The 59,780-nt window shown below is 48.2% G+C and overlaps 2 protein-coding genes across 3 annotated transcripts; both read right to left on the bottom strand.

The window, feature by feature from the left end:
- Window positions 1–685: 685 nt before the first annotated feature.
- NSFL1C (NSFL1 cofactor) lies at window positions 686–23,515 on the bottom strand. Its single transcript, XM_086701858.1, has 9 exons — window positions 23,358–23,515; window positions 20,772–20,869; window positions 14,411–14,485; window positions 11,790–11,955; window positions 11,084–11,176; window positions 9,640–9,749; window positions 8,659–8,796; window positions 2,117–2,281; window positions 686–1,087 (listed from the first exon to the last, which is right to left on the bottom strand). Exons 1-9 carry the CDS (start codon window positions 23,460–23,462, stop codon window positions 925–927), a joined length of 1,113 nt encoding a protein of 370 aa, XP_086557984.1. The 5' UTR covers window positions 23,463–23,515; the 3' UTR covers window positions 686–924.
- Window positions 23,516–30,005: 6,490 nt separating this feature from the next.
- SIRPB2 (signal regulatory protein beta 2) lies at window positions 30,006–42,331 on the bottom strand. 2 transcript variants are annotated; one of them, XM_025932332.2, is made up of 5 exons: window positions 42,045–42,152; window positions 34,068–34,433; window positions 32,510–32,851; window positions 31,913–31,981; window positions 30,006–30,647 (listed from the first exon to the last, which is right to left on the bottom strand). In XM_025932332.2, exons 1-5 carry the CDS (start codon window positions 42,115–42,117, stop codon window positions 30,517–30,519), a joined length of 981 nt encoding a protein of 326 aa, XP_025788117.2. In that variant the 5' UTR covers window positions 42,118–42,152; the 3' UTR covers window positions 30,006–30,516. The 2 variants fall into 2 exon arrangements, with proteins under 2 accessions (XP_025788117.2, XP_086558003.1); XM_086701877.1 differs by lacking the exon at window positions 30,006–30,647 and having other exon boundaries at window positions 31,569–31,981; window positions 42,045–42,331.
- Window positions 42,332–59,780: the final 17,449 nt, after the last annotated feature.

Genomic DNA, 59,780 nt, shown 5'->3' with positions numbered 1-59,780 from the left:
CGCCCTTTCTTCACCATCTGATTTGCCCCTTCACCACTAGTGGATAGATAGCTCGGTGACATTTTGATTCTGTTCCTCTTCCAGGCCAAGGCGCCCTAACCCTGCACTCGTGTGGGCCGGTGTGAGCCGTTTCCCAGTGAGAGAACACCTGATCTCCCAGGTACAGATCTCTGCACGTGGAGCGACCAAGGCAACGGCAGCGCAGCCGAGAACATCAGGGCGACAGTCCAGACGAGGAAGAAGGGCTGGGACAGAGAGGCATCGCTATAATCTCAACTGGCCAAGGCCCGGGGAGCTGGAATCTCCCAGCGTCTGAGTGAAAGGAGTGCAGGGAAGTATTTTCACCTGAAGGGCTCTGTGCATCCAGACCTGACCTCACACTCAGGCACCCCTGCTGCTGCCCAGTTGTATCCGGGCAAGAGGCATGTTCTTGTGGGAGCAAGAGGCTGCAGAGCCTCTCTCTACAAGCGCCTGACCCCCTTCCCAGTAACGGGGGAAGCCCACCAGTCCTCTCGGGGCTGGCGGGTGGATGCCAGCGGATGGGGGTCATGTGCCACAAGCAATGTTTAAGCAGAGACGGTGGAAGGCAGGCTCCTCCCCGCATGCCCTGGAGAGTAGTGTGATTTTAAAGCAATGAAAGCCGGCTTCTGTGGGAGACGTTCCATACAACGTGCTGGTGATATCCTTCCATTTTTTTGGTCATTTTTATTTTTTTCTTTAAAGTCCATTGATCGTCACAAAAACCCAGGAAATGCAACTAAGGAGAAAACAAATGTCCAACCGAGATCTAAGAACCCAGAGCTACGGAGGAGATGTGGCACTGGCCTGCTGGGTGTGCGGGAGGGGGCGGGAGGGGCGGTCCCCGTGGGGCGGCCGGCCAAGGGGGACACAGGAGGGAGAGGAGGCTGCCGGCCAGGCGGGCGGTTATGTTAACCGCTGCACGATGACGGCGTTGAGCAGGTTGGCTTCCTTCAGGGTCTGGCTCTCGTCAGCCAGCTCTTTGTTCGGGAAGGTAGTCATGAGGACAAAGCTGGTGGCAGCCATGGCCGGTCGGGCATCCACGATGAAGAGTCGGATGTCGCTGATCCTGGTAGAGCGGGGGGGTGAGTGGGGAAGGGGGTGAGCAGGGCCTGCCTCTGCCGTCCATAGCCCCCGGCCTTCCTTCTCCACAGGGCAGCCAAAGCACTCACTGGGAAGCACGTCAGATCACGGCACTCCCTTGCCTAAAACCCTTCACGACTGCTCCCAGTTTCCGTGGGATAAACACCACCTCCTTACTGTGATCCCAAGCCCTACCTAATTTGACCCCCATGCTCCTTCCCCTTGCTATGTCCCGCCTTCTAGATTTTCCTCATGCTGTGCTTCCTGCCAACATTGGGGTCCCTCGAGGCTCCTCTGCCTGATTCCTGTCCTGTAATCCTAATCAAACCTTTTCAGGACTTAGCCCACATGTGACCCCGTCAGCACTCAAGGATTGTCAAGCCGTTCCTTGGGCCCCACACGTGCTTCTGGTTTAGTTGGCCTATGCCTAATGAAATATGGATACTCTTATCCTAGAAAAAGGCGTTTGCCAAATACCTAGAATACTGGTTTAACAGTCCTCCCCTAATCTCTGCAATCTCTCCATGCCTCAGTTTCCCCATCTTTCACATGGGGTTGGCAGTTTGCTTTGATCCAGCCCAGATGATCTGAAATAGTAGAGCAGGTATTCTAGAATTTTCGAAGGGCAGATCTAGAAGAGACTTACATAGCCCAGTGATTTTCAGAGATCCCCTGGGGGGAGGGACACCCAGTTGGAAGGGAGGCTGGTGCTGTGTCCCCTTCTCCTCTCCATTAACCACAGCAGATCAGATTTTATTGTTCTGCACTCGGGCTCTGCCATGAAATTTCCTGTGAACACACACTGTGGGGGCTAAAAAGACCCTGAGAAGTCCAGTCCCCTAACTTTATAGGCACGAAGTGAGCAGTCGCTGGCCGCACTTAACAGAAGAGTGGGGACTAGAACCACAGGCTTCAGACCTTCCCATCCTGCTGCCCCCTTCGGGGACCGCATGGAGCGCCCGCTGGTGTTTAGGGAGCCCTCCCCAAGCAAGCGAGGCCAGACGGCGCAAGGCACCTGTGGCTGTGGTTAAACTTCTGCACCAGCCTCCCGCCGTCGGCGAGCCGTATCTGGATGTTTGTGGTGGGCTGGGACTCGTCGATTGAGACGGAAGAGCTGGCTTTGGCTTCGTTCTCTGCCTGTTGGGCTGGAGAGCTGGTATTCAGCACCTGGGGGGCCGTGCTGAGGAGAGAGAAGCCTGTCAGGCCACACATGGCAACAAGGCCCCTGCAGGAGGGCAATCCCGCCTTGGAGTCAGCCTGAGCACGCGCTGTGTCCGGGACTCTGCTCGCTGCTGTGGCTACAAGGAGTGACTCAGACAAGCCCTGCCTTCGCGGAACCTACAGGCCTGGCAGAAGGCACTCAGGCCCCAAGCTGTGGCTAGCTTCCAAACTCCTGAGTAACCTGAGGCAAGTGACTCACCCCTTCTGCTTCGGTGCCCTCACCTGGACAAAGGCCCGAAGGGAGGAAAGCAGTATGCATGACAGCCTGTGGCGGGACCAGATCAGGATGGGTTTTAGCCTCAACGAGAGAGGCCAAGGGTACTCCAGATCCGTAGCGGAGGCAGGCCTGACAGCCGGGCAGGTGACTGCCGGGATGCAGGGACCAGTCCAGACTCCTTCCCGGTCATGGAATTGTCAGGCCTGTACCCCCCAGTGTAGCCTTATTCGTGTGCACATTCATCCTCCTGCGTCAACTACCAGAAGGGGACAGAGATTTCCCACAGGTCAACTCAAGCACCCCGCACCACAGGGATTATTTGCACAATATCAACAGGACACGGCGTCTGCTACCGATTTTCGATCAAGTGGACCGGCGTCTGAATGCTCCCACTAGTCGGGCGGCGCTGGGCAAGTTACTCGAGCTCCCTTAGTTTCAACAAGGGTAGTAACGAAGCTCTTTAACAAAGGTTAAGGCTACCTGACCTGCCTTGCTCAGCTTTTGTGAGGGATGAAGGAGAGAAATACACACAGCGCTGACACACAAAATGTACACAGAACTCCCGATTCTTGACAACTTCTGGAGGCTTCGCCCCTCTCCTGTAAACACCTGTGTGTCCCCCTCCTAGCCTTTCACTGAGCAGCCGCCCTCACCCAGACCCCTGCAGAGAAGAGAGGCCAGGAGGTGGCAGCCTGCCTGTTTCCCCCAAGCTTCGGATTACATCAGTTCCTACACCTCTCCCTCTCCCCTGGATCTTTACAAGCTAAAAATGGCACTCCTAATAAAGCCATCCCAAGTGTGTTTCCTGAGACCCTAATCCCCTGAGAGATCCCCAGGAAGGCTGTGGAAATGCCACACATCAAACCGGCAGCACCAGAGGCCACTTGCATATTATAGGTCTTGAGAGGCTGTGCGGTTAAGGCAAACTTATTTGACCACCTTGTCCTTTTTTCAGGCTACACTTGTTAAACCTCCTGCATATAGAGTATGTCCTGGAACTCAGTTTGTGAAACACTGCCCTAGAGCATATAACTAGCAAAGAAGAACGGAAAAGTGAACTGTTTTCTGTGACTGTTAAAAAATGAGGGCTCAGAGAATCACAAAGCAGAGCTCAGGGGAGAACCCAGCTATGAGAGGAGCTGCTCCTTTCTATGCATCAGCCTCTCAGCGGGTGGGACCCAAATGTGGGCCAACACATGCAGACATCACACCATCACAGACTTCAAGAGATGCTCAGAGACAGTGGAGGGTTCAATATTACACCCGTAACTGCCTAAGACTGACTCTGTTCATTAGTTTTATGGGCATGAGGTCAACTCTCTAATTAGACTATAGACAGCCTGTCTCTCAACTGTTCAAGTAACAATTCCAAAGACAGGACAGGTACTCCGTGAAGCTACTGCCTGCCAGAAAGGGAACTCTCACATCTTCAGTCAGGCTTGCAATGAGAAAGGAGATGGCCCAGAGAACCAGTTTCACCTAGGGTGGGGGCAGGAGGGAACCAGGAATGACGTTGACTTTGCTCATGTGCTGTCTAGGGGCGGGGGGGGGGGGGGGATTGATGTCCATAGCCTCCCGGACTCGTCACAACTGTCCTTTGAGATGGGTGCTGTTTCCACCCTACAGACAGGAAAACAGAAGCACATGCTGTAGAGCAGTTTTTCAATTGTTAAAAATTCATGTAATGAACGAGCTTTTTCCCTGTACGTTCTGTGTGTTCCTCCAGCCAGGACTTTGTCAAGTGTCAAACTCTAGGGTTTATTTTAGGAAACTAATATATTAAAACTGCCTTCTCAAACTCCTCCCCGGCTCCCAGAGAGTCTGATACCCCCCTCTCCTACAAGCTGCCTGATGCTTAGCAAGTTAGTGAACATCTGGGCTTCTCAATTTCCTTTTCTGTAACAGGGCAATACTATCCCTACACCTCCGCACCTTTTAGGGCAGGCAGTCCACTAAATGGCAGCCAGTACTACTAAGGAGAGTCACTGTGCTCCTGGAGCCATCGGGTCCCAGCTCTAGCACTGAACTAAACAACAGAGGCGGCTGTGGCCAAGTTACTCAACTTCCCAGGGCTTCACTGTGTGCACGTGCTACACAAGGAACTGTTCTGCCGTGGGGGTTAGCTGACATACCGTGTGCAGGCTGGACACAGACCAGACACTCAGCAAGTCCTCCACACAAGGAGGCAACTGAGGTTTTGGCTCTCTTCCCAGCACAGCCTCTCGCACGGAGCTGGTGCTCATCACCTGAGGGTCAAGGAAAGCCTGATGTGCACACTTGGCCGTGTTGCTTCTGTTTCTCTTGCACACCCTGTGAATCCGGTGAGCTGGGGAAGTGTGAGGGACACACTGCATGTTTATGATGCACTCATCACCGAGCTGGGCCCCGTGCTGAGTATTTCACATGTAGTAGTTCATTTAATTCTCACAACGGCGGGTGAGGAAGGGATTCATCATCCCCGCTTTATAGATGAGGGAACTGAGGCATAATGGAATTAAGCCACGTGCCCAAGATCCCGGTGTTGATTTGACGCGAAGCCAGGATACAATCCAAGCTGCCTGGCTCTTGTCATACTTTCCCTCCAGGCCTTGGAGTCAGGTAGACCCAGACCTGGATTTCAGGAACACTGTCCCAAGACACAGTTTGCACATCAATAAAAAGGGAGTTAAATGAAATTTCCCTTGGTTGGGATAATAGCTAAAAATAATGCACCGTACCCAGCAGGTACTAGAAGCACAAATGCCTACGTGGCTATGTAAGAACATCCAGGATGCAAGCAGCGTGGTAGGGAAGAGCAGAGACTGGAGGGAACCATCTCTGCATTGACCAGTAGTGTGACCTGGATGTGATCTGACCTCTTCAAGGCTCAGAGTCCTTATTTCATCCCCTTATTTGGGGGTGAAAACAGGATTAAAGGTGATAACACATGTGAAATGCTTACTACAGTGCTTAGCTAACAGCAGAAAAAACACTCTGTAACTACTGTTTCCTATCATTCTTCAAGGTCCTGCCCTACTTCTATTTGTCTAAATTCTGGACCCAATGCTAGTGCCTGTCCAAGGGCTGTAACTGGAAATCCCCTACAGGCCACTCCCAACCTACGCTGCCCTCAAGGACTGGAGCAGGAGTAACTGCAACACCAGATCTTACGGCCCTCACACTCAGATAGTAGTAGGTCCAAATGCTCTTGTCACGTAGGACAGCCACATGCAGTTGCCCAAAGGAGCTCAGCCCTGGGTCTGGTGCTTCCTGAGCACTGCTCACACTCGAACCACTCCTTTCCAGGGGCGGCCACGCCATCGGCAGCAGTGAAGGCACCTCCCCCGGGGACGAACGGTCCGATCAGACATCTACAGGAAGTTTCTTTACTGTCTCCCTGCAGACACCATACACCTCACAGGGAAACAGCCTCCCCCAGATGGAGAGCCTGGATCACCGACTGCTCATTTCCTTTGTGGCTGGGAATTAACTGGGCACGAAGGTACTTTGTTGTCACCATTAAGCGCTGACACTTTGTCACCTCTTTACAAAAACGACCACTGCAGAAAGCACGGTGAGTAGCCGAGACTCAACATGGGTAGCAGCAACCGCACACCCCCGGGGCACTCTGGGCGTCTGCTACTCATAACTGAATAAACGCAGCCTTTCTGGACCTTCAGATTAGGTCCCATCCAGACAAACAACTGTAAAACCTAAAACAACAAAGTTTAATACAACTGTAAGAATTTTCTCAAATTTTTGAACTGGGAACAATTTATACATTCAGCTAATTGGAGGAAAAAAACCCAGGACTGACTAATTCTTGAGGCAAACCTGAGAACATTTTCTTAAACTTCTGGCTCTTGATCGTTTTAGTTGACAAGATGACAGTGGAAAACGTTGCAAAATTTATGGGAAAAACTAAAAAAGCTATCCATCTGGTTTAGATTGAAAAGCTAAAACCTCATCTCACTTAGCTATATGAAACTTGTCTTTTGCTCACTTTTCATAGAAAGCCAGCACTGAAATAAAATGAAAATGGAACTGGCAAAGAATATTTATTTAGCTGACAAAACCAAACTGTGTCAACCCTGATTATCAAGATCTGTTTCAACTTGTTGGGTGCATCCTCCACACTAATAAAGTTATTTATTTCCCATCCTGCTAAAATAGACCTCCTTAAATATATTTTAATTTTTTGAGATGTGGAGTCTTGCACAAATCCTATAGACTTCCCAGGAGTAGCATTTCCCATTAGTATCAAGAAACCAACCAAGCCCAAGCTACACGGTATTCTGAGTTCTGAGCCAGGAGAGCAATTTGACACCATCTTAAAAATATGAAGACCTTTCAAGACAGCAATATTACTATTACTTCTAGCCCAAAATTAAGGGGTATACAAAGATTTAATTAGAGACACTCACTGCAATGTTGTTCTTGAAACTGGCAGCTGTCTAAATGGTTAAAGCAGGGACTAATCAAACTATAGCACATACGTAAGATAGAAAATCATGTGAGCATGACAAATAATATTGCAGAAATACAATTACTGACATAGAATGACAGCCATGCTACTTTCATTAGGCAAAACAGCAAATGATAAAACAGCATGTTTATAAGACTAGAAGGATACTAACCGCATATGTCTGGGTGTTAGGTTTAGGTTTTTTCTTAATCTGTACTTTCTATTATTTAAAAAAACAAACAAACACATTTTGTTTTAATAACAAAAAAAAAAAAAGAAAGAAAGAAAGAAAAAAGAAAAAAGAAATTACCTCTTGCTCTACAAAGTTGAGCACAGACGGCAGGGAAGCCAGACAGGGCCAATCTGAGAACAGCTGTCCTGCACTAACCGACTGGCCCAATGTGGGGGATGAAATGAGAAAAGGGTGAACTTACTCTCCTGGTTACGGTAAATCAATCTACTAGAGACCACGCTAATGTCCTGAGCTATTATCTTTGCTCTTGATAAGGCACGAATGGCCGACGGGGAGTCTCCTAGAGGCCCCACCCAAAGCTCAAAGGCAGAGCTACTGGCAGACCACACTCCGATCTCTGCCGACAGGGATGAGGGGAGACGGGCAGTGCCTAGCTCAAGAGCTGCCAGATCGGGCTCAGAGAGGGTGCTTGCTGTGCAGGTGTGGGAAGGAATGCCAATCACAAGGCCTCGGTTCCAGTCCTGGCTCCACCACACACCAGCTATATACCCAAGGATAACCCTTAGGGTCCAAGAACCTCAGCTTTCCTTCTGTAAAGTAACGAATGTACTTGCAGGGAGGGTCACTATTCCCTGCATGCGTCTTCTGCACACAGTTCCCTCTGGAGAATACTGACCAAGTGACCCATCACACAGAGACAAGTTGGCTTCTGAGAGAAGGAAGCCTGCTTCTGGGTGGGCCGAGGTCTGGTGGGAGAACTCTGCCTATTAGAGGCAACAGTGACTTCAACCGATCAGATCCCATCAGGAGTCTAAATGGAAGATGGAGAGAGTGGCAGAGGACACAGGGCAGAAAAAGGCACAGGAGGTGACAGTGAGTGTCATGCAGGGCCAAAGTAGTAGAGACAAGAGCTGCAGTAATGGTGGAGAGCAGCCGGCACAGGGCAACGATGTCCCCGAGCTTCCCTGGATCCTGAACAATGCTGCCGCAAGGCTGCAAGTCTGGCTGGGCAGAAGACTCAGAGATTTCTTATCCCTCCGCATCCCCATTTCAGGTGACTCCTGAGAACACATGTGTCTGTCCTGGCCTTAAGCTACGAAGGAGACCACTGCTGCCACGAACGTGCTAGATTACGGAGTCAAAACAGCAACGTGTTACCCTTTGTGCTCACACTGACTGTGCACTGTGGGGCAGTGCTCTGCGCTCCTCACAATGATTAAGGAGTAAGGACTCTCAGTTCCATTTTACGCTTGAGCAAACTGAGGCTATGTAGTCCAAGGTCATACGGCTAGAAAATGAAGAGATTTTAAACTCAGGTCGTTTAACGCCAAAATCCACGTTCTCCACACTTTTCCGCCCCTACAGATAAAATCCGCAGTGCTCGGAAACGGCAAAGAGCTACGTGCACAGTGATGGTACCCAGGGTCTGGGGGACCTGGCGCAGTGACCGGCACGTCCCACTTCCACCTGTGCTGCTCTTACCTGCCCAGTTTCTGACCCTCGCCAGTGAAGGCTTTGAAGGCTCCCTTGGGCTTCACAAAGTCCTCATCCCGATGGTCCTCCATGTCCAAATTCACCTGCCCGCCGTGAGCTAACCTCCGCAGCTCTGCTGGCACCTCCCTGCAAGAGAAAAGGCAATGCTGGGTCCACACGGAGCGGCACGGGAACAGCAGTGATGGGTGCGAGGGGAGGAGAAACGTTGTAGTTCCAAATGTGAAAATCACTGGGTCTCCCCAGGGCGCGGCTACTTTAGTGGCGATGGTCTGCCTCCTGCTGGCTTCTCACCTGCTCAAAGTCATGGCTGAGACCTCTATCTTATCTGGTCACTTGGTTCTGCCCCAGGCCCAAAAGGGAATAACAGACACACAAGGTTTGAGATCTGTGAATCTGTTAAATTCACTTACAATTTTTTACTTTTAAAAAATTTTTTAAATTTCTTAAATGTCTATGTATTTTTGAGAGACAGAGCGAGCGAGCGAGTGCCATGAGCAGAGGAGGGGCAGAGAGAGAGTAGGAAAGAGGATCCAAAGTAGGCTCTGTGCTGACAGAAGCGAGCCTGATGTGGGACTCGAACTTACGAACCATAAGATCATGACCTGAGCCAAAGATGGATGCTTAACTGACTGATCCAACCAGTCACTCCCAAATTTACTTCTTTATAAAAAAAATTTTTTTTTTAGGTTTTTATTTTTGATAGAGAGAGACAGAGCACAAGTGGCAGAGGGGCGGAGAGAGGGGAGATGCAGAATCCAAAGCAGGCTCCAGGCTCTGAGCCGTCAACGCAGAGCCAGACGCAGGGCTCGAACTCACGGACCGTGATACCGTGACCTGAACCGAAGTCAGATGCCCAACCACCTGAACCACACAGGTGTCCCCCAAATTTACTTCTTAAATCAGCCTCTTCATTCTTATCTGCCATTCTACTCACTAACATGGAACCCAGAGGAGGGCTCTTCTGCTCACCCTCTGCGGATAGACTCCAGAAACTGGGCATTGGATGGGTCTTGGTAGCTTCTGAGTTCACCATTGTCCAGGCTGAACCCACTCTTCCAGAGCTTCAACACTACGTGAACCTGTGACAATAGGAGGTAAGCAGTCCATACATTATCAGGAAGCTGGCAAGCACATCAACGTGTGCAGTAGTAACACCGATCTGGGTTAGCAGGTTTTTACCATTTTACTGTGTCATTATCCAAACACAGAAAGACAACATCACACACACTCACGCACATACACACACACGCGTGTGCACATGCACAAGGAAATCAATCAACAACCAAGTATTAAAATAAGAAGGTGATATGGCAACAGGTTAAGAGCATGGGTTTTGATTTAAGCAGACCTGGGTGTGTATCTTGATTTTGCACTCACTACCTAAGTGGCTCTGAGTAAGTGACTAAATCAAATCTGTGGCTTATCTGTAGGGTTGCCAGTGTGCCTGGCATGTAGCTCGTGCTCAACTAAACTGCCATGGCAAATTTACTCATGGGATTACTTTGCAGTCATTAAAAACGATTATCTACAATTTGTGTTAACTCCCTAGACATTTTCACAGAAAACGGTCCAGGTTACAAACCAACATATTAGCAGCTGCCTCAGGTGGATACAATTTTAATTTTCTTCTTGACTTCGTTTTGGAATAAACCCAAAATGATTAAAAACAAATATATCATAAAAACTAATGGTCCCAAGGCCAAACATCTGTTTATGGCATAATATTAAATTTAAAAACCTCACAATTATCTATATAGTCTGAGACACTGATTGGAGAGGGACCCTATGCACAGGAAAAAAAGGGTTGGACAATAGTAAATTTTTTCAAAGTTGTGCTTTGGGTGGACTGAAGCTCTTTTTTTGTTGTTTATTAAGAAAATTTTTTTAAATGTTCATTTATTTTTGGAAGAGAGAGAGAGACAGAGCATGAGCAGGGGAGAGGCAGAGAGAAAGGGAGACACGGAATCCGAAGCAGGCTCCAGGCTCTGAGCTGTCAGCACAGCGCCCGACGCGGGGCTCGAACTCACAAACCACGAGATCATGACCTGAGCAAAGTCAGACGCTCAACCAACAGAGCCACCCAGGCGCCCCTGAAGACTAAGTTCTTTAGCCATGTCCGCACCACCAGAAAACCTCAGAATCATGATCCCTCCGCCCAACATTCATGGAATCCTCAGAAAACTCCTTTGTTTGCCCATCCCCTCCGCTCACTCCTTCTCTCGAGTGCCCCTGCCCAGCCAGATGAGAGCTGACTTTTGTTGTCAAGTGAGCCTCTCCACTCCTGGCCCACAGTGATGGCACTGCCTCTTCCTTTCCAGAGGCTGCTGGTTCACACATAACACGTGACCAATCCCTTCTGAAAACTGGCAGAACACGCTTTGAGCTCCCCTAAGGAAGGTAGATGCGCACTCACATCCTGGCCGGAATGCCGCCTCCTTTCTCCCGCCACATAGGCAGACTCTTCCTCTGGTGCTGCCCCAAGGCGATAGCCACCCCCTGCAAAAGGCTGTAAAAGACACGTTGATAAACACTTGAGGTGTGGGGCCCTCAGATACAATGATCTTACCTACTAGGTGCACCTTCTCTGGTACTGAACTCACAGCTACAGGGCCAACCAGTATGGTAGATGAATTAAGTGGCCAGGAATGGTGAGAACTGGAAGGGAGCGGGGAGGGCTGCTTGGCTAAAGGGAACAGCTGCTACTAAGCTCTACTTAATCATGGCCATGTAGGAATCTGGGTGCAAGATAATAGCGAAGACTTTCTGACATTCCCAAAGAAGACAGAAATCTAGAATTTATGTAACACATCAATTCAATTCACTACAATTCAATTAAAACAAAATAAAGCAAAATACTAAATAAGTCAAGTTGGTTTAGGCCAAATAAAACATGTCTGCAGGACCTGTTCCAGCCCACAGGCTTGAAAGTTGCCCCAAATCTTGATCTCATGTTACAAGGTGAGAGAAAGTGCACCGCTCTTCTGGATACAAGAGCAAGTGAGCAATAAAAGAAAAGACGAAACAAAAACAAATTCAGTCACTACTGGGGTGAGGAAGGGCTCCTCCCAGTCTCCAGAACCAGAGTCCTGTGGACACAGACAATGATCCCCTGTGCTCACTCTCGGTTTACTGGTTTCTCCGGGACTCTTGGTCACTCGTTCCACAGCCACAGCTCCATGCTCCTTGGCACCTTTAAAGAGATCATCCACCAGCTCGTTGGGACTTTTCTTCCTGGGAGGGCCAACAATCTGCTGTCCACTTCTTTCTGAGCCCCCAGCATAAAACCTGTGCAGAAAATACATGTCTAACACTAAACGCACTTGGAAAACATGAAGAGAGCACATGCCAGGCTCCGGGCTGGGTGCTAGGCACACTGAGGCAATAATGGGTGCAACGCCCATCTTCAAGGAATTTACCGTCTAGTTGGGGAAACATGTAAGCAGGCAGGCAGGCATAATGCAGTGTGAACAGCAATGGAGGTCAGTAAGGGATGCTCTGGAGCACTGAGCTATGGAGGACAATCAAGGCTTCCTAGAAGAATGTCTTCTGGGCTGAATCTTGAGGATGAGGACGAGGACAAGTTTATCAGGTGAAGAAACCAGGGAAGGGCATTCCAGGCATGCACGACAGCATGCCAGCTCCAGAAAGAGTCCCAGCTGGGAATTATTCATCCAGGGGCCGGCACCTTTCTAGGAGATAGCAACTGTGGTCACAGTCAGAAGCAGCTACCACTAACAGCTCTGGGTTAATAGTGGCAGTGGCGTCGTTAGTACAAGCAGCCAGGCTCCAGTGTCGGCCCTGCTGCTGAGTGACCCCGGGCAAGCCAGTGCATTGCCCTGCATGTCATTTTCCGTATCTCTGAAATAGGAGGGAAGGACCACATGCCCTACCTACCTGCTCCTTAAGTCAGGGCCATGAGGTTCAAATCAGCGGATGTATGCAAAAGAATAAGCAGAGTAATGCACACATGTAAGGTGGTGTGATACAGCACCGAGAGCTCACCCGAGCCTCGCCTCACCTCGCTATTCTTGTGATGTACAACGGGGGCAATGAGAAGAGGGCACTGAAGAAGGTCAGGGAAAGCTAAATGCCAGCCCCAAGATACCCACACCAGGCTCTGCAACGGGCCAAGCACAGCTTGAGATGGAGTTAGCAGTTTTTACGCCGGTTCTGAAAACCAGTACTCACGTAGCCTGGCTCATCACTCCTATTCACTGCCAGGTCAACAGCATGTCGCTAAGTGGGGACATTGAGAACCTACAAAATTAGTCTCAGCCTTCTATTTCCTGACATTCCCCACTGAATGCAAGGCAAGCCACAGGCCTTGACAAGGATGACAGCACCAATGTCATCAGGTCTGAAATGCTGAGGGGCCGAGGAGGTAATCAGGATGTGAAATAAAGGAAGGTCATCACCTGGAGGATGTGACAGGACAGGAAAAGGAGGCAGCGGCCATTTAGGAGTTGGGCATTCACATACTTGATGGCATTGCCTTTCACTCAAGGAGTGTAAAACTCTGAACCTTGAATGTATCTAAAAAGAAGGCTGTGAGGCAGTGTAAAGGTCACTATATGGATGAAACAGAGAATAGAACACATGTAATTTCTCAGCCCACTTCCCAAAGAGTGACCATGATGAGATAATTACATTTCTATAATGGTTACTGTAATGTTCCTTAGGAATGTCTGACAGACCGAGGCAGGGCCCATGGGGAACTAAAACCCGTGAAATGAGGCTGCAGATGAAGTTCTGCTCGGTGGTCTTTATCATAGAATCTCAAAGCCTTCGCTTGTGAACTGAGAGCGTGTAATCAAGTGCTTAAAAATATTCACTCCCTTGTCCCTTTCATGTCTAGAAACTCCGCTAAGAAAAATAATCTGAAACGCAGTCAAAGATTAATACACAGAGATGTTCAAAGCACTGATACTTAGTGGTAAAAAAACTGTAAACAACTTAAATGTTGTACAGCCCATTTGATGAGTTATTATAGTTGTTGAAAACACTAACGAAGAATCTTAATGGCACGGAGAAGTACTGAATATATAGCCTTAATCCAATAAAACCAAGACACAAAATTACCTGACCAACACCATGTAAAATACAATACAAAACAAAGCACAGTTATATATAGAACACTGAACAGACCTATGCCAAAATGTTAACTCCAGTTACCAAAAGGTGGATGAGTGTCATATTTTTTTCAGTACACTATTCTGTTTCTTCTACAATGAGCACTATTTTTATTATAACATTCATAATGGTTAAAAACAGACAATGTGTGTGTGTGTGTGTGTGTGTGTTGGAGAAAAAACACATTGATAAGCTTTTACTCTGTTCATTATGCAATATACTGCCTTTTTAATTAAGAAAAAGCTAGAAAAATATACACCTAAAATGCTGATACCTGGTTAGCACTAGGTTGCAGTATAAAGAACAACTTTTTTCCTTTTTATCAGTTTGTTTCCCTTCCCTTAATACTCCTCAACAAATATGTATTAATAGTTAAAAATAGAAAAACAAACCCAAAACACCCCAAAAGAAAAAAAATAGTAACAGGGGAAAGGGATCACTTCTAAGCTACAGGGAGTGGGAGACTGTTTCTAGGATATAACCCACCTAGACTAGCCCACAGTAGTAATGGCTAATGAGAACTGAGCACATTATCCTTTTGGGTCCTTCTAGATGATTTACACATTATCATGAACTTTCCTGTGGACTGTGCCCCCTAACAAAGACTCACCTCTGGCCCTCCTCTTCCTCCTCCTCTTCGTCTTGGTCATGAATGAGGTCTCTGAAGGATGTCACCCTATTATCGCTGGAGACACAGAAAGGAGCAAAATGACCTCAGGGAGAACTAAAAGTAACTCCCGTTATCAGCTGCTAAGGAGTTGAAAACATTGGGATTAGATATTTTTGGTGGGGCAAAAGAGGATCTATGTGAAAGAGGGTTAGTCTTTCTAAGTCTAAATGCAAAATAACGTGGCATTTACTTCTTCAAAGTCCACAGGACTACTAATAAATTAGAAAGGGCTATCACGAAATAAAATGGAGTCCCAATTTAAGCTCTCCTAGGGGGAGGAGAGGGCAACAGTTTGGGGTGTGTACTAATTTAAAAACTTACTATTTTCATCATTTAATTTTTATTTATTTATTTTACAGATTTTTATTTTTTTCAAAAAATTTTTTTAAACGTTTATTTATTTTTGAGACAGAAAGAGACAGAGCGTGAACAGGGGAGGGGCAGAGAGAGAGGGAGACACAGAATCTGAAACAGGCTCCAGGCTCTGAGCTGTCAGCACAGAGCCCGTTGCGGGGCTTGAACCCATGGAGCATGAGATCATGACCTGAGCCGAAGTCGGACGCTTAACCGACCAAGCCACCCAGGCGCCCCAGATTTTTATTTTTTTAAAAGTAATCTCATATCCAATGAGGGTCTTGAACCTACAATCCTAAGATCAAGAGTCACAGGCTCCACCAACTGAGCCAGCCAGGCAGCCCTCATCATTTAATTTTTAAATACTGAGAGATGCTTATGTGTTAGGCATTCAACTGGATACTAGATCTATAAAGATGATCAGACCTAGTTCTTTTTTTTTTTTTTTAACTTTATTTCTTTATTTTGAGAGAGAGTGTATATATACCCCGGGGAGGGACAGAGAGGGGGAGGGAGAATCCCAAGCAGGCTCTGTGCTGTCAGTGCACAGCCTGATGTGGGTCTCAAACTCCTGAACTATGAGGTCATGACCTGAGCCGAAATGAACAAACGCTCAACCACTGAGCCATCCAGGCGCCCCAAAAGTTCTTATTCTTGAGTTGCTTATAGGCTCATTGTGGCCCCTGGGCCAGGAAACCCTCTGCTAAATGGGGGCTGGGGCACATGGGATGTGTGGGTACAGAGTGTCCTATCCCTCATGGGGTGGGGATGGGGGAACATCAAGACAAGTTTCCCAGCAAAATGGACATTTGGACTGAGTGCTGAAGAATGAGGACTGTCAGGTGGATAAAGGGCAGGGGCTGGTGGGAGAAGGGGTGCGGCAGCGCACACGCAGAGTAACACATTCGAGGAAGGGTGAGCTATCAACAAGTGAAAAGGAAATGATTATGTGGGTGGAGGCCTCCGCTTCTGCTGTAGGCTAGTCAAGAAAGAGTCTTTCTTGGTGTTTAGGAAAAAAGCAGGGCTGTGTGTGGGGTTGGAGAGGGTACACTAAAAACGGGCGTGAGAAGGGTCACCTTCCTCTTCTGACATTGTTTTACACTGCCACTTTTTTCCTAGCTTAGACTGTCCTCAAGGAACTTAGTTTTTCAAGGAGGAGGCATTTGATAAAAACACTTTTGGTATTTCTTAGAGTAAGAAGGTAACGTCTCTGTAAGAAGAAGGGGAATACAGGTCTAGTGAGGCTAGACCAAGAAGCCTTGAGGAGTTATTTTCTAGAGAAAAGCTGCAGATCAGTCTTGAAGATTTATACCAAAGAGATAATCAGAGGACAGAACAAGGCTTTGAAGTTGCATCGACTAGAAATGAGAGAACAAAGACCAATTAATGTAGCAAATACACTCCCTGCTTGAGTTAGCTGAGGCAATCTCCTGGGCATTCCTGGATGCTCTCTACGACATGGTTCAAAAGGATCCAAGTGACAGATGTGCACCAGTGCCCCAAAAGGCTAATTCCACTCATTAACCTTCCCAGGGGGAGTTTTCCACAGATGCTTGGCCTAGCATCCGTGGGAAAAAAGCCCCCCCCCACCCCCTCCCCATTGTTAACACCTTCAAATACACACACGTACACATGCTTGAGCAAACCACTCGCTCTGCCTACAGGTTTTTCTCCAAAAGTTCTTACATCTGGACTCTGACACAGACTCTGGTGTCCACATACCCGGTTCTGATCCCAACTGAGCCTCCCACCCTGGGATCCTGGGCATGCTAGCGAAGCGCTCTAAGTTTTCCCATTCCCAAATGAAAATGGGGACAATCACAGCACCGATCCCACGGTGCAGCACATTTCAAGTGCTGTGCTCGAGCAGTGGTTCTCCCAGTGCCGGTCCTTAGACCGAGCGCATGAGCATTACTGGAGAGACTGTTAGAAATGCCAATCCCCAGGCCTGCCTTAGAGCTCCTGAGTCAGAAACTCAGGGAAGAGTGCCTGGCACCCTGCGTCTGAAGCGCTCTCCAATTCTGCCGCACACGCTTAGATCTGAGAGCCACTCTGGAGTAGCGCTCGGAGAGTTGCCTTATAGCATGAACGTCAAGGGGACACCACCAATTTTAGAACACTTTGTCCTGTGTCCTCCACAAAGTGGCAAAATGTCTCAGAAATTTCAGCACCCAGACTCTATCTCCCAGGTACCCTGGCACCCTGAAGTGCCACAAAAGTCCTTTGTCAGATCCGTTTTCCACAGTGATGGAAATGCTGTACCTGTGCTGTCTAGTACGGAAGTCACAGTCATATGTGACCTATGGAATATTTGAAATGTGATTAGCATAAATAACTCAATGTTCGTTTTATTTAATTTTAAATAATCTAAACAGCCACATGAGGCTATTGGCTCCCACACTGGATAGTACAGTTTTAGAGAATCAGAAAATGGCAGCCCCAGACATCCTCAGAAAGCACAGTTTAGTTGGGAGAAGAAGAAGAAAAGGAAGAAACTCACCGCTACCTCTTGCTGCGCTAGGTACAGGGGTGGGAGGAGCTGGACAGGGAGTAGCGTGTGGCAGCAGCAGCTCCGGATTTACACAGACTTGGCCTTGGATCTGCCATACCAGCAGCTGGGAGTTACTCAATCTTTGTAAGACCCAGCACCCTGACCTGTGAACTGACAAGCACCCTACCTACTTCTAAAGTTGTTGAGGCATGACAACGTGGGTAAGAGTATCTGGCAGGAAAAAAAAAAAAAAAAAAATGGGGCGCCTGGGTGGCGCAGTCGGTTAAGCGTCCGACTTCAGCCAGGTCACGATCTCGCGGTCCGTGGGTTCGAGCCCCGCGTCGGGCTCTGGGCTGATGGCTCAGAGCCTGGAGCCTGTTTCCGATTCTGTGTCTCCCTCTCTCTCTGCCCCTCCCCCGTTCATGCTCTGTCTCTCTCTGTCCCAAAAATAAATAAACGTTGAAAAAAAAAATTAAAAAAAAAAAAAAAAGAGTATCTGGCAGAGCCAGACGGATGGTGGGTGCTCCTGAAATCCCAGTTCTCCCACTTCCAGGAACTTATAATCTACTGAGGGACAAAAAGTTAAATATCAGGAGAAGAGTTCAAGACAGCCCACGAGTGATGTCACCGAGTAGTATGTGGATATGGGTCAAAGTGAACAAATCATAGGTGGCCTGGATTCCTGAGGAACGGGACGGGACTATGGCACGTTGCCAATGGGCTGGGGATGATGCTCTCGACAGAGAAGGCGGGCACAGAGCTAAGCCTAGAAGGACCCACGGGGTTTGGACAGGTAGAATGCAAGACAGCAGGCACATCCAGTCAGGTGAGAGGCTCAAACAGAAGCAGGAGAACCAAAAAGGAGGTCAAATTAAGACACCAAAGAGATCGGTTTGGTTGGAATAAGGATGTGAGAAACGAGGGTAAGACTAGGAAGGTAAGCTCAGGGCTCACTCGGGAGGACGCTGCATGTCCACGAAGGGGACGCTGGAAACAGAAACAGACCTGCATTTAAATCCTTGTTTTACTCGCTGTGCATCTTGGGAAGATGTCCAGCTTTAGTATTTTCATCTGTAAAATGGCTACAGGGACAATACCCACACACAGGGTTGTAGTGAGGACTAAAGAGATGTACATATAAAGGCTTAACCCAGTGCACGGCACCTGGCAAGTGCTCAATAAATGACAGCTGTTACTATCGAGGAGTTTAGGCTATCTTGTAGCAGTGTTAACCTCTTATGTCCCATAGACCTTGGAAAATCTGTTAAAAGCTATGGATATCCTTGCCAGAAAAGACACACAATCTGGCCGGTGGTTTCAGGTAATTTATAAACCTTCTCACATCCGTTGCAGACTTATCCTGGGGGTTCAGGGCCTCCACATTAGGAACCCCCTTCTAGAATCAGAGCAGGACCTCGCTAATTGTGTGTGGCTCCAAGGAATGGTGAGGACACGAAAGAGTACTTGAGGAGGACGGTGGCGGGTGGGGTGGGGCAAGCCGGGGGCAGGCTAAGTGTCCTGCAACAGGTCCGTTGGGGTGGGGGCGGAGGCAGGTCCACACAGAACTCCTCTGAGGTGCTATTGTAAAGCATGGCTTCTCCTGAGAGTGCACTCAGTGCTTTCCTTCCAGACAAGGACAATGACATCAAACCATGCCCTTCCTCTCTTTTTCTTGGCTTCCCCGAAGCAACAAAGCAAGGCATCCAGGCCTGCACGTGCCTCGGTCTTAACATTAAACTCTATTTCCTCGATTGTTTTACTAGTAGGTCTACTTTTCAATCTACGAATTTGTTGTGGAAAGAGCCAGGGAACACATAAAAAAGAATGAGGAAGACAAAAATGGATGCTGATAATAAAAACATGACAACAGCAGCAGCTAATATGTATTATGTTCGAAGTGCTTCGTAAGTTATGAATTCATTTAATCTCCCACGTGGTAGACACTGCTATTGTTCCCATTTGATAGGTGAGGAAAAGCGAGGGACTGAGATGCTCAGTAAACCGTTCAAGGTCTCAAAGCTCCCAGGTAGCAGAGCTGGGATTGGAATGCAGGCAGTCAGGCTCATAGGCCTATGCTCTGATGAACCACGGTCTTGACAGGACTTTGGGGCTACTAGAGGAGAGAGATGTGAACATCTCACCAGAGGCCCCCCTCTGTGTGTCTGACACGCTGATGTCCCACCAGTAACCTGGGGGGCCTGTAAAAGACTCATACCCAGGAAATCAGCCATCTTCCTAACAACCACGTTCCAGGCAGTAACGTCCAGCTAGTCATCACCCACACCTTACAGGTCAGCCCCTGTGAATAATTAAAAGATCAATTGCCTACTACTACCTCTTTTCTCTGGACGTGGGAGAGAGGGAAACGAGTTAAGGAAGCAACAAAATCTGGTCTGGGATTAGAGTTCCTTCTTCAGAGGGAAGAAATGTAGTTTAAAGCTTGGATGCCTTCAGAGAGAAACAAAATTTACCATTTCACTGTCAAAGAAACACTCCATCTGTATTCTGGGGCTGATTTAAAAAAAAACCACACAAATTTTCCTGGTGAAAACGTATACCAGAGAGTGGAGACAAATCAGGCTGGAGCAGAGAGGGGAGCTGTGGTTCAGACACCTTTGTAGTAAGAGGCCCTGCCTGTCTCCTGGAGGATCAGCACTGTCTTACTCTGCAGATCATAGCAGTGGTCCGCCATGGGAACCCTGCAGCCAGGTGTCTGGGATAGGGGATGCAAACGGGATCATGAAGGTCAACTCTGGTTCACCGAATAAGGTCTCCCTCATCAATCTGGGGAAGAGTGGGCAACACAGGTATATTTTCTCTAAGACTTCTTAATAGGGTAATGAAAATTACCTACCAAAAATATCAAAAGAGCCCTCCTAAAGTTATCTAATCTTTTCCATCTACAGCACCCCAGAGAGGAAGTCCTTTGCTTTCTACTTAAAAACTTCCAGAGGGGGTGTCTGGGTGGCTCAGTCGGTTAAGTGTCTGACTTCGGCTCAGGTCACGATCTCACCACTCATGGGTTCGAGCCTCATGTTGGGCTCTGTGCTGACAGCTCAGGCAGCCTGCCTTAGATTGTGTGTCTCCCTCTCTTTGTCCCCTCCCCCACTCACTCTCCCTCGCTCTCTCAAAAAGAAATAAGCATTTAAAAAAACTTCCAGAGATGGAGAGTCACTCCTCACATTGATAAATACAAGACTCTCAAACATCTTCAGAGTAGGTTCCATGGATTCCCCCAGGCCTGGACCATAAACCACACTCCACCTGAGTGTGTCGTCCACCTCTCTACAGGAAAGGAGCAAATCTTATGAGGTACTAATTCCCACCAGTTAGTCTAACTTTCTCACTGCAATCTATTGGCTCATATCTCCAGGCCTGAACCCTCCATCAAGTCAGGAAATTGCACCTCACTGTTGGAAGCACACCCGTGTAGCAGTAATTGAAGTTGGCCCTTACCTGGGGGCTGTGCCTCTGGACACTGAACTGGGGGTTGCCTGCGAAATGGTCACAATGTCTTCGTCCCCTCCATCCTCATAAAAGCTTGCTAGGGCGATCTGAAACAGAGAGGTAGTAACCTGGGTTCTTAAACAGGCCTTCGTCTGACATATTTCCTTTGAATGCAAAAAAGCAAAGTCACGAAGGTATGGCCCACACTTACAAGATGGTCTGTATCTGGGGACCATGGAAAATGAGATCAAAAGGTAGCAGCCCGGGGCACCTGGGCAGCTCACTTCAGCTCAGGCCGTGATCTCGCTGTCGTGAACTCAAACTCCACATAGGGCTCACTGCTGTCAGTGCAGAGCCAGCTTCAGATCCTCTCTCCCCTCTCCCTCTCTGCCCCTCCCCAGCTTGTGCCCTCTCAAAAATAAATGAACATTAAAAAAAAAAAAAAGTAGCCCAACTATTTCTCCTCATATCACCTGAAACGAATTCCATATCCTAAGGGGAATAGAAGGCAAGAAGGAAGGCTGGGATGGAGACACTCCTCATTCTCACATTACCAGGAAAGGTGGTCCAGTGAAAGCAGCGTACATTTATTGAGCATTTATTTATGTGCCACAACGTTCTGAGCATTAACTCTACATGTGTTAACTTATTTAATTCTCAAAGAACTCTATATAATTATTATCATTGTCTCATTTTATAGTGGATACGGAGACACTGAGAAAAACATTGCCCAAAGTTAAACAGTGCGTAAGGAGTGGAGCCAGGTTCCAAGCCAGGCAGTCTGCTCAGGCCCCTACTCTCAGCTTTTACGGGACGACCAGGAGTCAGGAACGGTGAGGTCAGTCCAGATGGCTACTGTTGCCTTCCCACTGAGGCCCAGTTTCCTCATCTATCCACAGGGACACCTGGCCCACCAACCCTGCACGATGAATGAGAGGACCCATTAGCATTTATGCACAGGCACGTCTTAGCTCTATACATACAGAAGGTCTACGGGAGTCTTTTGGCCATTTGCGAGTGTTTCTCTCGCTGACTCAATGGTGAAGTATTTAATCACTCTGTATAAAGATACGAGCACCTAGGTCTATGCAGATGAAAGAGGCGTAGTTCCTGTCCTCAAGATCACCAGCGTTATAGGAGGCAGTATGCTGGCATAGGACACGCACTGAACTGGTATGGGGGTGGGGGAAGGGGGGCCTACATTCAAGTCCTGGCCCTGCCAGGCAAGTCATGTCGCATGTGGGAGCCTCATATTCCCTACCTGTAGTGTGAGGAGACGGCACTGAATGACCCGACAAGTGTGTGACATTAGTCTAGGCTTTCCGGGCTGCCTTGCACAGGAACTTCACACTCTGTGTGTGTGTGTGCGTCCACATGCACGCATACAGGCGCGATGCTGTACCTAACTCTTCTACTTTGGGGAAGCAATTTAAATGGGTGAAGTCAGACCCAATTCAGATCCCAACCTCACTACTTACTGGCTGTGGACCTCGGGCATGTCACTTGCCCTCTGAGCCTCCCATTCCTCATCTATACAACGGAGCTGGTTAGTCTTCTTTACCTCAATGTTGTAGGATTAAACACATCATCACATGTAAAGTGCCTGGCCCTTGGTGGTTCAGAGCTTGAGCTCTGGAATCGGACTGAACTGAGTTCTAATGCTATTGTTCCCACTTGGTAACCAGTGAGGCCTCACGCAAGTCACTTAACCTCCCTAATCCTCAGCTGCAAAATGCAAAGATTAAATAACTTCCGGCACGGAAAGCAATTAGAAGAGCACCTGGCTCCACCGTAAGGATTCAAGAAATCACTAATCATCATCACCTACCTAAGACGCAGGCTGGCCAATGCCATTTACGCCATTCTTTCTATAATTAATTGCCGAGCGTCTACGAAGAGCCAGGACCTGTGCTCGGCACTGGGGATTCAACAGTTTACAAAAAACCCTCCCTCGTGTAGCTCATCTTCATGACTTAGCTAACAAACATTTAATGAATACTTAATACGTGCCAGCGAACTAGACGATAAACTCCTCGAGACTCCCACTGTACAGATGAGCTAAGACAGACATTGACACAGGCCCCAAGCTGGCGCCACCACCTCGAAGGCAGTTTCTCCCAGCAATTAGGTAGGAGGGGGCGTGGGCCAACTGCGGGGCTGGGCTTCTCCCTCCACCGGCTGCCGGGGCGGCGGAAATGGAAATGAACGACCCCCTCGGCCTCACCGCAGCTCCCCCCAGGACCCGGTCCTTCCCACCGGCCAGGCCCTCAGCCGAGCCTCGGCGCGGCCGCCACGCCCCCAGCTCCCTTCTCCACGCGGGTCGCGGCAGCGCCCCAAGTCTCGCTGACCCCGCCAGCGGGCGAGGCAGAGGGGGGTGCCGAGGGCCCGCAGAGCAGGGCCGGGGCTGGCCCGCCTTTTCCCACGCCCAGGCCGAGCCGGCGACGCGTGGCAAGCGGCCCCCGGACCCCGAGGCCTGGGTCGGGCCGCAGCCCGGCGGGATGACTGTGCGCTTCGGCCACCGCCGGCTTGGTGCGCCAGACGCCCGCGTCCCGCAGCCCCCCCGCCGGCCCAACGCACCCGGCCCCGCGCCGCTACCTGCAGGTCCCAGCCGGCCGATTCGAGGAAGAAGCGGGCCCGGTCCTCCTCGGCCCCAGTCACCGCCACGAACTCCCTCAGCGCGTCCTGCCGCTCCGCCGCCATCTTCGCTCTGTGCGCCGCCCGAAGCGCTCCGCCCGCCGCCGCACAGCCTCAGCCCCGCAGCCGCGTTCCGCCCACCGGTCGACCCGGCCCAGCCGAGCGGCGCCCGCCCGCAGGCCCCGCCCCATGCGGTGCCTCACGCAAAGTCCTCCGTGCGGGAAACTCCCCCGGCTCCGCGCCCTCTGGCGGCCGCGGCGCGGACTTGCAGCCTAAGGACGGGGTTGGAAGCCCGGCGGAGGATGAGCGGCGGCGGAGAGGATCTCCATGCTTTCGTGGAATAAGAGATCTCCCAAGGAGTCCGATTCACAATTATTCATTGGCTCATCCCTTCCTTTTATTCACTTATGGATTCGTTCATTCACTTACTTGTTTCCGTATTTACCGAGTACCCTGGTGCTCTTCCAGGGTTGGGGATAGGCAGGAGCAAAATAAAGTCCCTGCCCTCTGGTCCACATTCTAGGGAAATAGATCTGGAGCAACAGGTTCTTCTCTGCTCCCAACGCTTCGTGCCACCCCATCTCACTCCGCCTACCAGACACAATCTCATGGCTTGCAAGACCCATGTGAAACGTGCTAGCCTCTCCGTCTCATCGCCCAGGCTTTCCACTAAATTCCTCTGTTTCAGGCACACTCCCTTCTTGCTGCTTTCTCGGTGTGCCAGGCGTGCATTTTCATCAGAGCCTTGCCATCCGCGACTCCCTTTTCCTGGAACGCTTTTCCTTTGCTGGTGTGCAAGGTGCTCTCCCACTTTCTTCAGACTTCTGCGCCGAGGGCACTTTCTGAGACACAATCTCGCGTTTTGGGCCCGCAGCTCCTTTGCCCTCTTGCCTCTTGCCCCCGGGCCTGGGATTCTCTTCTCTTTTCCTTCCCTTTGTCAGCCTCTGCACACCCCTCCTCTTAGTTTAGATATTCCCTCTTCAAGGAGGCCTTTCTACAGCCCTGGGCTCCATCAGACATCCTTGTGCATGCCCTGTGAGGCCATGTCAAGTGTCAGCCTTCCCCAAAGGCCACCATCCCTGTGACAGCAGAGGCTCTGGCTGTCTCCAGCATGATATGGCTTATCAGCATGCACTCTGGACTGAGCCTGGGGTTGAAGCCCAGACATTCCTGCTTGCATGATCTTGGGTATATTACGTTTCCAAGCCTCCGTGTCTTGATAAATGAAGCTCCTTGCAGTAAGTGAAGCTCCTTACAGTCCTTCAGAGGGATGTGTGAGGATCCAGGGTGCACCGCTCAGAGTAATGCTTGACACTTTCTAAGCCCTCTGCTTAGCTGTCATTTTATCTCCTGTGATCTGCAGTTGCTGGCACTAAATAGCCACTTAGTAATCCTTTGCTGAATTAATGAAGGAGTGCATGAATGAAATTCAGGGTCAAGGAGGCAGACCCCTGATGAGTGTTGAGCTGACTGTGGTATGTGATCCAATTCCAGTAAATAAAACTTTTCCTTTTCCATAAAACAGATGCTTTCACGGTGGGGAGAAACGGCCTGAGCCCTCAGACCCATAAACGTGCCTTCCCCAAGTGTAGCGGCTGCAAAGACATTGTCCTCAGTATTCATCATGGTTGAGACTAGGCTCTCCCAGACAAGCCGGGTGGCCAGGCCAGGCCTCTGCCCTCTCTGGGCTTCAGGGCCTACTTTAAATTTTTTTTTTTTTTCTTCAACGTTTATTTATTTTTGGGACAGAGAGAGACAGAGCATGAACGGGGGAGGGGCAGAGAGAGAGGGAGACACAGAATTGGAAACAGGCTCCAGGCTCTGAGCCATCAGCCCAGAGCCTGACGCGGGGCTCGAACTCACGGACCGTGAGATTGTGACCTGGCTGAAGTCGGACGCTTAACCGACTGCGCCACCCAGGCGCCCCCAGGGCCTACTTTTAAAGAGGGGGTATGGGAGCTGGGCCGGCCTGGCATTCAAAGCCTTCTCTGACCCACCTTGCCCCCTTTTAAAAATTTTATTTATTTATTTTGAGAGAGAGAGAGAGAGAGAGAGAGAGAGAGAGAGAGAGAGGCAGAGCATAAGTGGGGGAGGGCCAGAGAGAGAGAGATACAGAATCCGAAGCAGGCTCCAGGCTCTAAGCTTTCAGCACAGAGCCGGCTGTGGGGCTCGAACTCATGGACCATGAAATAGTGACCTGAGCTGAAGTCGGATGCTGACCGAGCCACCCAGGTGCCTTACCCCTTTTTCATGAAAAATATTTCCTGTTGCCCCTTTATACCTTCAATGGAATTCATAGATAATAAAACTGACCTATACATATTGAAAAAATCAACATCATACCCTAACTGGAGAGAGAAAGAGGAAGTAATTTGGAATAAAATGATCTGTATTTCAATTCTCAGGTATAAATGAACCAGTTAGGTGCTTGACTCCACGTACAGGGCTGTTTTATGTGTAATTAAAATATTGTAAATGTGTTGCTTACAAAGTAAGTGGGTGAAAATAAAGTTATTTTTGAAAAATGTTTATTTATTTATTTTGAGAGAGACCGAGCCTGAGCAGGGGGAGGGCAGAGGGAGAGAATCCCAAGCAGGGTGCATACTGTCGGCACAGAGCCCGACGCGGGGCTCGAACTCACAGACCGAGAGATCATGCCCTGAGCTGAAGTCGGACGCTTAACCGACGGAGCCACCCAGGTGCCCCAAGTTCAGGTTATTAAAAGCAGGTTTTCAGGGGCACCTGGGTGGCTCCGTTGGTTGGGCGTCCGACTCTTGATTTCAGCTCAGGTCATGATCTCATGGTGCAGGGGATCGATGAGCCTGCTTGGAATTTTCTCTCCCTCTCTCTGCCCTTCCCCCCATGTGTGCACGCATGCGTGCCTTCTCTCTCTCTCAAAATAAATAAAAACATTAATAATAATAATTTTTTTTAAAAAAAGCACAGCTTTTCAGCTGCTCGAGGTCCCGGAAGGACACGTGGGAAGAGGGACCTTTCCTTGTGGCGCAGACTCCCCTTTCTGCTGCAGGGACACCAGGCACCAGCCCTGGTTGTGGACCCTCCCCTTCCATTGTTGTGTCCACCTGAAATGCCCTGCAGTTTCCCAGGAAGCCCAGGGTCCTGGAGACTCGCGGGCGTCATGCTTGCACTCGGCTGCGGGCATGAGAGATCTGTGGGTGACCAGCTCCCCAAGCTGCAGTTCTTTGGCTGGTGGACGAGTCCTCGAACCCAGGTGTCACCCCTTCTTCGTTTTTTTTTTTTTTTTTTAACGTTTATTTATTTTTTTGAGACAGAGACAGAGCATGAACAGGGGAGGGTCAGAAAGAGGGAGACACAGAATCTGAAACAGGCTCCAGGCTCTGAGCTGTCAGCACAGAGCCCGACGCGGGGCTCGAACTCACGGACTGTGAGATCATGACCTGAGCCGAAGTCGGCCGCTTAACCGACTGAGCCACCCAGGCGCCCCCCCTTCTTCACTTTTATCCATGATTTGTTTCACCTGCCAGCACCCCCTGCACTTCTTTTGGGGACTGTTCCCCCCTCCCCACATCCGCTGGGCCTGGCACAGTTAATGCCCAACATGCACCCATGCGTTTTATTCTCAAAACCGCCTATGAAGGGAGACGGTAATGTCATTACCGGCAGATGGATAAGGAAGCCGGGACACTCTAAGAGAAACCAACTTACCCAAGAGATGAGTAGGAGAACTGGAATTTGAATCTGAGCAGCTTCCCAAGGCTGTGAACTTTACCTCTACCCTCTATTCCCCCGTCAGATGGGGGGATTGCAGGGGTCTAACACGTGCCAAGAATCTGCTTGGTGCTTATGCTTCTGGTGCCGTGTCAAGCACACTGCTGCCCCAGGGCCTTTGCACTTGCTCCTCTCCTCAGACATCTACGAGTCTCTGTACTCACTCCTTTCAGGTCTCTGCTCAAATGTCACTTTGTGAGGACTCTTCTGACCACCCTAAATAAAATACATCTCCTCTCCCTCGCTCTGGCACCTCCCCCCGCCCACCTGCCTTCTTATTCCTTTAGCACTCACCACCATGTGACACGTTACTTATTATGTTTACTTGCTCGTTGTCTGTCTTCCCCCAGTAGCAGGTGCGCCCTGAGAGAGCAGACTTTACTCTTTAATCCTCAGCACACTGATTAGTGCCTTGGCCTTCACCCACTTTTTATGACTGGATGGAAGGGGCGACATAGGGTGAAAAGTTAGGTTCCTGTCCTCGGTACGCTCGAATTCCAGAGGAGACAACTGGCGGTCGTGAAGGAAATGCACACGCGTTTATTTCAGGCCACGGTAGCGCTGCAAAGCACAGGGAGGGGCGTGAGGGCCACCAGAGGGATGGAGACATCGCGGTGGACGGAGCAGTCCGGGAGCCCTTGCGAAGGGGAGCCTTGGATGAGTTAGGGAATGTGTGGCCAAGGCCCGGGTGGGTGCCAGGGCGGAGTCAGTTTAAAGGGTGGTGGTGGGAGATGATTGGGGACGGGGGTGGTTTGTAGGGACCAGATCCCGCAGGGCCCCGGGAGGCGAGGAGGTTTGGGAGGCCGAGTGGTTCTTTCAGATGCTCTGTGCCTGCAGACCACAAATGACCACAAACCTGGTGCTTTATTTATCTGTTTGTTAATTTATTTATATTAGATTTTTAAATATTTATTTATTTGGAGAGAGAGAGTGTGTGCAAGTGGGGGAAGAGGCAGAGACAGAGAGAGAGAGACAGAGACAGAGAATCCCAAGCAGGCTCTGTGCTGTCAGCACCATCGATCCCCCAAACTGTGAGATCACGACCTGAGCCGAAACCAAGAGTTAGACGGACGCTTAACAGACGGAGTCACCCAGGCGTCCCACAAACCTGGGGTTTTACAATAATGGAAATTTACCCTCTCGTCGTTCTGGAGGCCAGAAGTCTGAAATCAGTAACATGGGGCAGGAATCAAGGTGTCCGTGGGCCCGCTCCCTCTGGAGACTCTGGGGAGAAGTGATTCTGGCTTCTTCCAGCTTCTGGTGGCTGCCAGCCTTCTTGTGGCCACATCACTCCCATCTCTGCCTCCGTGGTCACGTTGCTGTCTCCTTCTCTGTGTCAAATCTCCCCGTCTCTCCCTCATCAGGGCACTTGTGATTGCCTTTAGAGCCCCCCCCCCCCCGGATAATCCAGAATAAACCCCCACCTCAAGATCTTTAACTCCAGAGGCGAAGTCCTTTTTTGCCATGTGAGGTCCAGAGATCAGGTTCCGGGTTCCAGAGATTAGGACGTGGTTATCTTTTGGTAGGGGGTTATTATTCTGATGACTGGTGATTCAGTGATTTATTCCGTCCTCAGACTAAACTAATGTCCCCTTTGGCTTAGGTTTTTCAAGCTCTTTTTCTGTGGTTATAATGAAAAACGGCCAGATGAATCCACCGCCCCACAGAGTAGATGTTAGTAGATATTTGCGTGGAAAGCAAAAATGGGGTTCACAGATACTGAACGCACACAGTGCACACAGCACATGTGAAGCCCTTAGTAAATGAACCGAATTAGTTTCGTACAATGCAGAGAAGTCCATGTTGCCATCCTTGTCCACGTTCTTATCCACGAGGGTCCAAGGGGTGAAGCGACTGATTGATTAGTCACTAAGGGCACACAGGGAGGGAGTGGAGGTTAGGGCTGGGAAGTCAGGCGTGTCGCACTTTCCCCCACATCGGGCTTCTCAGCCCCAGCACTCCCGATGCTTTGGGCCACACAACTCTATGTTGTGGGGCATGCTGTGGGCCTTCAGCAGCATTCCTGACCTCTACTCACTAGAGGGTGATAGCCAGTTGTGACGCCCCTCAAGTTGTGACAACCCCCGAGTTGTGACAACCAAAAGTGTCTCTACACATTGCCAAATGTACCCTGGTGTGTGTGGGGAACCCTCCTCTTCTTGAGGACCACTGCCCTCCATTATACTATCCTAGTGGAGGGGGTGTTACAGAAGGGTGCTGTTTCAGCTGGGAGTTGAACTCACATGTCACGCAGAACAAGGAAGAGGCTGCCTCTATGCCCCTGAGGCTGCCTCTATGCTCCTGGTTATCTATTGACATTTAGCCTCTGGTTCCTTTAGTGAGAAATTGCTGCTGGGCACCTTGCTGCCAGAATGAAGACTACATTTCCCAGCCTTCCTTGTGGCTAGGTGTGACCATGTGACCACATTCCAGCCAATTGGAGGTGATGTGGGCAAATTTCTAGCTGTGCCTTTGAAGGGGAGGGTCGTACGCCCCTTTGCTGCCTTCTTCCCTAGTCTTGCTGCCTGAGATATGGACCTGGTAGCAAAGAGATCCAGGAATCCCGGGTCTCACTACAAGGGAGTCCCCCTATTGCCTGGCCTGCTCGTGCTCAGTTATTACTAGCGAAACCGATTCTCTTCTGGCTTAAGCCACTGTTATTTAAGAGTTTTGTTACAGTTTCTGAGCCTGCATTTAACTATTACAGCCACCCAAGCAGCCATAGTAGGGAAGGAAAGAAGGCAAGGAAAGAAAGGAAAAGAAAAGAAAAGAAAAGAAAAGAAAAGAAAAGAAAAGGGAAGGAAGGAAGGAAGGAAGGAAGGGAAGGAAGGAAGGAAGGAAAGAAGGAAGGAAGGAAGGAAGGAAGGAAGGAAGGAAGGAAGGAAGGAAGGGAAAAAAGGTAGGAAATGAGGAGAGAAGGGTGTAAATGGAGAGGCCTGAGCAGTCTGGCTCTGTGAGCTTAGAGATGCTTAGGAAAATCTTCCGGAAAGGACTCTGAGTTGGATCTTGAAGGGTGAGAAAACAGGAGAGGGTGTGGAAGGGGGCGGGCACTACCGCAGGAACAAGGGCCTTGAGAAGAGAGCCCGGCAAAGCCTTGAAGGACAAGGAGGGCTTGAGCTGGCTGTCAGGAGAGAGGACAGCACATCAGAAGGGAGCCCAGTCAGTGCCAAGTGGGGTACTTCGCCAGGTGAATGGAAGCCAGGTGTAGGGATCCTGGAGTTTGGCACGAAGCCTGGGGAGCATCTGGAGGCTGGGGTTGGAGGCGGTGAAGTGGTTGGGGAGCCTTGACCTCTCTTCGACTCAGAGGACCTACTATGAGGTCGACCCCCCCACCCACGCCCCATGCCCCGTGCTGCATGCCCCGTACAGATTACAGTTCTGCTGAGTCTGGGGTCTTGGTGTCTTCTTGCCTTCTCCGGCAAGCAGCCCAGGCCAGCAGGAGTGCAACCAAGGTCATGGCCTTCAGCCCCAGGACCACAAGTGTGAGCACAGACAGGAGGCCTGGAGGACACAGAGGAGAGCTCAGGAAGGACCCTGGGCGATCCCCCAACAGTCCAGACCTCAGTGTCCCCACGGGGAGGCCTGGCCCAGCTGCTGTAAACCTCTGGGGCCACATTCTTTCTACACAAAGACCTCCCCTCCCTCTGTCCGGGGCCCAAAGAGGCTTTGCCCAATATCCTACCCATGTGTTTAGTCATCCTCACAGCATCCCTGACCTCCGATCATAATAGAAAACTGTTCATTTATGGGCTGCTCAGCTCCTCTGCCCCAGACCTTGGGCTAAGCACTTCCTAACTGCCTAATTTAATCCTTAAACGTATGACGCAAGGCAGGATAATAATGCCATTGGTACCGATGAAAAGGCAGAGCCAGAGTCGGGAAATGATTTGCTCAGGGGCACATATGTTAGAGAAGTGACGGGACCAGGTGGTCTGGCTCCCGCGAATGGCAGGAACAGGGCTCAGTGACAGGGAGCATCTGGTGCCACTACCCCAAGTCTCACCCTCAACCCCACCCTGTTGCCAAGTGCCCCTGAGTGTTAACAGGTGATATGATATGCACAGTTCTGGGCGCTTGGCACGTGTGATCTCATGGGGTCTACGCACCAGCCTCATGGGGTACGCTCTCCAACTCTTATCCCCTCTCCGCCCCTAGTCCCCAGGGGAGGATAACAGAAATTCGGGGAGTGAGGCAAGCTTCCTGCAGTCACACAGGTAGAAAGGGACTCAATCCAGGAGGCTACAAAGCCATGATCTTCAGCACTGTTATGTACAGTTTCACAGTGTCTCCTTGCACTGAATCATGGGGAGCTCACTACCTGCCAAGCAAGGCTGCCCACTGAACAGTCAGCTGTTCTTTCTTTGGTCGAGCTTTTCTTTTTTTTTTTTTAATTTTTTTTAACATTTATTTATCATTGAGAGACAGAGCACGAGCAGGGGAGGGGCAGAGAGAGGAGGAGACACCGAATCCGAAGCAGGCTCCGGGCCCTGAGCTGTCAGCACAGCGCCCGACGGGGGGCTCGAACTCACAAACCGTGAGATCATGACCTGAGCCGAAGTCAGACGCTCAACCGACTGAGCCAACCCAGGCGCCCCTCTTTGGTTGAGCTTTAACGTGGTTCTCTGAGTTCCTGGTTCTGATGTTGAGATGAAGTCCTGGGGACTTTCTGGGTGGCGCATAGCCCTAGAAGGCAAGGACTGGTCCCTTCCCATGGCCAAGCCTTGCCTGTGGGGACTGGTTACCTTCCCAAGACTAGGTACACTCACCTGAGGGATATGTCCTGCCTATATGTTCATTGGTGAGTTCTTTCTCTTGGGGAGAGGTGATGGGCTTTGCTGTAAGAAAGAGAGACAGTCTCACATTCCCCTTTTCTTTCTGTCTTGCCCCTTCCTGAGCCCCTGTGCTAGGACTTAGGGTCATCGAGAGGAGTGTGCCTGGAATGGGGGCTAGAAGTCAAACCCTGTGACTATGAGGGACTAGTTAGACCTGTCTGAACATCCCTGGGGTGGGGACAATGTCTGATTCACTGCAGTATCTACAGCACCCAGTAGAGTGCAGAGCAGTAAACGGGCACTCAACAGATACTGTTAAACCATTAATGGTCTATCCAAAGTTTTGAGGAGCCCAGAATGGGGGAGAAATGAACTCTGCCCGGGAGAAGCAGAAGGTTTCACAGAGGAGGGGCTATTTCTGCTGGGCCTTGAAGAATGAGTAGGAGTTCGCCAGAGAGAAGGAGAAAGCATTCCAGGCAGAGGGAACGGCTTATGTAACAGCTGGAGGCTGAGAAGAGCCGGCCTATTTGGGAATTTCCTTGTGGACCCCCTGCCCCTCTCCCCCAGTGCCTTCTAGACCACCTGTCTCACCTTTTACTCGAAGCCTGGTGCCCTGTCCGGACAGGTATTGTCTGTTGGGTTTCCTGTAAAACTTTACACAGTAGTAGGTGCCTGTGTACTCAGGGGACACGCCTTGCAGGAGGATGCTGAAATCGCTGTTGGAGGCCCGGACGGCTGTCACGTTGGGGTGGGAGAGGCCTTCAAAGTTGTAAATGGCCTCGCGGCTCAGACCAGCCCCCCGAAACCACCTGATGGGTCCCGGGGGACCATGTCCAAGCACTGTGCAGTTCAGGAACACAGTGTCTCCGGTGGTTGCCAACACCACCTCCTGGGGCTGCAGGATCCAGAGGTTTGGCTCTGGGGCTCCGGCTCCTGAAGCCAAAGAGAGGGTCCTTGTCGCATTTTGTGTCTTCCTCCATTGTCCACTCATTTCCTCCCTCATATCTTCCCTCCCTCCCCGCTGCCCTGATTTCCCTACTCAGCTACTCCCTCTGGATCCCCACGTTACGCTCAAGTCGGTTCACTCAGTAAAAAAGTTCTCAGGACCTGCTATGTGCTGAGGTTACAACTGGGGGAAATGGAGCTCAGCAAGACATACAAATGTCCGGCTGGGAAGAAGTTTTCAGTCTGGTGGTGGAGATGGTGCAGAAAATCCCCTTGAGGTTGGAAAGCCAGAGGACTGTAGGGCCAAAAGGGCACCTGTCACGGGGTGGGAGGAATCGGAGAAACCTTCCCGAAATGCTTGCATCAATTTAAAATGAACCCTTCCCCCCACCTCCAACTGCCACACACAGATATTCTGTCTGTTAACAGTTTGCAGGGTGGGGCGTCTGGGTGGCTCAGTAGGTTAAGCGTCCGACTTCAGCCCAGGTCATGGTCCCGCGGTTTGTGAGTTCAAGCCCCACGTCGGGGGCTGCGCTGACAGCTCAGAGCCTGGAGCCTGCTTAGGATTCTGTCTCTCTCTCTCTCTCTCTCTCTCTCTCTGCCCCATCCCTGCTCGTTTTCTCTTTCTCTCTCTCGAAAATAAATAAGACATTTAAAAAAAAAAAAAGAACACGCTCCTATTGAATGACAGACCCAGGATGTGAGTGCCCAGGTCACCACTGCTGGGCTTACAGATAGCATGACTGATTACGTGGGGAGCGTGGTAGATTAAATTATCAGCCCTAGTTCTGGACTCCCCTAGGGTGGTGCATCCCTACTCTTGCCTCGTGGTGGGTGGGTACGCATCCTGGTCTCTTGACTTGGCGTGGAGCCGCATGACTTGCTTTAGCCAATGGGCTGTTAGCAGATGGTACGTGATTAGAAACTTGAAACGCGCTTGGGGGCACTGGGGCTTGTCCTCTTTGCTTCTGCCATCTCCACGACCCAGGTGTACTCTTCGCAGCTGCAAGAAGACGCGGCCCTGGAACAAGACACGTGGAGCAGAACCACTCCAGATGCCTGTGCACGTGTGAGTGAGACACCCTCGCGTTGTGCGCCAACTGGGATTTTGTGTCGACGGTATGGGTGTGGATGGATGAAGGCAGCTGACGCAGGGAGACCGGTCCGAGCTGAGCGCCTAAGACCCACCGAGCCTGATACTCACCCTTCACAAACACTGAGGTGCCCTCCTGCAGCTTCTTTTCTGGGTTCTCACTCAAGTCATCAAGCCCCACACAGTGGTAGGTTCCAGCATGCTTGCTGGTGACATTGTGGATATAGATGGAAAAGTCACAATGAAGGGGCTCCAGGGTCCGCTGGGTCACCGGCGTCACCCCCGGGAAGAAGCCGTGTTTGAAGTTATAAATCTCCTGCTGGTCCCGATCGCTCACCTTGACCCATTTAATCCCGTCGTCAGTGCAGGAACCTTCCACGGTGCACCGCAGCAGCAGCGTGTTTCCTTCCGCCACCAGCAGGGGGCCCTCGGTCTGCAACACCTGCCGCTCACTCCCATCGCTCTGCCCAGAGGCTCCTGCAACAGAGAAGACTGGCTTTGTGCTGAGCCGGAAGGACCTGGAGCCCTCAGAGGTGAGCTTACTACAACCTAGTCATTAGCTGGCCAGCAACAATTGCTCAGGACGCCGGACGGATGTTGTTGGGGAGGGAAGCGTGAGAGATGAGGCGGTTGTCTGGAGAGGCAGAGCAGAACTTACAAATAATGGAGAACTTGCAAATAATAGGTGACAGCATTCTTCCTGTCTTCACAGAAGTGCTGAGAGCCCAGATGACCAGGTAAGTTTCCCCGGATCACAGTTTATGGGCTGACTGGTGTCTTCCCGGCTAAATTCATGTGTCAGAGTCCTAACCCCCAGTACCTCTGAATGTGGCTGCATCCTGAGACAAGGTCTCTAAAGAGGCAATTAAGTTACCATGAGGGGCGCCTGGGTGGCCCAGGCTCAGTTGGTTGGGCATCAGACTTCTGCTCAGGTCACGACCTCGCAGCTTGTGAGTTCGAGGCCCGCGTCGGGCTCTGTGCTGACAGCTCAGAGCCTGGAGCCTGCTTCGGATTCTGTGTCTCCTTCTCTCACTACCCCTCTCCCACTCTGTCTCTCTCTCTCTTTCAAAAATAAATAAATATTAAAAGAAAAATTTTTTAATTTTTTACAAAGTTAACATGCCGTCATGAGGGTGGATCCTAATTCAATACGACTGGCATCCTTAGAAGAAGAAATTAAAGGCACGGAGAGAAGACAGCCAAGGAGAGAGGTCTCAGGAGACATCATCAACCTTGCTGACACCTTCGCCTAGGCTTCTAGCCTCCAGAGGTGTGAGATAATGCATTTCTGTTGTTTAAACTACCAGTCTGTGGCACTTTGTCATGGCCCCCGAAACTAATATGTCATCCAATACGAATGTGACAACCTGTTTCTGGAGCCCCCGCTCTCAGCCCTCAAATGTATCGCACAAAGTAAACATCATCTGGCATCCTGTGAATTCTTTTTTTTTTTTTTAATGTCTTATATTTTAGAGAGAGAGAGAGGTGGGGGGAGAGAGCAGGGGAGGGGCAGAGAAATGGAGACAGAATCCGAAGCAGGCTCCAGGTTCCCAGCTGTCAGCACAGAGCCCGATGTGGGCCTCAAACTCACGAACAGTGAGATCATGACCTGAGCTGAAGTCAGACACTTAATGGACTGAGCCACCCAGGCACCCCCTGAATTCTTTTTGACTTATAGTTATTTTTTTTTTCAACGTTTATTTATTTTTGAGACAGAGAGAGACAGAGCATGAACGGGGGAGGGGCAGAGAGAGAGGGAGACACAGAATCGGAAACCGGCTCCAGGCTCCGAGCCATCAGCCCAGAGCCCGATGCGGGGCTCGAACTCACGGACCGCGAGATCGTGACCTGGCTGAAGTCGGACGCCCAACCGACTGCGCCACCCAGGCGCCCCGACTTATAGTTATTTTTTAAAGTAATCTCTATACCCAATGTGGGGCTCAAACTTACAACCCTGAGATCAAGAGTCACATGCTTTACGGACTGAGCCAGCCAGGTGCCCCCCTGCGAATTCTTTTTTTAAAAAACTACTTTATTGAGATATTATTTACACACAGTAAATACCAGAAATTTTATGTCCTATATGCAGTTCTGTCGCTTTGAAAACATTTTTAAACTTCAAGTGGAGTTGATATATAATATTATATTAGTTTCAGGTGTCTCTTGTGAATTCTTTACCAGGCTGCAATGCTTGTTGGTGCTTTGGGAAGTGGATCTATTTCGGGGCTCTAGCTGCTGAGTTTGGCCTTGGAGTGGGCACGGAGAGAGGGGGTCAAGACCTCCCATGCAAGTTCTTTTGCACCTGGGTTATGAACAGGTGCTCCCCTCAAGAACTCCCTGAGGTAGGTGTTATTATCATCTCCATTTTTGAGAAATCTGATGGTCAGAGAGGGGAAGAAACAGTCAGTGTCATGGCCAGGATTTGGACTCAGATCAGGTGACTTAAGGTTCTGCTCCACACGGGTCATCAGTTTTGTGTCCCAAATTTCCCTGGGTGTGTGTGACCGTCAGTCCTGGTGAATGACTCAGTCTTGCTCCAAGATGTAAGTTTGCAGGATAGCATGGTGTTTCTCAGTTGTCAGTGAGGCGAGGGAGTAGGGAGGTGAGGCAGATGTTTCCTTCTAAGAGGATCTGGGGAGGGGTTGTGGAATTCTAAATTCCTTTCCTGTGTGTCCTCAGCTAGGCATGTGCTAATAATAGCCTCTAGGGGCGCCTGGGTGGCTCAGTCGGTTAAGCATCCGACTTCGGCTCAGGTCACGATCTCGCGGTCCGTGAGTTCGAGCCCCGCGTCGGGCTCTGTGCTGACAGCTCGGAGCCTGGAGCCTGTTTCGGATTCTGTGTCTCCCTCTCTCTCTGACCCTCCCCCGTTCACAATCTGTCTCTCTCTGTCTCAGAAATAAAAATAAACATTAAAAAAAAATTAAAAAAAAAAATAGCCTCTATAAGAACTCCCTCACAGTTGTGACCAAGGGATACCTCATGTTCAATCCTAGGGATTGCTTTTGCCCTCGGTGTCCTTAGCTCCAAAATGTTGAGCAACACCCACCCTCAAACACCATGAGGGGAGACAGTCAGATCTGTTCTCTCTAATCCTTTCTGGTGGTTTGTTCCCTGGCCTCTCAGGTGGTTTCCTCGCGCGCAGGCACTGAACGGTGCCCATCCGCTCAGCACAGGGCTGAAATATTGCCTTTCCCCACCCGCCAAACCGGAAAACCTCATGTTTGACAGAGCAATGGGTAGAACAGACAGAAGAGAGGACGGTACTCAGAGAGAAGTGTTGTGGTCCCACCTAGCGATTCCGAAAAGCCAGGCCCGGAAATGATAAAAACAAGTAACAAACAAGTAACACATGTCTGAGTGAAGTTCTGACAGCAACACAACAAAGGCTGGGAGGAGGGAAACCCTAGTATACTTTGTAAGTCTCTTATACGGTATGGGAAATGGTATGCTGTCACTGAAAGGTAGATGGTGTGAATTGCACACTTAAGGGGGAGAGTCCAGTGGACTCTTCAGTATTCACAGGAAACTATAGAACTTGTAAACTGATGCCCATTTCTTTCTCAAAATAAAAATATACTCCCAGTGGGATCCTAGGAACACAGGGAAATTCTATTATTCTTATGAACCAATTAGGATCAAATAGAAGAGAGAAAGTATTGGGGTGGGAGAGCCCATGGCCCCCCCTTTTTTTCATCTTGGAAAATTTGAAACTTCTAAACCTTAAAGCAACCACTAAATGACAAAATAAAGAGTAATAGCTAATAAGCCAATAAAGGAGATAAGATAGCGTTATAAAAATACTCAACAACTGAAACAAGACAGAAAAAGAGAAAAAAGAGAACAAAGAACCAACAGGACAAGTAGGAAGGTGATAAGACCTACACCTAATCCTATAAAAAGTCACCTTGAAGGTAAAAGGTCTAAATACCCTACGTAAAAATTAGAGATTGTCGGCTTGGATAAAAAGTGAGATCTTGTAGGCTATCTGTTGCCTACAAGAAATGCACTTTAAATATTAAAGCTGCACATATGTTAAAAGGAAAATGATAGAAAAAGGTAGAGCATATAACACTAATCAAACGGAAGCTGGAGTGGCTATGTTAATATCAGATAAAGTAGATTTCAGAGCAAAGAATATGTCCAGGAATAAAGAATGCCACTTCATAATGGTAAAGGAGCAAATTAATCAAGAAGATAGGGGCACTTAGGTGGATCAGTTGGTTAAGCATCCAATCTTGGCTCAAGTCATGGTTCAGTTTGATTCATGGGATTGGGCCCTGGACTGGGCTCTGCACTGACAGTAGGGGTGGAGGGGGGCTGCCTGCTTGGGGTCCTCTGTCTCCCTCTCTCTCTGTCCCTCCCCTGCTCGTGTGTGCTTGCTCGCTCTCTCTCTCAAAATGAATAAGCTTCAAAAAAATCAAGAAGACATACAAATCCCAAATATTATGTGCACCAGATAACAGAACTTAAAAGTGTATGAAGCAAAACCCAATAGAATGGCAAGGAGAAACAGACAAATCCACAGTTATGCTCTGAGATTTCAATATCCTCCTTTTCATGATTAATAGAACACGTAGGCAGAAAATCAAAAAGAATACAGCACTAACAACTAACAGCCTAACTGATATTTATAGAACACTCTGCCCCCCAAATAGGAGGATATAGTTCTTTTCCAGTGCACGGAGAACTGTTACCAAGAGAGAGCATATTCTGAGTCATAAAATAGTCTCAACAAGTTTAAAAGAATTCAAGCATCTTCTTTGACACAATGGAATTAAATTAGAATCAATAACAGACAGAGGCCTAGGAAACTCCCAGATATTCACAAGCCGAATAACACACTTTCCGATAACACACGAGTTAAAGACAAACAGAAGGGAAATTAGAAAGCAATTTGATCTGAATGAAAATAAAAACACAATATTAGAATTTGTAGGATTCTGCTAAAGCAGAGGGGAATATTTATTGAATTAGATGACTAGATTAGGAAAGAAGGAAGGACTTAAATGAATGACCTTAGTTTCTACCTTAAGAAACAAGGGAAAAAAAGAGCAAATTAAGCCCAAAGGAAGTAGAAGAGAGGAAACCACAAAGACCTGAGTGAAATCAATAAAGTAAAAAACAAAAAACAGTAGAGGAAAAGTCAGCGTGAGTGAAATCTTTGAGAAGATCGTTATAATTGATAAACCTGTAGCCATACTGAAGAGTAAGAGAGAAAGAGAGAGAGAGACTCAAGTTACTAAAATCAAAAACTAGGGAGGTGACAGAAGTACAGAGTTTACAGATATTAAAGGACAATAAGGGGATGCTATGGAAAGGTCATGGCTGCATGTATTTGACAAAGGGACAAATTCCTTGAAAACCACCGACTACCAAGACTACCTCAAGAAGAAATAAATTACCTAAATAGCCCTACTATCTATTGCAAACGTTTAATTTGTATTAAAGACTTTCCCACAAAGAAAACTCCAAGCCCAGATGGTTTTGTTAGTGAATTGTGCCACACATGTAGATACAACACCCAAATCATGATCCATAAGAGAACAAATTAATAAATTAGACTTTATGAAAACTAAGAACTCTTGCTGTTCAAAAGGCACTTGCGAAAGAATGAAACAGCCACAGAGTAGGAGGAAATCTTTGTGAAGTATCTATCTGATAAAAAGTTTGTAACCAGAATATATAAAGAGCTCTCAAAACTCAATAATAAGAAAACCAGTCGAAAAATGGGAGTTGAACAGACACTTTACCAAACAGGATACAGGATGCACGTGAAAAATGTTTAGCACCATTACATATTAGGGACGTGAACATTAAAACCACAATGAGATGTTCCTACGCACCTGTGAGAATGACTAAAATGAGACAGGTTGATCATACCAAGTGTTGGCAAGGATGTAGAGGACAATGTCATCTTCATACACTGCTGATGAAAATGCAAAATGGTACAACCTCCTTGGAAAACAGTATGGCAGTGTCTTAAAAGTTAAACACACACCTATCATATGATACGGTCATATTGTTCTCAAGTATTTTCCCAAGAGCAATGAAAGCGTAAGTCCACACAAAGACTTGTACACGAACGTCTATAGATGCTCTATCTGTGACAGCCGCAAATTGCAAAGCAGAAAATGTCTGCCAACAAGTGAATGGAGAAACAAACTGTACTTTATCCACACAGGGGACAGAAATAAAAAGACATATGTGAGCTATTGATATGTGCAACCACATGAATGAAGCTCAAAATAATTATGCTGAGGAAAAGAAGCCGGAAAAAAAGGGGTACCTACTGCATGATCTTGTATAAAGTTTCAGAAAATGCAAACGAATCTATAGCGATGGAAAGCGGATAAGGGGTTGCCACGGGAGGAGGAGGAATGGAAAGGATGAATCACAAGGAAACTTTTCAAAGTGTTGGATATGTTCATTATATTGATTTTGGTGATGAATTCACAAGAGTGAAGCATATCCAATGCCCCCAAAACTTACCAAAGTGTACATGTTAGATATGTACAATTTGTTGTACGTCCATCAAACCTCAATGAATGAAAGCCCTGTGCCCCTCACCCCTTCCCGCTCTCTGGAAAATGTCCTGGGTACCTTGTCCACGGAGCTGGGCACCCCTTGGCCACAGCTCTGGGATCCCTTCCCGCCTGTCTTCCACCAGCAGGCCCTATCCTTCACGATCCCTCATGGTGGGTTCTCCTTTGGAGGCCTGGTACAAAACCCCCATTTTTCAAAACCTATTTGATCCTGAGTAGTTTAAATTTTTTTTTTTCAACGTTTATTTATTTTTGAGACAGAGAGAGACAGAGCATGAATGGGGGAGGGGCAGAGAGAGAGGGAGACACAGAATCGGAAACAGGCTCCAGGCTCTGAACCATCAGCCCAGAGCCTGACGCGGGGCTCGAACTCACGGACCGCGAGATCGTGACCTGGCTGAAGTCGGACGCTTAACCGACTGCGCCACCCAGGCGCCCCGATCCTGAGTAGTTTAGACATATGACCTCCTAGCCTAGTGCCTAACACGTAGTGGGCACTCAGAATTATTTGTGGAGTGAGCAACTAGGAGCTACAGTTCACTTTTTACGATCAGGGAAACCAGCTCAGAGAAGGGAAGTGGTGCCCCAAAGCACGCTGGGGAGCGAAGGAGCAGCCGAGTCTGGTCTCAGATCTGGTTCCCACCAGGGCCTCTCCAGGAGTGACCATCTTGGAGGACCCAAGCAGGGGCTGGGTCTTAGCAGGGGCTGGGGCAGGGGTCCAGATGGACAGGAGGTGAAAGCCGAGTCTCTTGCCTGCTGGGTCAGAGGGTTCTGGGCTCAGAGGCTAAGCTGGACCCAGGAGCCCCAAGACTCAGGAGTTAAGTCGGCCTGATCCTGACTTAACAGTAGACATGGGTAAGAAAATCTTTATGTAAATCTTTACACCGTTCCAGGTACCAACAGGTGTTGTCTTGTCGAATCTTCCAAACAAAAGTCATGAGGTGGGTCCCCACGATTAGCCCCATTTTACCGAGGGGGAAACGGAAGCTCAGAGAGAAGTCAGTGGTGAGGTTTGAGCCCAGTTTTCTCAGGCTGAGCCGGCGCTGGCTCGTGGGTGGTTGATTTGTATGGTCACACAGGGCCCTGTGCTTAGAAGGGCCCCGTGCTTGCGATAATGCTCTGCTGTTGCTGTCTTAAAGTTCTTATCACTTTCTGAAACCGCGTTTACGTTTTGCACGACATAGGCCCCACAGATTATGCCCCTGATCCTGGGCTGTGAGCCTCACCATTTTTGTATTTAATACGCACAGCACCCCGTTAGCAGCCCTGTTCGCTGAAGAGGAGAGTGAAGTGGCCTGTGACACGAGCACGCGGGTATCTGAGCAGAGCCCAGCTTGCAAGACCCCAGAGCCTGGGGGCTTAACTTCACTGCGCTGCCTCCCGAAAAAGTTCTGCTTCTTGGGACACTGGGATCAAGAAAGTTCTCGGCTACCCGCTCCCATTCCCTCTTGGTGGGCTTGAGCCCCTCCAGGCCTGCCAGAGCACCTGGGGCTCCTCTCTGGGACCAGCCAGGGGTGGGTCTTATCATGTCCGGGGTCCCACTCACCCAAGAGGACAAGGGACAGCATCAGCAGCCAGGAGCAAGGAGGCGAGTAGGCCGGCTGGGTCGGGGTGGTCATCGCGAGGGGCGCATGTGCCTCCTGTGGCTCCCAAGACTGGCTGTCGTTCTGCAATCCGGTGGGTGTCTGAGCCTGAAACGGGGCGTTCCTTGGGGCCAAGGCTACTTGGGGAAGTGTTTTCATATGACAAGACGAGGCTGCTGGTGCAAGAGGAAGGAGCTGTTTGGAGGGGTTTCCGGGTTCTGTGTCTGGGCAGCGAGTGTTCCTGTAATCACTCTGTCAAAACCTTCATGCCCCCTTTTGCCACAGGCCCTGTCCTGGGCACCCTGGCAGGAAGATGAGCATGCCTAGTGTGTCCCGAGTCAGCCAGACGTGGGGTCAAGTCCTGGGTCTGCCTCTTCCTGGCTGCGTGACCTTTCACGCACACCTGCCACCTCGGAGCCTTTGTTTCTTCATCTGCAAAATGGGGACGGTAGCAGTCCCCTCCTCAGAAAGGTATTGCAGGGATTACAAGATACGTGGGCGGGGCGCCTGGGTGGCTCAGTCGGTTAAGCGGCCGACTTCGGCTCAGGTCATAATCTCGCGGTCCATGAGTTCAAGCCCCGCGTCGGGCTCTGTGCTGACAGCTCGGAGCCTGGAGCCTGTTTCAGATTCTGTGTCTCCCTCTCTCTGACCCTCCCCCATTCATGCTCTGTCTTTCTCTGTCTCAAAAATAAATAAACGTTAAAAAAAAAATTAAAAAAAAAAAAAAGATACGTGGGCGAAGGCTCAGCACGATGTAAATGCTGAACGTACCAACCATCATTGTTCACGATGTGCAGGCAACAGAGGAGGTGGCGTTTGCTTAGGAAGAAGGATTTGTTATAAAGCAAGCCCCGTGGAGGCCTCCTTTTGGCAGTGAGGGGAGGGCACAGATCCCGTTCCTAAACGCATAACTGGGGGCAACTCTTGAAACCTCCATTTCCTGGGGTCCAACGGTAACACACCTGGGTCATATAAAAATTTGCTTTTGTGGCATCTTAATTTTCTGTAACTTCTTCAGGAGTCCCTATCATATGATCTGTAAAACAGTAATAGGAATAGGGTCGCGGGGCACCTGGGTGGCCCGCTTGGTTGAGCGTCTGACTCTTGATTTCAGCTCAGGTCATGGTCTCGCCGTTCGCGAGTTCGAGCCCCGCATTGGGCTCCACACTGAAAGTGCGGGGCCTGCTTAGGACTCTCCTTCTCCCCCCCTCCCCCGCTCTGTCCCTCCCCTGCTCACACTCTCTCTCTTTGTCTCAAAATAAATAAATGAACTGAAAAAAAACTATGAGGTGAAGTGAATATTGTACATGTTGCCATCATACTCTTTTAGGTTAACTCAGTTTTGTTTTGTTTTGTTTTGTTTTTTCTAGAAAAAAAAAATAGCTCAAACTTTCTACCCTTCCCTCCCTCCTGGGTGGTCCTGGGTGCAGAGGAGGCTGAAGTTTCTTTCTGGGCAGGATGGTGGGCCTTGGGTCTGAGTCTTGTCTCGGGGCCTGGTATCTGCCATGGGGAGGTTGGTCTGGCCTAGTCCCTGAGCACTTTGCTCTGGGTCTGCTGAGGTGTGGCTGGTCCTGTCTTCTCAATCCCATTGCTTCTTCTACTTGTTCTCCTGTTGAGGAGACCCATATATTGGAGTCTCTTTGAACTGACCACAGGCCTAGAAAATTCCACCAGACCCTCAGCGCCTCCATATCATCCTCCCAGCAGAGCTTCTAAATCACCTGCTCATCTGCCTGGGCTCCTTTGCAGCTATTCCTTTTCTTCTCAAGGGTTTCTTAGAATTCATTTTATTTGTGTGACTAGGTAAGGTGTTGTAATAGTTAGCTATTGCTGCATAACAAACCACCCCCCAAAATGCAGTGGCTTAAAATAATACCCATTTATTTGACTTGTGATTCTGTGGGTTGACAATTTTATCTGGGCTCAGCTCCATGGTTCTTCTTATCTCAGCTGATTTTGACTCAGCATTTGAGGTCAGCAGCAGGCTGGCTAGGAACTCTTCTCTGCTGGCGTTGGCTGACTGTCGCCTGGACCACCTCAGCTCTGCTCCATGTGGTCTCTTATTCTCCAGGAGGCTAGTCTGGCTTGTTCACACGAGAGGGGCGGCGTTGAGAGGCGGCAGGAGTTGCAAGGTGTAGTGTCGCTTCTTTGGTCCAGCTTTTGGCCAGAGCAAGTCATAGACCGGACCAGATTCAAGGGATGGAAAATAGACTCCACCTCTTGATAGGAGGAGCTGTAAAGTTATATTGCCGAGGGTGTGGATGTGGGGAGGGGGTGAAGAATTGTGGACCTACTGGTAATTTATCGACCACGGCATCCACAGGGTGCGGAATTCACAGGATTCAAAGTCTCCTCTGTAGGGCTCCCAGATACCACTTTCCTGAGGGTTGACCATAGTCACCACTTTTGGACACATTCAATTCCGGCACTGTTGCCTATCTGCTTCTCGGAAGCCAGGTTGGACATGGCCCCTGTGGCCTCCTGGACACCGTGGGAGCCGGGCCATGGTCCTTTCTGCTCTAGGAATCTCTAAACATACCTGAGGCTTCTATATTCCCTTCCCACTCCAGCCCAGAGTTCTGACCCCAGGGACTGGCGGTGCCGGGCCCCTGGCACCTCAACTCCTGCCCTTTTCCCTCTTTCTCTTGTCACCCTCCACTGAAGTCATGAGGGGAGGCAGTCCCCCTGTTTTCTTCTGTAGGGACTTTCCTAACTTCGGCCCTCTTCTGAACTCGTGATCTTCTTTGTTCTAGCTGGATTCACTCCCGCCCCTTCCCTGAGACAACAAGTCTCAAGGTCCAGTTTTGATAAGGGACAGAGCTGCTTGGAAGGGATGAGACTATAGGGACAGAGAAAAATGCGCAAGCAAGTGCTTCAATAATATTAGTCCTGTCCAACTCGCCAACTGCAAGGTCATGACCTGAGCCAAAGTCGGATGCTCAACCGACTGGGCCACCCAGGCGCCCCAGCCATACTGGTGTTTTTGCAGTCAGTCTTCATCTCCATTCCTTTCTCTGTTCTCCTCCTTATCAGAGGACTGGAAGCCTGGGAACCGCATTTTCTAGAACTCCTTGCTTTGGATTGGGTTCTGCCGAGGAGAGGTGCGTGCATTAGAATTGGAAGGTGGAAGAGGAGAGGCATGGCTGGTTTCCTTCTCTAGAAATGGAGAAAGGCAGAGCCGGGGCAGGAGCAGATGTGAACGTGAAGTTTGCAGAGGTCCTCAGACTCTCCTCCATAAACCACCTGTAATCCACAAGCAGCTGTCATCACTGGTGGTAGTTCCTGTGTGTTTTGCAGATTCCTGATTCTCTAGGAGCTAGCAGTGAACTTGGGCGCTAAGGCAGTGAGGATTTCCAGTGTTCTCTAAGTAAGCACCAAATCCCACAATTACCCGGGGAAGACATCAGGGATGCATGGCTTTTTATGGCCTAACCTTGGAAGTCACCTCGCATCATTTTTGCCATTCTCTTCATTTAGGAGGAAGGATTTGATGTCTCCTTAATAATGAAGGCTCGGGGTGCCTGGGTGGCTCCGTCGGTTAAGCGGCCGACTTCAGCTCAGGTCATGATCTCTCGGTCCGTGAGTTCGAGCCCCGCGTCGGGCTGTGTGCTGACAGCTCAGAGCCTGGAGCCTGTTTCAGATTCTGTGTCTCCCTCTCTCTGACCCTCCCCTGTTCATGCTCTGTCTCTCCCTGTCTCAAAAATAAATAAAATGTTAAAAAAATATATAATGAAGCCTCTGGGGTCCCTGAACCTGACTTTCTGCTATTTGCAACTTGTCCTGTTCTACAGCATCGTTTGCCTTTCTTGTTTCCTTTTCCTGTTTCACGTCAGATCCCATGACATGCTTGTTGGTGTTGTTTGAAGGTTTTATTGACGTACGACATGTGTTGTGCTGTATGCAACTGCACAAATATTACGCGCGGCTCACTGAATTTTTAGACTTTTTATGTCTATGTGCACCCGTGTAGTCACCACCATGAGACATACAAGGTTCCTTCTTGATCCTTCCCATTCAATCTCTGTGTAAAGCCCTGACAGTTTTGTAGGGGGAGCAAACTGTCTCCTGTCTCTTCTCACAGTGGCACTAATTCCATTCTTGAGGACTCCCTCACTCAGCACCTAGTCACCCCCCAAAGACCCCACCTCCTACCACCATCACACTGGGGAGTAGACTTCAGCATAAGAATCTGGGGGGCGGGGTACACATTCTGTCCGCGGCAACTGGCAAGTGCAGTGGGAGTGTGAGCCACCCAAGCCGACAGCAGGTATGTGTTTTCAGGAAGTCGGGGAAGGTCATCGGAAGGATGTGACCACCCATTGACCCCTGAACTGGACCTGGGCACTGGGAAACTCCATACCTCCTCCTGTCCTTGGAATATGGGTTCCACTTGCCTTTCCCCGCTCCCAGAGGCTGCTCCAAGCGACGAGTTAGTGACGTGGTGTTGAGAACATCTGTATGACACCTGTGTCTAACGCAGCCAAGATCGCTATAGAAACTTTTAAGTGTTGGCAGTGGAATGCGGGGAATCTCTTTGTCCTGCTGCTGCCCAAGACAAGCCTGGTATGTAAGTTCCTTTTGCTCATTAAACCAGCCAGGCTGGGGTGGCCTGCCGGTCTCTTCAGCCTCTCCGAGCCCTGGGTGCATTTGGGGGCCAGTTTCAGATTACACCCAGGGCGTTCCCCAGAGGGTTGTGAACTGACAATTGTTGCTTTTTTTTCTCTTTTGTAATGCAACTGCCCGACTTAGGCTTTGATTGCGAAGGCATCCGTTTCAAAGAGGCATCCACATCTCAAATAAACACAATGCCAGCCCCAGGGCTGGGTAAAGAGCCAGGCCACCTCCCCCCACGGACTCCTTTGTTTTAGAGACTTTGGTCAATTTCCGTAACTGACCCTCAGGTCCTCTTGCCTATTCACTTTCCCCCTTGAAATTCCTGTTTTAATGTTTGTTTTTGAGACAGAGACAGAGCATGAACAGGGGAGGGGCAGAGAGAGAGGGAGACACAGAATCTGAAACAGGCTCCAGGCTCTGAGCTGTCAGCACACAGCCCGACGCGGGGCTCGAACTCACGGACCGTGAGATCATGACCTGAGCCAAAGTCAGATGCTTAACCGACCAAGCCACCCAGGCGCCCTGAAATTCCTGTTTTAAATTCACCAAAAAAGAGTGAGCCCTCCAAGCCTAGCCCCCCCCACCCCTGTCCCCAAGAAAAACAGAACTCCTGGCCCCTGCGCAGCACTCGCTTTCTTCCTGTGACCTTGCTGTGTGGCCCCAGGTGTCCTAAGTAATAAACCTTTGTATGTTTTCAAAGTGTCCCGATGGTTGTCGCTAAAGTGCATCTTGCAATCGTAAGAAGAGCCACAAGGGTGAGTCCTACCACAACATTTGGTTATTAATAGGCCGGGATGGGCGCACAGCACTGTGGCCTCATAGGCAACCAACAATCTGATTTCTATGGCCGTAGATTGGTTTTGCTGGTTCTTGAATTCTGTATATATAATCATTCAGTGCCTGGCGATGTCTGGCTGCTTTGACTCCTCTCAAAGCTTAGTGTGTGTAGATGTCTTCTTTTTTCTTTGTTAGGGTAAGAGAGGGAAACAAAAATATGATAAAAACCGGGAGGGGGACAAAACAGAAGAGACTCGTAAATCTGGAGAACAAACTGAGGGTTAGGGGAGGGGTTGTGGGAGGAGGGGGATGGGCTAAATGGGTAAGGGGCACTGGGGAATCTACTCCTGAAATCACTGTGGCACTCTATGCTGACTAATTTGGATGTAAATTTTAAAAAATAAAAAATAAAATTTAAAAAAAAGTAAAAAAAAAAAACGGACACAAGTAAGTTACAAAGAAATAATTGGACTAAAAGAGACCATGCAACACTTAGCATAAAAAAAAGCAATGTCCATATTTTCATGAAATTAGACTTCAGGATAAGGAATGTTTCATACACAAATAAAGGGCCAATTCGTCAAGAGGACATCATAATCCTAACTCTGTTTTCACCTAATCAATATGTTCGAGCATGGATAAAGTGAAAATTGATAGAACCAAAGAGAGAAATACAAAAATTGACAATTTACATTTGAGATTTCAGTACTCGTCCATCACTAATCAAGGGAACAGAGAAAAAAAAAGCAGGAATGGAAAGATTTGAACATCACCGCCCAACTTGACCAAAGTGTCATTTCTACAGCACTTCACCCCACGCCAGCAAATCCATGTTTTGTTCAAGTCCATATGGACCATTCATGGAGATAGACCATGTTTGGTCCATACAACAAGATGAATTAATTGAACAGGAGAGAAATTACAGAATCTGTCTTTTGACCACAAGAGACTGAATTAGAAATCAGTAACAGCTCTCTGCAAAGGTCCCAAATATTAGGCATATTTCTGTCTCAAGGCTGTACCCCTGGGACAGCTTCTGGGAGTGGAGAAGGCAGGTGGAACACACATTTCCACGACTGGGGAGGGAGTGAGGAGCCTCCAATTGCCTGGGTCCAGCTCACGGGTCAGCCAGTGGTCATGTCTTTTTGATGACCTCTTCCAACACCTCAAATCCATAGAGTGGCTCTTAGGGGATATAGAATATAACAGATGTAGGTCAAGGTCCTGCTCACAAAAAGCAATAAATACTCTGTAAGCCAAGGGAGTATATTTTTCCTTCTACAACTTGAAGCTTTATTTGGGATATCATATTCATGGCCCATGCACGAGTGAGAGCTGCCATGATTTTGTGAAATGACTATCAATCAGGAAGTGTAGATAAGCTCAGGTATAAGAGACCAGACCCTGCTATCATTTAACCCATCTGACCAGACGCCAGGATTCACACACGTGGACAGGGGCTGCCTGAGGACCTGAGGTCTGATTTCCAAAGCCATGGTGATGAGTGTTCTCTATGCCACACAGGCAGAGGGCAAGTTTTGGTGGCTCTAGAGTCAAGCCTGATTCACATCAAATTCTGTCATCTCCTGCCTGGGGGACACTCAAAGTCCTGAATGCCCTTGATGCTTCATCTGTGAGATGGGAAAACACGTCCTGCCTGCAGGGTTGATGGAAGCATCAGATGACGGAGTGGAGGGTTGACATTCCTTCTGACTGCCCAGCATCTGAGCCCCCTCGTAGCACAGAGACTGACAGCAGCAGACCCACCCACCCAGGCTCCTTTGAACCCAGACAAGGGCCTGTGATTGAGTCTCTGGTGCATGCTCTACACAGAGCTAAGTGTGTAAATGCAATAACATTGAATCCACACAACAAGTCCTCAAGTGGTTACCCTCATTTTTTTAAAATTTTTTTTTTCAACGTTTATTTATTTTTGGGACAGAGAGAGACAGAGCATGAACGGGGGAGGGGCAGAGAGAGAGAGGGAGACACAGAATCGGAAACAGGCTCCAGGCTCTGAGCCATCAGCCCAGAGCCTGACGCGGGGCTTGAACTCACGGACCGCGAGAGCGTGACCTGGCTGAAGTCAGACGCTTAACCGGCTGCGCCACCCAGGCGCCCCGGTTACCCTCATTTTTAAAAGCAGGGTTGAGAGGTTCAGTGACCTGCCTGTGCTCACACAGCTGGTGGAAGAGTTAGGACTGGGACCAGGATTGACTGGATCTCCCATGATTTCAATTACTTTTCCAACACACATTTATTGAGTACATGCTACTCGTCACCACACACTACATTCCTCAGTGCTCTACCTTCCAGAAAAAGCTCAAAGCTGATAATACAGGCTCTTACATTACAAACAGGTTTCTTGGAATCATTAAAACACCACCTATGTCATAAAAAAATTTTTTTTAACGTAATCTCTCTACCCAACATGGGGCTTGAACTCACGACCTGAGATCAAGAGTTGCATGCTCCACTGACTGAGTCAGTCAGGCACCCTGATGCACAGAAGTTTCCAGGTTTGATGTAGTTCCGTTGGCCAGTTTTGCTTCTGTTGTCTCGGCTTTGGTGTCACCCAAAAGATCATTGTCAAACCTCATGAAGCTTTCCCCCATGTTTTTCTCTAGAAGTTTATAGATTTAGGTCCTATAGTTAGGTCTTAATCTCTTTTTTTTTTTTTTTTGGTTAATTTTTGTTCACAGTGTAAGCATCCAGGTTCATTCTTTTGCATGTGGGAATCCACTTTCCCCACCATCATTTGTTGAAGAACCTATCCTTCCCCCGTTGAGTGGTCTTGGCAACCTTGTCAAAAATCACTTGGCTGTATATGGGAGGGTTTATTTCTGGGGTCTCTATTCTATTGTGTTTGGTCAATATATCTGTCTTTACACCACTACCGCACTGTTGTGAATACTGTTGCTTTGTGGTATGTTTCGGAATCAGGAAGTGTGAGTTCGTCACCTTTGTCCTTCATTTTCAACATAGTTTTCGTTATTCAGGGTCCCTCGAGATTCCATATGAATGTTTAAAATGTTTTTTTCTGGGCGCCTGGGTGGCTCAGTCGGTTGAGCGGCCGACTTCGGCTCAGGCCATGATCTCGCGGTCCGTGAGTTCGAGCCCCACGTCGGGCTCTGTGCTGACAGCTCAGAGCCTGGAGCCTGTTTTGGATTCTGTGTCTCCCTCTCTCTGACCCTCCCCTGTTCATGCTCTGTCTCTCCCTGTCTCAAAAATAAATAAATAAATAAATAAATAAAAACGTTAAAAAAATTAAAAAAAAAAGTTTTTTTCTATTTCTGAAAAAAAATGCCATTGGGATTTTAATAGGAATTTCACTGAATCTGTAAAGTGCTTTGGTCAGTATGGCCATTTTAACAATATTAAGTCTTTTAATCCAGGAGCATGGAATGTCTTTCCATTTAATTGTATCTTTAATTTCTTTTAGCACATTTTGAAGTTTTCACTGTATTGGACTTTCTTTCACCTCCTTGGTTAAGCTTATTCATAAGTATTTTATCTTTTTTGATGCAATAGTACAAGTAATTGTTTTCTAAAATTCCTTTTTAAAAATTTTTTTTTTTTCAACATTTATTTATTTTTGGGACAGAGAGAGACAGAGCATGAACAGGGGAGGGGCAGAGAGAGAGGGAGACACAGAATTGGAAACAGGCTCCAGGCTCTGAGCCATCAGCCCAGAGCCCGATGCGGGGCTCGAACTCACGGACCGCGAGATCGTGACCTGGCTGAAGTCGGACGCTTAACCGACTGCGCCACCCAGGCGCCCCCTAAAATTCCTTTTTTAATTTTTGATTGGTCACTATTAGTTTATAGAAATGCAGCTGGTTACTGTATGTTGATTTTGTACCTTGTAACTTTGTTGAATGAACTCATTTCTTAGTTGTAAGTAAGGGGTGTGTGTGTGTGTGTGTGTGTGTGTGTGTGTGTGTGTGTGTGTAATCTTTATGGCTTTTTGTAAGTAAAATCATGTCATTTGAGAATAGAAATAATTTTCCTTTCTTTTTTTTTTCCAATTTAGATGCGTTTTATTATTTCTTTTTCTTATCTAATTGATCTTCCAGTTAGAAGGGCATCCTTGTTCTTGACCTTAGGGGAAAATCTTTCACTCTTTTACCATTGAATGTGATGTTAGGCTTTTATTATGTTGAGGATTTCCTTCTGTTCTTAGTTTGTTGAGTGTTTTTATCATGAAAGGGTGTTGATTTTGTTAAGTGTTCTTTCTGCCTTGATGGAGAAGATCATGTGGTATTTGTCCTTCATTTTGTTAATGTAACATTTATAACATTTCATATGTTGAACCATCTTTGTATTCCAGGTACAAATCTCAGTTGGTCATAGTGTATAATGCTTTCAATATACTGTTTGGTTTGCTTTGCTAGTATTTTGTTGAGGATTTTTGTACCAATATTCAACAGAGATATTGCTTTGTAGTTTTTTGTTGTTATCTTCATCTGGTTTTGGTATCAGTAATGCTGACCTCATATCACGAATTTGGAAGTGTCCTTTCCTCTTCAATTTTTTCTTTAAAGAGTTTGAGAAGGATTCATGTTTAAATGTTTGAAAGGATTCTCCAGTGATGCCATCTGGTTCTGGGCTTTTTCTTTGTTGGGAGGTTTTTGATTATTGCTTCGTTCTCATTGTTTCATTCTTTTTACAGAGTTGTTACTCTGTTCAGATTTTTAGTTCAGTGTAATTCAGGATTGGTAGGTTTTATGTTTGTAAAAAACTTACCCATTTCTTCCAGTTTACCCAATTTGTTGGCATATAATTGTTCATAGTAGTCTCTTATAATCTTTTTGATTCAGTGACATCAGTTGTAACGTCCTCTCTCTTTTCTTTTTTTTTTTTTAAACAATCTTTTTTTTTTTTCAACGTTTTTATTTATTTTTGGGACAGAGAGAGACAGAGCATGAACGGGGGAGGGGCAGAGAGAGAGGGAGACACAGAATCGGAAACAGGCTCCAGGCTCCGAGCCATCAGCCCAGAGCCTGACGCGGGGCTCGAACTCACGGACCGCGAGATCGTGACCTGGCTGAAGTCGGACGCTTAACCGACTGCGCCACCCAGGCGCCCCCTCTCTTTATTTTCTAATTTTAGTTGAGACTTTTATCTTTCTTTGTCCATCGAAAGGTATGTTGATTTTGTTGATCTTTTCAAAAAATTAATTCTTGGTCTCATTGATTTCTTTTCCTGTTGTTTTTTTTTTCTTTTTCTATTGCATTTATCTCTGCTGCACACTTTATTATTCTCTTCCTTTTATTAATTTTGGATTGATTTTGTTCTCTTCTAATTCGGTGAGATATAAAGTTAGGTGGTTGATATGAGATCTTTCTTCTTTTCTAGTGTAAGTACATCTACCACTATAAACTTAATTTTTAGTACTGTTTTCACTGTATCCCATGAATTTTGGCATGTTGTGGTTTTGTTTTCATTTGTCTCCAGACATTTTCACATCCTTTGTGATTTCTTCTTTGATTCATTGGTTATTTAAGGATGAGGTGTTTAATTTCTGCAGATTGGTGGATTTTCCTGTTTTCTCTCTGCTGTCGATTTCTAATTTCATTTTGTTGTGGTCAGCAAAGATACTTTGCATGATTTAATCATAAGTTTGTTAAGACTGAGTTTGTGGCTTAGTATGTGATCTAACCTGGAGAATGTTCCACACGTGCTTGAGAAGATTGTGTGTTCTGTTGTCATTGGGTACGGTGTTCTGTGTACGTCTGTAAGGTCCATTTGGTCTATAGTGTTGTTCAAGTCCTCTGATATTCTGTCTTGGTGTTCTATCCATAAATGAAAGTGGGATAGTGAGGTTCCTCAATGTGTCATATATTTAAGACCTCAAATGTTAGGTGCATGTGTATTTTTAATTGTCATATCTTCCTGATGGATTGCTTCTTTTCTCATCGTATAATGACTTTCTTTGTCTCTTGTAACTTTTTTTTTCTGAAAGTCTATTTTATCTGATATAAGTATGGCTACCCTACTCTCTTTAGGTTCCCATTTGCATGGAATAACTTTTTCCACTTTTTTATTTTATATTTATTTTTATTATTTTTTAATGTTTATGTATTTTGAGAGCGAGCAAGTGAGCAGGGGAGGTACAGAGAGAGGAAGAGAGAATCCCATGAACCATAAGATCATGACCTGATCAGAAACCAAGAGTTGGAGGCTTAAACCGACTGAGCCACCCAGGCAACCCTCCACCCTTTCACTTTTAATCTACATATGTCCTTAGAATTCAAATGAGGCTCTTGTAGACAGCATATAGTTCAAGGGTATGCGTGTGGGGAGACAGGCAATATGCAATAAATTGTGCAGTATGTCAGAAAGTGATCAGTCTTAGGGGAAAAAATATGGAATGACAAAAGGGGGATGAGGTGAGTGGATGGTGAGAAGCCACAGGGACCAAGGGAAGGACCTAAGTGTTGATTCTCAGTGACAAGAGCAGCTATTGCAAGGTTTTGGGCAGAGGAAGGACAAGATCTAACTATTGTTTTAAAAGGATCCTCTGCCCCTATGCATCAGCACTCCTGTATCCCTTGGGTAAATTCCTAGCAGTGCTATTGCTGGGTCATAGGGAAGATCTATTTTTAATTTTTTGGTACTGGTACCCCAATGTGTATAGCAGCACTTTCAACAATAGCCAAATTATGGAAAGATCCTAAATGTCCATCAACTGATGAATGGATAAAGAAATTGTGGTTCATATACACAATGGAATACTGCTTGGCAATGAGAAAGAATGAAATATGGCCTTTTGTAGCAACGTGGATGGAACTGGAGAGTGTTATGCTAAATGGAATAAGTCATACAGAGAAAACCAGATACCATATGTTTTCACTCTTATGTGGATCCTGAGAAACTTAACAGAAGACCATGGAGGAGGGGAAGGAAAAAAAAAAGAGGGAGAGAGCCAAAGCATAAGAGACTCTTAAAAACTGAGAATAAACTGAGGGTTGATGGGGGGTGGGAGGGAAGGGAGGGTGGGTGATGGGCACTGAGGAGGGCCCTGTTGGGATGAGCTCTGGTTGTTGTATGGAAAACACTTTGACAATAAATTTCATGTTAAAAAAAATAAAATAAAAGGATCTTCCGCTGGGTGCCTGGGGGGCTCGGTTGGTTAAGCTGCTGACTCTTGATTTCCCCTCCGGTCGTGATTTCACGGTTCATGGGTTCAAGCCCACTGCTCTCTCTCTCTCTCTCAAAATATTTTTTTTTCCTTTTCAGAAACCAGAAATGTTTAACCCTTTTTCCATAAATTCGAACTTTATCCTCAGAGCACCGTGGTACATGCGTGCGAATGTACTCAACGATTTGTTCCACAAACTGGTCATGAAACCGCTACGGCAACACAGGAGGACGTGGGAGGAAACGTTCGCAGAAGAAAAGGACGCTAAGAAAGCCACACCCCTAAACAGAGGGGCATTTGGAGATTTTTGCCAGGATTATCCCCGCCCCCGACCCAAGTTCCCGCCCCCATCCTAGTTCCCGCCCCCATCCTAGTTCCCGCCCCCTTATTCCTACACCTGTAAAGACCCCTTCCAGCCCTTCGGTTGAGAACACGTGACCCTGGGGCACTTCTGAGTGCGCCCTGCGGCAGTCCTCCTACCAAACGCAGAGACCAACCGCAGGGACCAACCGCAGGGACCAAACGCAGCACCCGGTGGCGGCGAGGTAAGCAGCATTTCGGGTTTACACGCGGGAAAGTGAGACAGACGGGAAGGGGCTCCCATGAGGACACAGTGGGATCTTTGTAAGAACTTGCAGCCTGACCTCCGGAGCCTCTCTCTCTCAAAATAAATAAGATAAAAAAGAAAGGCTCCGCTGCTGACTGTATCGAGCATGGATGAGCGAGGCAAGGGCAGAAGCAGGGAGGCCAGTGAGGAGCTAATTGCAGCCATTCAGGAAAGAGGATGGTGGGTGAACTCAGGTAGTAGAGACGGAGAGACAGGGTCGGTTTCTGGATACATTTTAAGGTAGCGTTAACACAGTTTCCTGATAGAAAGGTTGTGAGATGAGCGAAGAGAGGAGTCAGGGATGCCTCGCAGATTTTTGGCTCAAACCCCTGGAGGAATGAAGTTGCCATGAACTGAAATGGGGAAGGCTGTGGCTGGAGCAGGTTTGGGGTGGGGGTGGGGGGCGAGTAGGTAAGTTTTTGAAATGCTGAGTTTGAGATATTATTGTGTGTGCGCCCAAGTGGAGCTACTGAGTAAGCAGTTAGATACAATATCTAAGGGAGAGTTCCCAGTTGGAGAAAAATAGAGTTGTTGGGCTGACAGTGTTAATTAAGGTTACTGGCCTGAAAAAGACCATCGAGGAGACTATGGTGGTTAAAGGCAAGGGAGCTTGAACCAGAATGACTGGGTTCAAATCTCAGCCAGCCGCTTACCAGCTGTGTGACCTTGGGCAAGTTACCTAACCTTTCGGTGCCCAGATTTCCTCATTTGTGAAAGAGAATAATTGCAACCTATATCTCACAAGGTTGTTGTGAGTTCATACATGTAAAGTGCTCAGAACAGAGTCTGGCACATAGTAAACTCTCAGTATGTGTTACTGGTTATTCTTTTTTTTTTTTTTTTTTTAATTTTTAATGCTTTTATTTATTTTTGAGAGAGAGAGCAAGCGGGAGAGGGGCAGAGAGAGAGAGGGAAACACAGAATCCGAAGCAGGCTCCAGGCTCTGAATTGTCAGCACAGAGCTGGACACGGGGCTGGAACCCACAAACCGCGAGATCATAACCTGAGCCGAAGTTGGATGCTTAACTGACTGAGCCAGCCAGGCGCCCCATCTTTTTGCAACAGATATGAATTTCTTCCTGACACCAGAGTGTCACCAGTTTTTTTTTAAACTCTGAAAATGATTTTAATTTTAAAGAAAATCTGCAAATACAGGGCAAAGAATTTTTTTTTTCGAAACCTCTGTGAATAAATTGCTGACATGTTGCTTTATCACACCCAAATATTTGTATTTCCTACAAATAAGGACATGCTTCTGCATGGCCACAATACCATTCGAATCAGGAAGTTCACACTGACACATTCCTATTATCTTCAGGCCCCCAACAAGTTTTGCCAATTGCCCAAGAAAATTTGTCTTTTATAGAAAAAAGATCCAGTTTCAGTCACTTGCCATGCCTCTCTAGTTTCCTTTAATATAGAACAATTCCGCTCTCCTTTATGACCCTGGTACTTTTGAAAGGCATAGAAAGTAAAATGCCCCTCATTTCGGATGTTTCTGATACTTTCCATTATTAGAGTCAGGTTTTGCATCTTTGGCGGAAATATCCAAAAGCGATGCTGAGTTCTCGTTGCATCCAATCAGGAAGCACATTCTTTCAATTTGTCTCATTGCTGGTGATGTGTGCTTTGAGTCTTTCGTTTAGATGATGTTGGCCATGCATTTTTACCGTAAAGCGCCCCCCCCCACTCCCGTCATTAGTAAGTATGTTGTAAGCCAGTCTAAGTCCTTGCCCCCAGCAAGGGTGGAGAGAGTTAACAGTAGCTATTTTCCTGCATAAAGGCTTTGGTTCTTGGAACCAGATCTTACCTGGTGCGCACCTGGTTCCCTGCCCCCAGGTCTGGACACCTCCAGGGCGTTGTCTCCTAGCGGGGTGCATTTTTCCACAGCTCACTGGATTCACCACCTACTCATTGGAAGAGCCCCTTCTTTGGGTTTCTGCACAGCCACATCCCCCTTCTGCCTCGCTAAGAGAACCCAGTCTGTCCAGCATTGGGTTTCGCGGTACCTAGCTAGGCCCTGCCCCAGCCTCAGGATCTGGATCTTCATTGGGCCGCATCAGTTATGGAGCTCCACCTCCTGGCTAGTGATTGGTTGAGTAATTGGTCGAAGCTGGGACAGACATCAAGATTTTGACCGATCGGATGTGAAGGGAAATACGTGGGAGGCTTCTGGGGGGGGCGGGGAGGGGGAGCGGAATTCGCTAGCTGCCTCTGTGCACAGCAGGTTTAGTAAGAAACCTACACGGACAAGTCTAATACTAATTATTATTTAAGCATCCTAGGGACTGTCAGCAGGAGATAGTTTTAGGTTCTGAGAACCAGTTAATATATCCCCCTGTTGGAATTTGCCCTCTACATGACTTTTTTGCTTCTTTCTGCCAAGTCTGGAAATCAATTCCACCCGGGAATCTGGGGAAAAAAATGAGGTTTCCAAATCGTTTTTATGAAACTCATTATTTTCTCTCTTCCCACATTTGGAGGAAGTGTTGGAAACTTGTAGGAATAAGGCACATAGAGAGTTGGTGCTTGTGGGGTTGAGAGAATTGGTGTTTTATGTGGTCGGATGCATTAGATGTTTTTCCCTCAAAGTAAAATTGATGTTGAAAAAGGAAAAGGAAAGAGTAACTTTGAACAATATCCCCACATTGTTGTAACCTTTTCACCTTTTTAAAATAGATTTATTGAGATATAACTCACCTAGCATAAAATTCACCCGTTTAAAGTGTAAAATTCAATGGTTTTGAGTATACTCAGAGTTGAGATGCATTGAATTTTACAAAGTGTAGACTTTTGACATGTAGTTATAAAGCATGGCTGTTGGTGTCACTGCAGAGCTCTGCAGTCCAGTTTTTCTGGGGGCTTTTTTGTGGCCAAGTTAGGCAGCAGATAAATGTAACACATCTGTCTCAAGAGAGATTGTCATTGCAGAAATAGAGTATAAATGCACCTTCGAGTTTCAAAAGCTGAGATCCAGATGAAAGATGCTAAAGTGGAAAAACAGTCTCCTGTAGAGACCTATCCCCTCCCATCCCCTCCCATCCCCTTCCATCCCCTTCCATCCCCTTCTGCACACCTCTGAAACTAAGCAGCATTGCCCCATCTGGGGCAGAGAGGAGGGAAACTGGAAGGAACCGACGCTGGGGGTCCCCGAGAAGGTGTTGCGGACTGTAAGTCTGGAGTTCTCGCTTGTCCAGCAAGAGAGCAGATGCAGAATTGATTACGAGAGAGGCTAATGTCTGGGAGGAGACAAGAGCCCCGAACAGGGGCTTCCTCTCTGTATTTATTGAGCACTCAAGATCTTACACAGGTGGTAAACTCGAAGAAAACAATCAGATAGTAATCATTAACTTGGGTGTGTAAGAAGCAAAGGGTCTGGGGGTCAACTGGTGTTTGAAGTTGTGATCAGAGCACGAGAGTATATTGGTGCCAGATGGAAAGTAGTTTCCTGCAGGTGATACAACAAGTTACTCGTGATCCCGTTATAATTTCTGGCTTATAATATCTTTCTCCCTGTGGTGGCAGCTTTCCACCCTAAGCTTTTTAAACCATTTATGTAAGTATAAGGAATTCTTGAGCCTGTTTCCCTACAAGAAGGGTCCTGCAACTTGTTCCTCTTTGCAAACCTCGGGTCCAATTTGGAGGGATTGAGAGTCAGGACTCACGTCTTCCTTCTTGGTGACATGACTTGTGGCGTTCCTGCCCCCAGTCTGGCCTGGCAATAGAACGGAACTGGGTGTGTGCTCTGCCTGGGTGGAGAGGACCCGAGACCACCCTGCAGAGCTTCCTGGGGTTCTAGAGTAGCCAGATTTTCCAGTGTGCACAGAGCTGAAAGCGAGGGGGTGTAGGGAAGCCCCGAGATCAGGAAGAAGTTAATTCTAGGGCCACTTGTGGGGATCTGTAGTTAAAGGCAGCACGGGATTTTGGACATGTCAGCAGATGCTTACGTAGACTGATGTCACAGAGTCAACTTAGACACTACTGGGGATGGAGAGATTGGGAGAGCCCTGAGTTGACTGAGGAAAACCTGAATGTCACGGTTAAGTCCCTGGAAACTTAAAATAGAAATTATGGTAAATCATGGAAAAGTTCAAAGATGTGGTGCTTTTTGCACACTTGGAATGGTAGCTTGAGAATTGCATCAAAGTTTGGTTGCGTTAGGTTAGTCACGTCGGCTAATGTCCCCAAGACACAGCTTCCCTATTTGTCAACAGGGGTTGGAGAAGAAGGGTCGGACTAGGCATATCAAGAGCCTTTTCAGCTCAGCTTGACCAGGATGCGAAAGTAACAGTGCCTCTCAGGGGTTTCACTGCCCACTTGTGAATATTTTTCTTATATGTCACTCTCTTTGCAATCCTTTGCCCCTGTGTCCAGTAAGACAATGAGAGATACCGGTATAGCACAGGGTGGCCGGGGAGAAGGGAGACATTCTTAGCCCCTGTAGAGATCACATGAAAATGCAAAAGAAAAAAATATGTACAATCGTGCCATCATGATAAATGGAAACATTCTGTCCCGCTTCCCTTTCCAATCCATGCCTCCAGAAGTAACCCTTTC

This window comes from Puma concolor, chromosome A3 (assembly GCF_028749965.1).
Source record: "Puma concolor isolate L17-30 chromosome A3, mPumCon1.1.hap2, whole genome shotgun sequence".
In the NCBI taxonomy this organism is placed as follows: domain Eukaryota; kingdom Metazoa; phylum Chordata; class Mammalia; order Carnivora; family Felidae; genus Puma; species Puma concolor.
Note: the sequence above shows the minus strand (reverse complement) of the source record. Positions and strands in the feature narration are given on the sequence as shown.

Excerpts from the sequence above, each read along its gene's own strand:
- NSFL1C (XM_086701858.1), bottom strand. The coding sequence starts at position 23,462 with ATGGCGGCGGAGCGGCAGGACGCGCTGAGGGAGTTCGTGGCGGTGACT. Across the intron at positions 20,870-23,357 it reads CGGCCGGCTGGGACCTGCAG|ATCGCCCTAGCAAGCTTTTA; the intron begins GTAGCGGCGCGG and ends TCTCTGTTTCAG. Across the intron at positions 1,088-2,116 it reads AAGTTTAACCACAGCCACAG|GATCAGCGACATCCGACTCT; the intron begins GTGCCTTGCGCC and ends CCGCTCTACCAG.
- SIRPB2 (XM_086701877.1), bottom strand. The coding sequence starts at position 42,240 with ATGAAAACACTTCCCCAAGTAGCCTTGGCCCCAAGGAACGCCCCGTTT. Across the intron at positions 32,852-34,067 it reads CACCTCAGTGTTTGTGAAGG|GAGCCGGAGCCCCAGAGCCA; the intron begins GTGAGTATCAGG and ends CTTTGGCTTCAG. Across the intron at positions 31,982-32,509 it reads CACCAGGCTTCGAGTAAAAG|CAAAGCCCATCACCTCTCCC; the intron begins GTGAGACAGGTG and ends TCTTTCTTACAG.